The following is a 72,089-nucleotide window of genomic DNA, read 5'->3' as shown; positions in this document are numbered from 1 at the left end:
ATTGTTTCTTCAAGCCCAGAATGAGAGTACTGTATATCTAAACAGCTAAGACATAGTCTTATGTAACATAATATAACTAATAATGGGAATGACATCCCATCACCTTTGCTATATAACATAACCAAATCAAGTGAATGTCATCTCACCTCCTTTTATATATTCTATTTCCCAGACACCAGTCACAGGTCCCACCCACATTCAAAGACTTGATGGTGGCATGAATCTCTGCAATGCCTCCAGGGATGAAGAATTGATATTGATTTACAAACTTTATAGTTAGTTAGAGGCAGTTTTAGTGGCTTCCTCTTGGCTTTTCCTACCACAATAGTCCTCTCTCTGTGTCAGAGAACCAGTGTGGTGATTCAGAAAGTTGCTGAGTACATCTATTCAAATTATACATTCTGAAAAGGGAGATATAACTCCATGATGGGTATGAGTACTCACTGGGACCACTGTGAGACGGACGTAAGCCAAAACTCCATCCATCGATCATCTGATCTTTGACCTCTATAAGTCTCTACTCTATGAAGGCAACAGTAACATTTTTGGTCTCTGGGAATTGGTGTCAGTTTAGCACCAGTGTCCACTAATTCCCCCAAAGTCTGATTATTTCCCTTTCCCAAATGCACAGTCACCCTAATAAATGGTAAATGGCTGCAGGTTCCTTTGGGGAAGGCTAGGAAGAAGGTTAACAATACAGGTATTTTCCAGCATAGCAGGAAATTTTCTCAAGGGGACATAGTCTCCCCTTCATTCAAGGAACTGTAGGTTTGTGAGCTGGCTCAAATTTGGGAATTGATTGAGGGGCTATGGTATTTTGGGGATTCAATTTAGACTTCTGTTCACTAGGTCTAGAACTACTAGGCTCATACAGAGCAATTAAGAATTTAGTAAACTGCCCATCTATTTCTTTTCTAGAGACACCATGATCCACTAGTCAACACTAATGATCTCTTTGAGTCAGACTATTCTGATTACTGCTTTGACACTGCTGTCCATTACAGTAACTACGCCATCTTGTCTTTGGCAATCATATTAGTTTCCTAGGGCTGCAGCAGCAAAGTACCACAAATTGGGTACCTTAAGACGACAGAAACTTATCCTCTCACTGTCTGGAGTCTAAAAGTATAAAATCAAAGTGTTTGTTAGAAAGGATTTCTCACACCGGTCAGAATGGCCATCATCAAAAAATCTACAAACAATAAATGCTGGAGAGGGTGTGGAGAAAAGGGAACCCTCTTGCACTGTTAGTGGGAATGTAAATTCATATAGTCACGATAAAGAACAGTATGGAAGTTCCTTAAAAAACTAAAAATAGAACTACCATACGACCCAGCAATCCCACTACTGGGCATATACCCTGAGAAAACCATAATTCAAAAAGAGTCATGTACCACAATGTTCACTGCAGCTCTATTTACAATCGCCAGGACATGGAAGCAACCTAAGTGTCCATCATCGGATGAATGGATAAAGAAGATGTGGCACATATATACAATGGAATATTACTCAGCCATAAAAAGGAACGAAACTCAGTTATTTGTAGTGAGGTGGATAGACCTAGAGTCTGTCATACAGAGTGAAGTAAGTCAGAAAGAGAAAGACAAATACCGTATGCTAACACATATATATGGAATCTAAGAAAAAAAATGTCATGAAGAACCTAGGGGCAGGACAGGAATAAAGACACAGACCTACTAGACAATGGACTTGAGGACACGGGGATCGGGAAGGGTAAGCTGGGACGAAGTGAGAGAGTGGCATGGACATATATACACTACCAAACGTAAGGTAGATAGCTAGTGGGAAGCAGCCGCATAGCACAGGGAGATCAGCTCGGTGCTTTGTGACCGCCTGGAGGGGTGGGATAGGGAGGGTGGGAGGGAGGGAGACGCAAGAGGGAGGAGATATGGGGACATATGTATATGTGTAACTGATTCACTTTGTTATAAAGCAGAAACTAACACACCATTGTAAAGCAATCATACTCCAATAAAGATGTAAAAAAAATGGTTCTGAAGAACCTAGGGGCAGGACAGGAATAAAGACGCAGCCATAGAGAATGGACTTGAGGACACGGGGAGGGGGAAGGGTAAGCTGGGACGAAGTGAGAGAGTGGCATGGACATATATACACTACCAAACGTAAGGTAGATAGCTAGTGGGAAGCAGCCGCATAGCACAGGGAGATCAGCTCGGTGCTTTGTGACCGCCTGGAGGGGTGGGATAGGGAGGGTGGGAGGGAGGGAGACGCAAGAGGGAGGAGATATGGGGACATATGTATATGTGTAACTGATTCACTTTGTTATAAAGCAGAAACTAACACACCATTGTAAAGCAATCATACTCCAATAAAGATGTTAAAAAAAGTAGATCAATTAAAAAAAAAAGAAAGGATTGTTCCTTCTGGAGGCTCTGAAGGAGAATCTATTCCATATCTCTCCCCTAGCTTCTGATGGTTGCCAGCAATCCTTGGCATTCATTGCCTTGTAGCTGCATCACCCCAATCTCTGCCTTCATCATGACTTCCTATTCTCCCTGTGTCTAAATTTCCCTCTTTTTATAAGGACACCAGTCATGTATTAGGACCCATTCTAATCCAGTATGACCTCATCTTAACTTGATTACATCTGAAAGACCCTATTTCAAATAAAGTCACATTCACAGGTATCAGGGATTAGGACTTTAACATATGTTCCAGGGAACACAATTCAACCTGTAACAGCAGTTAAGTTCTGCCACTTGGCCCTTGTCATCCCAGGATTCCATCATTCTAATTACATTTAGTGATTCCAGTTCTATGGTAGCAGTTCCCACTGTAATTTCTGACCTCTAATGAATACCCAGCATAAAACTCATCTAGGATTCTGGGGCTCTCCTTTCAGATGTATTTCTCACAGCCAGGATATGTTCTCAGAACCGGCTCAGGGTAAGTGAGCAAGTCATATGATAAAGCCATTTTGACATTCCCAAGCTTTTGGATACCTTCTTCTGCAGTGTACCAAGGCAGTCCTGGCATTTCAATTTCATTTACTTTAGGTCACCTTTGGGTTCATGTTTCAGCCAACCAACTAAGCAAACTTTTAGAACCATTATGTCAAGCCCCTCAAGCTAAAACATGAAGACAGAATCTTTGCCTAGTGGGCCCTGTTATGGACTGAATTTTGTCCCTCCCAAATTCATGTTGAAGCTGTATAACCCCCAATGTGAGTATATTTGGAGAGAGGGCCTTAAGGAGATAACTAATGTTACATGAAATCATAAGGATGGAGCCTTAATCTGATAGGACTGGTGTCCTTGTAAGAAGAGGAAGAAACACCAGCGAGACGTCCCTCTCTTTCAGTGAGGTGGCGGCCATCTGCAAATCAGGAAGAGATGTCTCATCAGAAATCAAACCTGATGACGCCTTGATCTTGGACTTCAAGCCTCCAGAACTGTGAGAAAATAAATTTCTGTTGCTTCAGCCACCAGTCTATGGTATTTTGTTATGACAACCCAAACTAATACAGGCCCATATCAATTAAATTCAGCCTGATAGAGTCCTTTCACCTTAATCATATAGCTTTAAGATTGATTCCCGAGGGGGACGAGGGGAAGATGGCGGAAGAGTGGGACAAAGAGATCACCTTCCTCCCCACAGATACACCAGAAATACATCTACACGTTGAGCAACTCCTACAGAACACCTACTGAACGCTGGCAGAAGACCTCAGACCTCCCAAAAGGCAAGAAACTCCCCACGTACCTGGGTAGGACAAAAGAAAAAAAAAGAAAAAACAGACAGAAGGATAGGGACGGGACCTGCACCAGTGGGAGGGAGCTGTGAAGGAGGAAAAGTTTCCACACACTAGGAAGCCCCTTCGCGGGCAGACACTGTGGTGGCGGAGGCGAGGAGCTTCGGAGCCACGGAGGAGAGCACAGCAACAGGGTGCGGAGGGCAAAGCGGGGAGATTCCCACACAGAGGATCGGTGCCGACCGGCACTCACCAGCCCGAGAGGCTTGTCTGCTCACCCACCGGGGCAGGCGGGGCTGGGAGTTGAGGCTCGGGCTTTGGTCGGAGTGCAGGGAGAGGACTGGGGTTGGCGGCGTGAACACAGCCTGAAGGGGTTAGTGCACCACAGCTAGCCGGGAGGGAGTCCGGGAAAACGTCTGGACCTGCCGAAGAGGCAAGAGACTTTTTCTTCCCTCATTGTTTCCTGGTACATGAGGAAGAGGGGATTAAGAGCGCTGCTAAAAGGAGCTACAGAGACGGGCGTGAGACACGGCTAAAAGTGCGGACCCCAGAGACGGGCATGAGATGCTAAGGCTGCTGCTGCCGCCACCAAGTAGCCTGTGTGCAAGCACAGGTCACTATCCACACCTCCCTTCTGGGGAGCCTGTGCAGCCCGCCACTGCCAGGTTCCCGGGATCCAGGGACAACTTCCCCGGGAGTACGCACAGCACGCCTCACGCTGGTGCAACGTCACGCCGGCTCTGCCGCCGCAGGCCCGCCCCGCACGCAGTGCCCCTCCTTCCCGCCCCCCACCCCCGGCCTGAGTGAGCTGGAGCCCTCGAATCAGCGGCTCCTTTAACCCCGTCCTGTCTGAGCAAAAAACAGACGCCCTCCAGCGACCTACACGCAGAGGCGGGGCCAAATCCAAAGCTGAGCTCCTGTGAGCTGTGAGAACAAAGAAGAGAAAGGGAAATCTCTCCCAGCAGCCTCAGAAGCAGCGGATTAGAGCCCCACAATCAACTTGATGTACCTGCATCTGTGGAATACATGAATAGACAACCAATCATCCCAAATTGAGAAGGTGGACTTTGAGAGCAAGATTTATGATTTTTTCCCTTTCCCTCTTTTTGTGAGTGTGTATGTGTATGCTTCTGTGTGAGATTTTGTCTGTACAGCTTTGCTTCCACCATTTGTCCTAAGGTTCTATTTTTTTTCTTAATAATTTAATAACTTCATTATATTTTATTTTATTTTACTTTATCTTCTTTCCTATTTCCTTCCTTCCCTCCTTCCTTTCTTCCTTCCTTTCTTTATTCCTACTTCCACTAATTCTCTCTATTCTTTCTCCCTTCTATTCTGAACTGGGTGGATGAAAGGCTCCTGGTGCTGCAGCCAGGAGTCAGTGCTGCGCCTCTGAGGTGGGAGAGCCAACTTCAGGACACTGGTCAACGAGAGACCTCCCAGCTCCACGTAATATCAAACGGAGAAAATCTCCCAGAGATCTCCATCTCAATGCCAGCACCCAGTTTCACTCAACAGCCAGCAAGCTACAGTGCTGGACACCCTATGCCAAACAACTAGCAAAACAGGAACACAACCCCACCCATTAGCAGAGAGGCTGCCTAAAATCATAATAAGTCCACAGACACCCCAAAACACACGACCAGACGTGCACCAGCCCACCAGAAAGACAAAATCCAGCCTCATCCACCAGAACACAGGCACTAGTCCCCTCCACCAGGAAGCCTACACAACCCACTGAACCAACCTTAGCCACTGGGGAGAGACACCAAAAACAATGGGAACTACGAACCTGCTGCCTGCAAAAAGGAAACCCCAAACACAGTAAGATAAGCAAAATGAGAAGACAGAAAAATACACAGCAGATGAAGGAGCAAGATAAAAACGCACCAGACCTAACAAATGAAGAGGAAATAGGCAGTCTACCTGAAAAAGAATTCAGAATAATGATATTAAAGATGATCCAAAATCTTGGAAATAGAACAGACAAAATGCAAGAAACATTTAACAAGGACCTAGAAGAACTAAAGAGGAAACAAACAACGATGAACAACACAATAAATGAAATGAAAAGTACTCTAGATGGGATCAATAGCAGAATAACTGAGGCAGAAGAACGGATAAGTGACCTGGAAGATAAAATAGTGGAAATAACTACTGCAGAGCACAGTAAAGAAAAAAGAATGAAAAGAACTGAGGACAGTCTCAGAGACCTCTGGGACAACATTAAACGCACCAACATTCGAATTATAGGGGTTCCAGAAGCAGAAGAGAAAAAGAAAGGGACTGAGAAAATATCTGAAGAGATTACAGTTGAAAACTTCCCTAATATGGGAAAGGAAATAGTTAATCAAGTCCAGGAAGCACAGAGAGTCCCATACAGGATAAATCCAAGGAGAAATACGCCAAGACACATATTAATCAAACTGTCAAAAATTAAATACAAAGAAAGCATATTAAAAGCAGCAATGGAAAAACAACAAATAACACACAAGGGAATCCCCATAAGGTTAACAGCTGATCTTTCAGCAGAAACTTTGCAAGCCATAAGGGAGTGGTAGGACATATTTAAAGTGATGAAGGAGAAAAACCTGCAACCAAGATTACTCTACCCAGCAAGGATCTCATTCACATTTGATGGAGAAGCTTTTGCTTTACAGACAAGCAAAAGCTGAGAGAGTCCAGCACCACCAAACCAGCTCTACAGCAAAACCTAAAGGACCTTCTCTAGGCAAGAAACACAAGAGAAGGAAAAGACCTACAATAACGAACCCAAAACAAGTTAGAAAATGGGAATAGGAACATAGATATCGATAATTACCTTAAATGTAAATGGACTAAATGCTCCCACGAAAAGACACAGATTGGCTGAATGGATATAAAAAAAAGACCCATACTGGATCACGTGGAAGAAATGGACAAATTCTTAGAAATGCACAACCTGCCAAGACTGAATCAGGAAGAAATAGAAAATATGAACAATCACAAGCACTGAAATTGAAACTGTGATTAAAATCTTCCAACAAACAAAAGCCCAGGACCAGATGGCTTCACAGGCAAATTCTATCACACATTTAGAGAAGAGCTAACACGTCTCCTTCTCAAACTCTTCCAAAATATGGCAGAGGAAGGAACACTCCCAAATTCATTCTATGAGGCCACCATCACCTTGATACCAAAACCAGACAAGGATGTCACAAAGAAAGAAAACTACAGGCCAGTATCACTGATGAACATAGATGCAGAGTCCTCAACAAAATATTAGCAAACAGAATCCAACAGCACATTAAAAGGATCGTACAACATGATCGCAAGGATTCTTCAATATATGCAAAGCAATCAATGTGATACACCATATTAACAAATTGAAGGAGAAAAACCATATGATCATCTCAATAGATGCCGAGAAAGCTTTTGACAAAATTCAACACCCATTTATGATAAAACCCCTGCAGAAAGGAGGCACAGAGGGAACTTTCCTCAACATAATAAAGGCCATATATGACAAACCCACAGCAAACATCATCCTCAATGGTGAAAAACTGAAAACATTTCCACTAAAATCAGGAACAAGACAAGGTTGTCCACTCTCACCACTCTTATTCAACATAGTTTTGGAAGTTTTAGCCACTGCAATCAGAGAAGAAAAGGAAATAAAAGGAATCCAAATCGGAAAAGAAGTAAAGCTGTCACTGTTTGCAGATGACATGATACTATACATAGAGAATCCTAAAGCTGCTACCAGAAAATTACTAGAGCTAATCAATGAATTTGGTAAAGTTTCAGGATACAAAATTAATGCACAGAAATCTCTGGCATTCCTATACACTAATGATGAAAAATCGGAAAGTGAAATCAAGAAAACACTCCCATTTACCATTGCAACAAAAAGAATAAAATATCTAGGAATAAACCTACCTAAGGAGACAAAAGACCTGTATGCAGAAAATTATAAGGCACTGATGACAGAAATTAAAGATGATACAAATAGATGGAGAGATATACCATGTCCTTCTTGGATTGGAAGAATCAGCATTGTGAAAATGACTCTACTACCCAAAGCAATCTACAGAGTCAATGCAATCCCTATCAAACTACCAGTGGCATTTTTCACAGAACTACAACAAAAAATTTCACAATTTGTATGGAAACACAAAAGACCCCGAATAGCCAAAGCCATCTTGAGAACGAAAAACGGAGCTGGAGGAACCAGGCTCCCTGGCTTCAGACTATACTACAAAGCTACAGTAATCAAGACAGTATGGTACTGGCACAGAAACAGAAATATAGATCAATGGAACAGGATAGAAAGCCCAGAGATAAACCCACGCACATATGGTCACCTTATCTTTGATAAAGGAGGCAGGAATGTACAGTGGAGAAAGGACAGCCTCTTCAGTAAGTGGTGCTGGGAAAACTGGACAGCTACACGTAAAAGTATGAGATTAGATCACTCCCTAACACCATACAGAAAAATAAGCTCAAAATGGATTAAAGACCTAAATGTAAGGCCAGAAACCATCAAACTCTTAGAGGAAAACTTAGGCAGAACACTGTATGACATAAATCACAGCAAGATCCTTTTGAACCCACCTCCTAGAGAAATAGAAATAAATTAAACAAATGCGACCTAATGAAACTTCGAAGCTTTTGCACAGCAAAGAAAACCATAAACAAGATGAAAAGACAACCCTCAGAATGGGAGAAAATATTTGCAAATGAAGCAACTGACAAAAGATTAATTTCCAAAACTTACAAGCAGCTCATGCAGCTCAATAACAAAAAAACAAGCAACCGAATCCAAAAATGGGCAGAAGACCTAAATAGACATTCCTCCGAAGAAGATATACAGATTGCCAACAAACACATGAAAGAATGCTCAACATCATTCATCATTAGAGAAATGCAAATCAAAACTACAATGAGATATCATCTCACACCAGTCAGAATGGCCATCATCAAAAAATCTAGGAACAATAAATGCTGGAGAGGGTGTGTAGAAAAGGGAACACTCTTGCACTGCTGGTGGGAATGTGAATTGGTACAGCCACTATGGAGAACAGTATGGAGGTTCCTTAAAAAACTAAAAATAGAACTACCATATGACCCAGCAATGCCACTACTGGGCATATACACTGAGAAAAACAATTCAAAAAGAGTCATGTACCAAAATGTTCATTGCAGCTGTATTTACAGTAGCCCGGAGATGGAAACAACCCAAGAGCCCATCATCAGATGAATGGATAAAGAAGATGTGGCACATATATACAATGGAATATTACTCAGCCATAAAAAGAAACGAAATTGAGCTATTTGTAATGAGGTGGATAGACCTAGAGTCTGTCATACAGAGTGAAGTAAGTCAGAAAGAGAAAGACAAATACTGTATGCTAACACATATATATGGAATTTAAGAAAAAAAATGTCATGAAGAACCTAGGGGTAAGACAAGAATAAAGACACAGACCTACTAGAGAATGAACTTGAGGATATGGGGAGGGGGAAGGGTGAGCTGTGACAAAGCGAGAGAGAGGCATGGACATACACACTACCAAACGTAAGGTAGATAGCTAGTGGGAAGCAGCCGCATAGCCCAGGGATATCAGCTCGGTTCTTTGTGACCACCTGGAGGGGTTGGATAGTGGGTGTGGGATAGGGAGGGTGGGAGGGAGGGAGATGCATGAGGGAAGAGATATGGGAACATATGTATATGTATAACTGATTCACTTTGTTATAAAGCAGAAACTAACACACCATTGTAAAGCAATTATACCCCAATAAAGATGTAAAAAAAAAAAAAAAAAGATTGATTCCCACATATATTCCCCAGGTTTCTGACCATATAGATTAACATAAATCATGCAGTTCTTTTGGTATGCACAGCAGATCCTCATGGGTTGAACTTTGTACCTCACTCTTTGGGGCCTGCTGGGACTTGAGTCTAGTTACAGGTCTAGAAGCAAAGCAGAGTGGTGGAGGTAGGTTCTGAAGAGGATCAACAGTGCAGAGGAGGCCATTACAGCTTTTCTGCACAAAGAAAGGCTAACTGTTCAGGAAGGGGTGGAAGGGCTGCTTCTATGAGCAAAGAAGGCACAGCAGAACTTCAAGGTTAAATGTCGCCAGCTTTACCAGGATCTTCCCATAGGTCCCCATTCCAAATTTTTTTTAATTAATTTTTTTTATACAGCAGGTTCTTATTAGTTATCTATTTTATACATATTAGTGTATCTATGTCAACCCCAATTTCCCAATTCATCCCACCCCCCACCCCACCATTCCAATTTTTCAGGATCTCATTCTTTCCCAGTCAATGCCCTAACTTTATTAATAGAGGTGCCTCAATGTTGAGAATTTGGTTTGCATAATTCAGCCACTGGAAGGGAGAGACTCTGGGTCTGGTTTTCAGAAATCTTGGCCCTTTGGCTACAGAAGATACTAATTTCTCTCAGTCCACACACAGAAGCTTGCAGGTCCTTTTTGTGGACATTAAGCTGGGAATTGAAATCCCTGAGATCATACTTTCCCTACTTTCTGCAGCACAGTCAGGAGCAACCAGCCAATTCCATTACACTCCTTAGTTTGACTAAGATGTTCTAAGACATCAAATACATGGTCAACTAGAATCTTGCCTTCCATAAGTATTTGATTAGGATTATCCAATGGTGATATTTTATGTATCTCTAGTGCCACATCATGCCACTGACTACTAGTACCCTCCTTCCCACTGAAAATAGACTCACTAGTGACTTTTTCTTTTATTTTTAAAAATAAATTTATTTATTTATTTATTTTTGGCTGCATTGGGTCTTCGTTGTTGTGTGCGGGCTTTTCTCTAATTGTGGCGCATGGACTTAGTTGCTCCACGGCATGTGGGATCTTCCCGGACCAGGGCTCAAACCCATGTCCTCTGCATTGGCAGGTGGATTCTTAACCACTGCACCAGCAGGGAAGTCCCTCACTAGTGACTTTAAACCTAACAAGATTAGAAAACCTTTTCTAGAAAAGAAAACGCATTCTCAAGATTCTATTTCTCTGGAATTACTCTTTGTAGCAAAATCTGTATTGGTTAGAGTTTAATTAGAGAAGCAGAACAACTAGGATCTATATATCTATCATCTACCTATCGATCTATCTGTCTATCTATCACCTATCTCTATTTATCTGAGAGATTTGTTAAATGGAGTTGGCCTTATGTGATTGTGGGAGCTGGTTAAGCAGTCTCTGTAAGGCTGTTTTCTCTACATATGATGCTAGGGCTTCAAATCCATACGGAAGGCAGTTAGGAAGGGAAGATTATAAGCAGACTGGAACCTACACTCTTCAGCTGGAGCCCCATGGGGAAGGGCTAAAACCTGTGTCAATTATTGTGGCCTCTGACCTTGGCAATGAGGGTATCCAGCAGAAGTGGGGCTCTTTGACAAAGAGCTAAATACATACACCTGGCCTGGGAGTTGAAGACGCCAAAGGAGGATCAGAGGAAGGTAGAGCATTTGCAGGCCCAGCTGCTGCTTCACACCAATGAGGTGAGTCAGCAAATTAGCACCAACATGAGTGAACCTAAGTGGCCATTGCTTCCCTTCCAGCCTCCAAATCTCCCACGAATCTCGTTTGCAGCTGACCTTAACTACAAACAAACAAGAGGATGAATTCTGGGAAATGGAGTTCAGTCTAGGCAAGTTGACACATTACAAAGCCATCACAAGATAGTCTGTGCAAAGTAGGATTCAAACTAAACCCACACTCAAATGAAAATATTAACCAAGCTGGGAGAATTTATAGTTACAAAGACTACAAAATAAATTACAGTAAGTCCCCTACATACGATCATTCAAGTTGCAAACTTTCAAAGATGCAAGTGTGCCCAGAGAAAGGACAAAGAGAGACAGGAGGAAGAAGTAACTGAAGAACCGAAGAGATTCACGACGCAGGAAATGGCAAGGGGATTTTCTTTATTTGAGGAGGCACTGTTAGTTTCTGAGGCATAGGACTCGAATGTAGAATGGTACACGAAGGCTGCAGCAGCCATTCAGAATGCAATCCACTGCTACCGTGTCATCTATGACGAGAAAAGAGGCTAGATAGAACTGAATCCAGCAAGGAACCAGAGCCTGTGCCATCAAGGTCAGGCGTGAGTGACATTGCAGCTTGCCCTCCGGCCCCTATTGCTGGCGATCCTTCAGCTCTACCATCTCCCACCTCCTCTCCCTCCTCCAGTCAGTAACTCTTCTTCCCTGTTCACTCCACGCCAGCCCTTGGATGCCAGCTGTTGTGCTGTACTACTGTACTTTTCAAGGTACTGTACTGTGAGATTAAAAAGGTTTTCTTTACTTCTTGTGTTTGTTTGTTTTTATGTATTATCTGTGTGAAAAGTATTATAAATCTATTACAGTACAGTCCTATACAGCCGATTGTGTTAGCTGGGTACCTAGGCTAACTTTCTTGGACTTACAAACAAATTGGACTTAAGGACGCACTCTTGGAACAGAACTTGTTCGTATGTAGGGAACTTACTGTATAACCTTAAATGGGTCAGAACCATATTATCTAGGAAACTTCAGAACTCCACAAATTAGAAGTGTGTTATAGGGCTTCCCCGGTGGCACAGTGGTTGAGAGTCCGCCTGCCGATGCAGGGGACACGGGTTCGTGCCCCGGTCCAAGATCCCACATGCCACGGAGCAGCTGGGCCCATGAGCCCTGGCCACTGAGCCTGCGCGTCCGGAGCCTGTGCTCCGCTACAGGAGAGGCCACAACAGTTAGAGGCCCGCGTACCGCAAAAAAAAAAGTGTGTCATATATGAACACAAATTGTTTTTATTAATGAGGTTGAAAAGGGATTTGTCTGGAACAAATTTATGACCTCGTATAGTCAAAATGATCACAGCCAAAGCAAAATGTTTAACAGAAATATAACTTTTATGTTAATAAGCACATTTGATAATTGTCCCAGGAAAGACTATAGGTAATTGCATGGAAGTATATTTCAAGAAATCTATGATAGTCAGCATTTTAAATGTGCATGGAGACGTTTATCTCAGAGATTCAGCAAAGCAGCATCAACTCGTGTCAGAACAAAAGCATTCAGCTTCTGACTGTAGAAGATGCTGAGCATGTACTCCATTTGTAGTAAGACTATCTCAACTTTTTCTCTAAGATTTCCCAGAACCTTCTGGAGGCCTCATGCAATTTATACAGTCAGCCAACAAAAATTTATTGAGCCACTGTTATGTGCCAGGCACTTTTCTAGGTGCTCTCTGTGTAGCAGAGAATGAATCAGGCGTAGAATCTGCTCTCAGGCAACAAGCTGTCCAGTGAGAAAATGTAGGCAATGAATCAATAAGCAAATATACATGTCTAGTTCTGATAAGTTCTACGAGGAAACATATGGCAGGGTAAAAAGATGGCCTGTTATAATGTGGGGTGCTAGTGCCTTTTTGGATCAGGTGTTCAGGGAAAGTCCAATAAAAAGTTGACCTATAAGCAGAGATATGAATCAAGTGAGGAAGTGAGTGAATGAAGATTTCTGAAGGAGGATCATTCTAGGGAGAGGGAATCATAAATGCAAAGGCCCAGAAAACAGGAGCTGTTGGCATATTAGAGGTCCAGCAAGGAGGCCAGAGTGCCTGGAGTAGAATGACCCAGGGAAAGAGTTGGGAGATGAAGTCAAGAGCAATTCAGGGGCCAGTCTCAGAGACCATGGTTAGGATTTGCTTCTGAAAGACAAACGAAGCCATCAGAAAGTTCTAAGCAGAGTGTGATGATCTGATTTTTTTTTTTTTTTGCCATGCCAGGGCAGTAACAGCACCAAGTCCTAACCACTGAACCACCAGGGAACTCCCTGAATCTTTTAAAAATATTTATTTATTTATCTATTTGGCTGTGCCGGGTCTTAGTTGCAGCATGCGGGATCTTTAGCAGAGGCATGCAGGATCTTTTAGTTGTGGCATGTGGGCTCTTAGTTATGGCATGCAGGATCTAGCTACCTGAACAGGGATTGAACCTGGGCCTCCTGCATTGGGAGAGGGGAGTCTTAACCACTGGGCCACCAGGGAAGTCCCTCTCCCTGGATTTTCTTTTAAAAGAAATGTTCTGTTTGCTTTGTGGGGGACAATGAAGGAAACAGGAGACCGATGAGCAGGCTTTTGCAATAATCCAGGAGAAAAAGGTGGTAATGATGGAAATACAGAGAAATGGTCAGATTTTGAGTCTATTTTAATCAGAGATTATAATGGAGAAAACTCTACATCCTGGTGTTCATAGCAGCACTATTTACAATAGCCAGGACATGGAAGCAACCTAAATGTCCACCAACAGATGAATGGATAAAGATGTGGTACATATATACAATGGAATATTATAAAAAAGAATGAAGTAATGCCATTTGCAACAACATGGATGGACCTAGAGATTATCATACTTAGTGAAGTCAGACAGAGAAATGTAAATATAATATGATGTCACATATGTGGAAGCTAAAAAATAATAGAAATGAATCTATTTACAAAACAGAAACAGACTCACAGACATAGAAAACAAACTTATGGTTACCAAAGGGGAAAGTGTGGGGGGGTGGATAAATTAGAAGTTTGGGATTGGCAGATGCAAGCTACTGCATATTCCTCGGAGACGGGTAGCATGGGGATCAGATAGAACAATGCAGATTCATCCATAATCCCTTTCTGCTGTTCACCATCACCCATGATCCATCTGTGTAATTTTGGAACAGTCAGTGATTCCAGGTTTTAAATAGTTTGTAAATTTTCAGTTTCTACACACTTTATCATCCACTCATGATTTTTTAATTAAAGTGTTTTAATTCCTTTCTCTGTTCAGCTGTTAGTGATGAGATCCATATATAGTTTTTTTTAACATCTTTATTGGAGTATAATTGATTTACAATGGTGTGTTAGTTTCTGCTTTATAACAAATTGAATCAGTTATACATATACATATGTCCCCATATCTCCTCCCTCTGGCGTCTCCCTCCCTCCCACCCTCCCTATCCCACCCCTCTAGGTGGTCACAAAGCACCGAGCTGATCTCCCTGTGCTATGCGGCTGCTTCCCACTAGCTATCTACCTTACATTTGGTAGTGTATATATGTCCATGCCACTCTCTCCCTTTGTTCCAGTTTACCCTTCCCCCTCCCCGTGTCCTCAAGTCCATTCTCTAGTAGGTCTGCATCTTTATTCCCATCTTGCCTCTAGGTTCTTCATGACCATTTTTTTTAAGATACCATATATATGTGTTAGCATATGGTATTTGTTTTTCTGACTTTTCACTCTGTATAACAGTCTCTAGGTCCATCCACCCCACTACAAATAAACCAGTTTTGTTCCTTTTTATGGCTGAGTAATATTCCACTGTATATATGTGCCACATCTTCTTTATCCATTCATCTGTCGATGGACACTTAGGTTGCTTCCATGTCCTGGCTATTGTAAATAGAGCTGCAATGAACATTTTGGTACATGACTCTTTTTGAATTTTGGTTTTCTCAGGGTATATGCCCAGTAGTGGGATTGCTGGGTCATATGGTAGTTCTATTTGTAGTTTTTTAAGGAACCTCCATACTGTTCTCCACAGTGGCTGTATCCATTTACATTCCCACCAGCAGTGCAAGAGTGTTCCCTTTTCTCCACACCCTCTCCAGCATTTATTGTTTGTAGATTTTTTGATGATGGCCATTCTGACCAGTGTGAGATGATATCGCATTGTAGTTTTGATTTGCACTTCTCTAATGATTAATGATGTTGAGCATTCTTTTGTGTGTCTGTTGGCAATCTGTATATCTTCTTTAGAGAAATGTCTATTTAGGTCTTCTGCCCATTTTTGGATTGGGCTGTTTGTTTTTTTGTTATTGAGCTGCATGAGCTGCTTGTAAATTTTGGAGATTAATCCTTTGTCAGTTGCTTCATTTGCAAATATTTTCTCCCATTCTGAGGGTTGTCTTTTCGTCTTGCTTATGGTTTCCTTTGCTGTGCAAAAGCTTTTAAGTTTCATTAGGTCCCATTTCTTTATTTCTGTTTTTATTTCCATTTCTCTAGGAGCTGGGTCAAAAAGGATCTTGCTGTGATTTATGTCATACAGTGTTCTGCCTGTGTTTTCCACTAAGAGTTTTACTGTGTCTGGCCTTACATTTAGGTCTTTAATCCATTTTGAGTTTATTTTTGTGTGTGGTGTTAGGGACTGTTATAATTTCATTCTTTTACATGTAGCTGTCCAGTTTTCCCAGCACCACTTATTGAAGAGGCTGTCCTTTCTCCACTGTACATTCCTGCCTCCTTTATCAAAGATAAGGTGACCATATGTGCGTGGGTTTATCTCTGGGCTTTCTATCCTGTTCCATTGATCTATATTTCTGTTTCTGTGCCAGTACCATACTGTCTTGATTACTGTAGCTTTGTAGTATAGTCTGAAGTCAGGGAGCCTGATTCATCCAGCTTCGTTTTTCTTTCTCAAGATTGCTTTGGCTATTTGGGGTCTTTTGTGTTTCCATACAAATTGTGAAATTTTTTGTTGTAGTTCTGTGAAAAATGCCAGTGGTAGTTTGATAGGGATTGCATTGAATCTGTAGATTGCTTTGGGTAGTACAGCCATTTTCACAATGTTGATTCTTCCAAACAAAGAACGTGGTATATCTCTCCATCTATTTGTATCATCTTTAATTTCTTTCATCAGTGTCTTATAATTTTCTGCATACAGGTCTTTGTCTCCTTAGGTAGGTTTATTCCTAGGTATTTTATTCTTTTTGTTGCCATATATAGTTTTATAAGCTTCTCCCTGTTTGTTTGTTTTTGGCTCATGAAATTTTTTGTTTGTCATGGAATGTAAGAGTGGAATATTAATACATTTCAGTTTCGTTCTGTAATGTAAGGAATTTTTCAAAAATATTAAAAGATGGACTGGAGCTTTTTCTTTGTGAATAGAAAGTTGATGCCACAGTGAAAAACAATTTTTAAAAAAACAATGAATAAATAAATAAAATAGAAATTATGATATTTGCTCATAGAAACTATCTGGGGTGAAAAGGAAAGAAGGGAATCAGGTTAATGCAATTGCTAAGAATTTCATGTTTAACTCTCTCTCTCTCTCACTCTCAGTTTCTTTTTCTTCAATAGAGTCATCTTTCATGTCCCTCCAAGCACTCAGCACCCTAACACTAGTTTTTAGTTGCCTAAAGTACTTACCATGCCCCCTAGTCCTACAAATGCAGCCTCCAATCCGACTCTACCATTTTTACTCTTGACTTTTTCCTATAAAACTCCTCTGCAGCCCCCGCTTCCTGCCTGTTCCCTGTTCAGTGCTCACGCTGCCATCTCATTCAAAACCCCTAAGCCCTGAGACGTTTTCATTTATGTGTTAAGCAGGAAATATCTGATGTAATTAATTTATATTCAGATAGAAATGACTAATAGCCTGAATTAAAATAATTTTCTTCTCAGGTAAGTTATTTTAAAGAGCTTAGAAATCACTCAATGATTCCTTTTTTTTCTGCGGTGAATAGTCTTAAGTGGTGACGGTTCTATGATTACCTTCAAATTACACTTAGTTGATGGATGCCCACCACCTACGCAGGTCTTATGCTGACTTTCTCAGGGCTCAGGCTTTATAAAAAAGGAAGGTACAAAGAACTGAATCATTATCTTTAAAGAGCAACTCCATCACAGCTTGCTTATCATTGTTAATAAATGAAGAAAAGAGGTGAAAATGTGAAAAAGCTCATAAGAAATGCTGAGATTTTGTCCCTGTTTGAAGCTAGCAATTTTGAAGTCCTCTGACAGCAGCCTGTCTTGGTATAGGTGCCCAGGGAAAGGCTCAGCATTTAACCTGCTATATCATCTGAGTTGGGGTGATGTTAGGGTCTCCCTCCATTTTGTCATCTTGAATTATCCATTGACATGGCTGCTGTTTACTTTCTATTATTCTCTTTTTGTAGAGTAAGTGTCTTGATGGGGGTGGAGTGGGGAAGAATCTGGATATCTTCATTTCAAATTTGGCTTAGCCATATATATATATATATATATATATATATATAGAGAGAGAGAGAGAGAGAGAGAGAGAGAGAGAGAGAGAGAGAGGGAGAGAGAGAGAGGGGAGAGAGAGAGAGAGAGAGAGTTACAGTTATTTAAGGCAAAAAAGATCATAATAAAACTAAAAACAATCCTATTACTTGCTGTCTCTTTTCATTAGGGAAAATACGAACAAATAAAATCTTATAGGTTTTGTAACTGGATTCAGGTATCCACTGAGTAACTAGACATAAAAGAGCTAGAGGCAGTTTCATCCACTTCAGTTCTCTCATAGCAATAAAAGCATATGTTCTTAGAACCACACATCATCTCAACTGGAGGGTAGTTACTAGAAGAAAAGTGCTATGTCAGATTGCTGGTCGCCAATTTAATATCCACTCTGACTCTCTCTCTTAGGTACAAATCCCCAAATTTATTTGGGGAAATAATAGAACTAGCCAGAAAATTATATTTCCTTGCCTATTATGCTTCTAGGTTTGGCCAAGTGACTAAAACCTGTGACTAAAACAAGTGACAAAAAAAACAATGGAAAATAGATGGAGTTGTTGGGAGGAAATTTTAGAAAAGCTCCTACAAAGGGAAACAGACAGCTTGTAAATACTCCTTTTGTGTTTTCCACTTTGTGCTTTTCAACCTTGAATTTGATGAAATTACTAGAGCCCTAGCAGCCATCGTTGATCACAAGGCAACCTTGAGGATAGAAACCATTTGCTAAGGATATCATAGCAAAAGAGAGGCGGACACTATATCCCTGATGATTATGGGTCCCTCTATGCCAGTGCTGCTTGACTATTTTTAGACTTCTTTTATGAAGCAGAAAGATAAACTTGTAGATCTTTTAAGTCACTATTATTAAAAGTCACTGTTATGAGCAGCCGCATGTAATTCCTAAATGATACAATGATTTACAGCATACTAACTTGTCTTCGGAAGCCAAGAAGATTTTGGCAAACCGTAATAAACTAACTAAAATGTATATTCTTTCTGCTTCCTTCCTCAGCTACTCCTGCCATTGCCTAATGAACTCATGAACAAAGTGGCCATGGTGGCAGAGATGGAGGTTATGCATGGGCTCAGCAACATGGACTTACACTCACCCAGGCTGACCTCAGCCCCTGCTGAGTGCCCCATCTGTCAGCACCAGAAACTACTGAGTCTCTGATAGGCACCATCCCCAGGGTCATCAGCCAGCTGTCTGGTGTCAGGTTGATTATATTGGACTGCTTTCATCATGGAAGGGGCAGTGTTCTATTCTTAATGGAATAGACACTTACTTTGGGTATGGATTTTTCTTCTCTGCACAAAATGCTTCTAGCAAAACTATCATCCATAGGTTTACAGGATCCCTTATCCACCATCACGGTTTTGTACGCAGCCTTGCTTCTGATCAAGGAACTCACTTCATTGCAAATAAAGTGTGGCAATGGGCCCATGCCTGGAATTCACTGGTCTAACCATGTTCTTCATCATCCTGAAGCAACTGGTTTGCCAGAACGGTGGAATGGCCTTTTGAAGATGCAATTATAGCACCAGCTAAGTGGCAATTCAGCCGGCCTTCCATATCCATTGGTTCAACATTCGTGGATTCAATGAGCTGTGGATAAAAGATATTCCAAAAAAATTCCAAAAAGCAGAACTTGAATTTTCCATGCCAGAAACTATTTATGTAACATTTGGATTGTATTTACAGCTATTTTCATAGTATTTACATTGTAGTAAGTATTATAAATAATTTAGAGATGATTTACAATATACAAGAGGATTTGTGTAGTTACATTCAAAAACTATGCCATTTTACATAAGGAACTTGAGCATCTGTGGATTTTGATATCTGCAGGGGTCATGGAACCAATCCTCTGCAGATACCAAGGAACAAGTGTAACTTGCAGGACTAAGCAAAGCCCTCCAGGAGGCTGTATGTGCTCTAAGTCAGCATTCAATATATCGTGCTGGTTCTCCCTTAGCCAATATTCATAAACCCAGGAATGGAAATGGGAATGGCTCCTCTCACTATTACCTCTGGTGATACACTAGCGAAGTGTTTGCTTTGCATCCCTGTGACTTAAGGCTCTGTTGGTCTAGAGGCCCTAGTTCCAAAGAGAGGAATGCTTTCACCAGGGAACCCAACAACGATTCCTCAGAATTGGAAGTTGAGACTGTTGCCTGGCCACTCTGGGTGCCTCCTGCCACTGAATAAGCAGGCAGGCAACGGGGGTGGTTTACTCTGGCTGGGGTGATTAGTCCTGATCACCAAGGGGAAATTGGGTTGCTACTACCATACAATGTGGGTAAGGAGGAGAGTGTCTGGAATACAGCAGATCCTCTAAAGTACCTCTTGGTGCTCCCACATCCTACGATTAAAGTTAGTGGAAAACTACAACAGCTTAATTCAGACAGGGCTCTAATAGACCAGACCCTTTAGGAATGAAGTTTGGGGTCACTCCACCAGGTAAAGAACCAAAAGAAATGAGGTGCTTGTTGAGGACAAAGGAAATAGTTTTAACTATCCACTATGGCCACATGACCATTGCAGAAATGAGGACTATATGACTTATGAGTATTTCTTCCTTATTTTAATCTTTTTATTTAATAGTTTAATTATATATATAATGTAATAATTTAATACTTTCATTTCTTTTCCTCTGCCACCCCCTTATCATCTAACATAAGACCTGTTAATAACTGTTAACTTTATATCATATTTGAGTTACATGACACAAAACAGGATGTATCAACAGGGGGAAGAATGAAAATCAACCAAAGACACTAAAGAAACTCCGTCCTCTCCTGGGAAAAGGAGTAGCATGTTTTTAGTTTTATGTAGCATAGTCTTTATTTGGCAATTAAGTATGGTTCAAGGAGATGTACTTGAGTTCAAAGTCAACAAGAATGGACTGTGGTAGCTTTGTAGTGTGTCAGTTAGGCTAAGTTCAACTACATTTCCCAGAATCCATTCTCTCGTTTCTGGTCAGGTTGGGCCACAGGTATATTCCACATCAGTTGTATCAACTGTCTACTGTTTAACTCAATCCTTAATGTACCTATGGTTGGCAGAAAAATGGAGACCCAAGGATGTCCATATTCTAATTCTTGGAATCTGTAATATGTTATATTACATAGCAAAGGAGAATTAAGGCTGCAGATAGAATTAAGTTGCTAATCAGGTGACCTGAAAATAGGGAGATTATCCTAGATTATCAGGGTGGGTTTGATGTTATCACAAGGGTTCTTAAAAGTGAAAGTCGGAGGCAGAAGATGAATCACTGTCAGGGTGATTTGATATGAGAAAAACTTGACCAGACATTGCTGGCTTTGAAGGTAGAGGGGACCATGAGTCAAGGAATGTGGGTGACCTCTAGAAACTGGAAAAGGCCAGAATATGGATTATCCTCTAGAGCCTCCAGGAGGGAACTCAGCCCTGCTGACACCCTGATTTTAGCCCAGTGAGACCCATGTTGGATTTCTGAACTGCAGACCCATGAGAAAATAATAGTGCTGTTTCAAGCCACTAAATTGGTGGAACTTTGTTACGGCAGCAATAGGAACCTAATACAGTATACTTTATTTATAGTCCTCCATTCGGTGCCTCACTATTCAGATAAACTAACTGTACCCAAATCCTTGTCTCAGGTCTGCTTTCAGGAAATCTAAACTAAGACACTCCCCCTCCTCAACGAATTCTACTAAAATGACCAAGGATATGTAAAAATAGGATGTAATCTGTATAATGATTGGGAAATAGGATAGATATTATTAGTAACAGGCCAAAAATGCATTGTGCAAATTGGCTCAGATTGAGGGAAGTAATAAATACCACACATTTCAACAAAACTGACTAGCAAGTAAAAGAAGTAAGCAATTACTATTACTATAACTCCACAGAACCAGGAAAATCTCCTCCTCTGAGAAGGAGAGGATATAAAAAAAGGGCTTCCAGGATAAAGTACGTGTGATGAAAGTCAAAGTACACAAGGATTCGTTCGAAAATTCTTCAGAAAGATCAGCGAAATATAGCATTCATTCTCAGCTTTCTCTTGGTGCAAACAAAAGAAAGTAAAAATGCTATTATATGTATTTTTTATGTATTCTTATATGGATGAATCTCTCAGAAGGAGAAGGTTGGGCTCCTACAACCTACCCACAAAAATTAAAACAAAATAATTCAGAGAAGAAACAGTTCCTTTTGTTTTAAGTTGACTTCTTACTAATGGTACTAGTCAGGGTTCTCCAGAGAAACAGAAGCAACAGGATATGTATGTAAGTATATGTGTGTATATATTCATACACACACACACACACACATATAGAGAGAGAGAGAGATTTTATGGAATTGAGTCACATGATTGTGGAGACCTGGTAAGTCCAAAATCTTCTGGGTAGGCCAGCAGGCTGGAGACCCAGGAAAGAGTTGCAGTTTGAGTCCAAAGGCCATCAGCTGGCAGAATTCCCTCTTGCTTAGGGGAAGTCAGTCTTCCGTTCCATTAAGGCTTTAACTGATTGGATAAGGCCCACCCATATTATGGAAGGCAGCCTGCTTTACTCAAAATCCATCAATTTAAATGTTAATCTCATCCCAAAACACCTTTACAGAAACATCCAGAATAATGTTTGACCAAATATCTGGACACCATGGCCCAGCCAAGCTGACACATAAAATTAACCATCACAGCAGTTCCCAAGCTGCTTCCTGCGAAGGAAGTCCTTCCAGGGAAAATGGAGTCTGTCCTGACAAAAGACAACCATGTTCCCAGTGTGAATGAGCTAGACTGTGGAGGAGGCTACTTGAAACCAATCTAAATCCTACAAAGGCTGTTTGACCTAAATCCATCAGGACTCACACATGCAGCCACTGAAAGGTAACTATTTGGGAAATCAATTAACTTTCCTGTCATGAGGCTTTTCTCTCCATAGCTCACTCACCACTCCATGTAGACAATTTAATTCAACCTGTAACAAAATATAGCTACAGCAAATAGAAGTACTTTCATGTTCCCACTTTCTGGGACTAGAAGATTTGGATTCTGACACAGAATCCATCTGAAATCTCAGTACTCAAAGAACTTGCAGTTCCTTGGTAAAGCTCAGGCTATAAAGAAAAACCACTAGACTTTTTTTTTTTTTTTTTGCAGTACGCGGGCCTCTCACTGTTGTGGCCTCTCCTGTTGCGGAGCACAGGCTCCGGACATGCAGGTTCAGCGGCCATGGCTCACGGGCCTAGCCGCTCCACGGCATGTGGGATCTTCCCGGACCGGGGCACGAACCCATGTCCCCTGCATCGGCAGGCGGACTCTCAACCACTGCGCCACCAGGGAAGCCCCCAAACCACTAGACTTTTGAAAAATACTCTGAGCAAAATAAAAGAGCCACTTGGGGATTCAGAATAAATGTATCCATGTGAAACTGTCTTACACCAAGAAAAGTTAAGTTTAAAAAAAAGTTTAATTTGCATCCTCAGTAAGACTTGTTGGAATTCTGTACTCATGGAAAGAACATAATATAACATTAAGAAAGATTGCATTCAGATAAAAACTAGGATTACTACATTTAAACATGTAATAGAGGCAGTAAAGAGAAGATTTAAAATGCAAAAGGAAAAGAATAAATGGTTTTCAGAACAGTTAAGAAAAGGATGAAGAGATGAAGAAATAAAGCGTATGACTAAAATGAATAAAAATATAACGATATGTTTTCTCCTATATTTACCCCCAAAATCGGATGATGCAAATTAAATGCAGTAGAAATTTCAAGCAAATATTCTGTTTGCTGTTCCAGATCCACTCAACCCCTTTTTCCACCCTGTGCTTTTTCCTAGGAGGCTGACCTTTACAGATGGCTTCCAGGGACTTCTCATTGGGTTGTCTAGGAGAGGCACCGGCAGGAGATGGCAATGTGGGAGGAGAGGAAGGCCCAGATATCCATCCCTCCAGCTGGCCATTAGTTAGCAGTGGCCTCTCCTAGAGATACTGACCCAGCTGTGCTCCACAGCTCTTTCTAAGTCCTGGAAACCACTCCTTCCCTCTACCTTTTCAGCCCCAGGGGTGATAATGAATCCCCAGCTGTTTTACTCTAAGTGCTTCACCATCCTTTTGGTTTTCTTTAACCCTTTCTATACCTTTGTAACTCATTAAACTCTGCTCAGTTACCTTATTTGAGAATCCCATCATTTTTACGCTACTGGGATCCTGACTGATATAAGCACTAATTTAAAAGAAAATAATAGCAAGAATAGAGGAAAAACTTGAGGCTTTAGATCAGAGTGGCCCATCTAGTTGGAGAAGATAATGAAAGAGATTCTTGTTCTGAAATGAAAAAAAAATTCCCTAGGATAGAGGAAAGGGCAGAAAATAAGTTGATAAAGTAATTTTAAAAAGTCAGGCTGGTATCAGATCTTTCTTCTGTAATACTAATTTTCAGAAGACACTGAAGCAGCATCAAAAAATTTTTGAGAGCCTACCTAAGCTACAGTTCATGGAACAGAAAGTCATTTACGGACATGCAAGAACTTAGAAAGTGTACCATCCACAGATAGCTCTGAGCAATGTTTTCAGAAAAAAGATAAAGTCCAACAAACCAAAAAGCAAATCACAATATGTAATTCCAATTGAGGGAAATGTGATTTAAAAGCAATTGTAGTTACTACTGAGATCAGTAATATTTATGTTCAGTGTTGAAATAATCGTTAACATGGTTGTGAAATGTAACAAATGTCAACCAATTTTGGAAAGACAAGATATACAATTATAAAATAAATTAACCTAGTTCTACTATCACAGATTATTCCAACAAAAATGGCAAAGGAAGGGATAAACCTAAAATGTACTAGTATTTCTTTATTTTTTGTTTAAATGAAAAATTGAGTCCATTATTTTTTAGTTGTTTCAAAGGAAAAGTATATTTTAACATGTAATTACAAAAAAAGTTAAATACAACTTCTAAATCACTAATGATAAGAACGACCAAGTTATAGTAAAAAATCTGAAAGAACATGCGGTAAAATATTGATAATGCTTACTCCTGAATTGTGAGATCTTGGAGATTTTTATTTTTTGCTCATCTATATTTCTATTTTTCTATAATGCACATACATCTACTAGTGTAGAAACAAACCCTTATACAAATTTCCATATCTTACAAAATGAAATTAAACTCTAATGCTTTTAATTTCTTGAAATTTATCTCCTGTTTTTTTCTCAGAAGTATTTGACATATAGACACTACTATATAAAAAACAGATCACCAACAAGGACCTGTATAGCACAGGGAACTATACTCAACACTTAATATTTTGCAGTAACCTATAAGGGAAGAGAATCTGAAGAATTATATATATATATGTATATACATATGTGTGTGTGTGTGTGTCTGAATCACTGTGTTGTACACCTGAAACTAACATGATATTGTAAGTCAACTATACTTCAAGGAAAAAAATGCAAACAAACAAACAGAAGTATTTCAGGCAGTTAACAAATGGATTTAACATGTAAGACAGATAATGGGTCTGGATCAAATTGGGCAATTTTTTTTTGGACATTCCTGAGAACTTAACAGCAAGAAGGAATCCCAAGCATAAGTAAACATACTAACTAAGTAATAGAATCATTTCAAAATGTATGAAAATGTCCTAGAAATAACTAAAGTCAACAAAATGTTTTTTAATAATCAATAACCCCAAATGCTATTTAACTTCTGAGAGACCTTAGTAGTGTACATCTTTTGAGTTTTCTACTCAACTCTCCCTTTTCTAAGAGATTCTGTCCCCTCATACACATGGTGGCAGTGGGCGTGGCCACATGCCATGTTGTTGCAGGGGTTACCTGAATCTAGCTGGGATTCTAGACATGGGTCTGAGAGATCCAGACCACCCTCTCTAGTGGCCTTACCTATTAAAAACACACTATTGGGACTGTTGGTGGCCATGTTCCTCTTGTGGATTGTGCAGCTGAGGGAGCTGGTTTGCAGAGATAGAAAAGAACGAAGAGAGGCAGAGCAGAGGTGAAGATAACTGATGATACACTAGCTTCTTGCTCCAGTTTTCGCCTGCACTCCAGCCATGTTCTTGTCCTTGGGATCTCAGAGCCACCTCAGTATCCTGAGGTAGTATCCTGCAGTAGTTCAGATCATGAGCTGTGACATTAGATTGCCTGGATTTGAATCTTCGTTACTAGCTATGGGACCATTTGCAAGTTCCACTATCACTTTAAGCCTTGGTTTCTTCATCTCTAAAAGGGAGATATTAGGCCCTATTTTATAGGATCATGGTGTTATATGAATTAATACATTTTAAATGTTTGATATAAAATAAGTGCTGAATATTAACTGTTTATTATATTAAGGGCTATATTAATAAGTTATATTAATAAATTATACAATATTATATAATATTAATTATGATAACTATTAATTAACTATTTATATCCTTATAATAAATTTATTTTTCTGCTTAAATATTTACTATCAAAGGCCCATCCAGATCTGCAATTCCTTTTGGGAAGAATGATTTCAAAACTTTGGGCTGGTGATGGTGGGGAGGTAGAAGAAGAAGAAGCATAGTAAACAGTTAAGAGTATGAGCTTCTTGGTCAGTGAGTACAGTATTTAGGTCCTATTTTTGCCTTTTACTAGTCATGGGACCTTAGGAAAATTACTGAGCATTAAATTCCTTATTTGTAAAATTTGTGTAATACATCTGGCTCATAGAGAAGTTGTAAAAATTTTTCAATGAGACTATATGCCAGGTATCTGGCACATAGGAATACCAAATAAATATTTTATTATTTTAGTTATTATTACTAACTCCACATGCAGGTGACCAGCACATCAAGTGGCTAAGTTAAAATCAGAGAGATAAGGGGTATACAAAGACTCATACTGTCAACTAAAAAATAATGCAGGAGGCTGCAAATAAGAAAACAGTTTATTTGGGGTTTTAAGAATTGCAATTCAGGGCTTCCCTGGTGGCGCAGTGGTTGAGAGTCCACGTACCGATGCAGGGGACACGGGTTTGTGCCCCGGTCCGGGAAGATCCCACATGCTGCGGCGCGGCTGGGCCCGTGAGCCATGGCCGCTGAGCCTGCGCGTCCGGAGCCTGTGCTCCGCAACGGGAAAGGCCACAACAGTGAGAGGCTGGCGTACCGCAAAAAAAAAAAAAAAGAATTGAAATTCACAAGACACAGATTTTGGGTAACCTGGAAAGAGTGTTCCAAGGATGTGTTCTAAATGGCTCCATTTTAGAGAGCTCTCTTAGCCATACCATACCAACTCCATTTTGATTTTCCTTTCATAACACCTTGTCAAGAGATATGTGATTAATCAACATGCACCTTTTCCCTAATTCAGAATGTCCCAGCCACAGTTTGCTCTTCTTACAAATGTATTACTTTAATTTCTTGAGATCTTAGATTGTTACTGGGTATAGTAATAAGATTTCTGCTTCAGTGATATCTTAAATCCAGTAGGGACTACTGAAGTTAATTTTAGCCAATTGACAAGTGTTATGTATTTAAAGTGAGGACCTAAGATCCACAAAGCAAATTAAAAACCTAGAAACCTTACTATCTTCTTGTTTAAAGTCCTTATATTTTATAAGAAAGGAGTTGCGTAAATATTTAAAAATAAACGTTATGAAGCTTTACTTTGTTTTTCTGCTAGCAGACTTTTCCAGGCCCCTACTGAAACTTTACCTTAATAGGTGCCCCAATAAATATTCGCAGAATGAATGAATGAACATATTATTATCAGAGCAAACCAAATCAATAAACATGAGGTCAGTGAAGAAATATCTTCAATCACTGATTCATACCTTGCTTGCATCACAGAATCACTTGGGAAGGCTTTTCAAAACATACATTTCCAGGCTCCACAGACACCTTAGTTGAACCAGTGCTTTTGGGTGGTGCAACCAGGGAACCTGTATTTTCAAAAACCTCTTCAAGTGATTCTAAGAAGCACCTAAGTTTAGGAATGTAAGCAATTCCTTGGCTGAAAGTCCTCAGAAATGAAATTACTCACTTGAGTTTAAGCGTACTCTGGAACCTGCACATTTTGTTCTACCTGATTCTATCTTTGAGGCTATGTGTTCTGACTGGGGCCCTCTTGGAGGAAGGACTCAGAATGGCCCAAAGAAGCACAGAGGTCTATAGGAAGAGCATCTTGTTGAGCACTCATTCAGCATAAAACTGGAAAGCTGGCATTATTACAAGGTTTCATATGGCCCCAATTCTATACCCTTCCCTGTGTTCCCGGCGAATTTAAGGTTCTTTCTTCATCGCTAAAGAATTTGGAGACAAGCAGAGAGTTTAAGAAAGTAAAGTGAGAGTTTATTTATTTAAGTAAGGATACGCTCTCAGAGGGAGAGCGGGCAGACAGGTGAGGGGCTGCTGCCCTGAGTTTTTTTTTGGCAAGCTGGTTATGAGGGGCATACGAATGAAGGGGCAGAATATTCACTGGGGAAGGAGGATTTTGGGGGTCGTATTCCCTGATTTTCAACCCAGCTCCATTTTCCCAAGAGGAGGAGGGATTTTTGTCCTTATTAAGCTTAGATCAGAAGTGTCATGGTGTCGGTGCATGATGGGTACTTCTTATCTGCAAGACTAATTTTATTGTAATGAGAGCGTAATGAGCAACAGGTTACATTGGGACACAGGAGATTCCCGCCTTCCCCCACCTTTCTTTGTCTGCTACCCAGACACTTATCACCTAAAATGTGTGGTTTCCTGTCAGTCTGGAGGTTCCTGCTTTCCTTTGTCTGCCTATGGACCTCCGCTGTTTACAAGGTGTGTGGTTTCCTGCCACCTGGCCCCCGCCTCCATTTCTCTGCTCATACCTAGCTACCTGCCTGCTGTAACAGCTGTATCTATGCTCTTTGTCCTTATCTTTGAAACACCCTCCCACTCTATGTAGGGTGTTTGCCCTACTCCTTGGCTCTGGGATCAGCCACGTGACTTGCTCTGGTCATTTAGATTTTAAAAATATGAAACAGGCCAGGGCATGGAAAAGTGCTCCATGTGTCTGCGAGTTCTCTCACTCTTAGGCCTTTGCCATAAGAACATAGCCTTTGGAGAATGAGATATGCGGATCATATCCTAGGGTTATGTTAGATAAACTGATGATCAGCCAACCTCCAGAGCCTAGCCAGAAGATGAGAGCTACAAGCCAACATACAGTTGACTACAGATGTAAGAGTGAACTCAACTGAGATCAGAAAAACTGTCCCGCCCACTTAAGGTTTCATGAGTTAATAAATCTTTATTGTTTTAAGCCACTGAATTGTGGAATGCTTTGTTACACAGCATTATTATAGCAAAAGATAGTGATACACAAGGAAATCAAGGTATTCATGATCCCCAGAGTCATGATCATAAGAATTATGTAAATTTGAAAATCTCCTCAATGGATGGGTTTTTCTGAATCCATCTTCTCTGTATCTTAGGAGGTATTATCACTAAAATGCCTAAAATTGGTAGGGGCCTGGGAGGGGCAGAGTTAGGGAGAAATTAATATGAGTGATGTTGGGGAGGAACACAATTCTTTTTCCCTCTGTCCATCTTAGGTTCATTGATTGGGGCCAGCAAGTCAAACTGATAAAAGACAGATTAACAAGAGAAAAAGACAGTTTTATTTAATACATATGCAGGACAGGAGTTTCACAGACACACAAAAAATAAGAAGAAGGCAGCAGGATGATAGAGGTTTATATACCTCTTAAGCTAAATAAAGGAAAAGGGCTTTTGAGCTTCTGGGTGGAGTGGTCAAGTTATGAGAAGGTGACCAAGAGAAGTATGGTAAAATAAGGGTTGTTTAGTAAGGTTTGTTAAGCAGATTTAAGTCGTTGCCTTCTTCATTGGTAAGAGTAGTTAAGAATCCTTCTCTTTCTGGTAAGGAGAGGGAGACACCCCTACAAATGGAAATTTTGTTTATAAATGGAAATTTCCTTTTCAAAAGGAAAACTTGTGCCTCCTTTTCCTGGTGTGCTGGTTCTCAATGGTCTCTGGCTCAAAATAATCCATGTGTCAAAGAGACATTGGGGTGGGCATATTCTTCTACCCTTCATTAAAAACTTCTCTAAAGAAAAGAGGAAATTTGTGGTTAGAGAAAGATGTAGAAACTAGGGCAAGAAAGAAAGGAGAATGTAGGCAGCAGAATGAAGCATGAAAAGTGGTTCTGAAAAATAATAGTTAAAGAATCTGTAATGAAACGTGATTTTTCAATTTGCTCTTTAACCATGCACTGATTCCTGCTAGAAGTGATTCACTCAGCTACTGCTACAATTTCACAGATTCTAGTGTGATCTAGATTGAGATCCTCAACTGAGCCTTCAGTCTGAGTTCCCCCAAGTCAGTTAGTTCTTTGAGGAAGACCCTTTAACGTGTTCCCTTGCTATACTCCAGCTGTAAGGAAGACTGTGTACTCCTGTTGGAAACAACAGCTGTGCACATATCTAGATGGTTTCAGCCTGTTTGACCTAAGTCCCAACCCTTGCTTTTAGGGAATAAGACAAAGTTGAAATGAAAAAAATAAAAGGCATTTGTTTTCAAATGCCATCAAAAGTGCTCTGGGCTACAGCCTTTCCAGAAAGCTGGATTCTGATTCCTTACCTCCTTATGATTCCTTATGATTTTAGGAAAAATCACAAAATAATTAGAAGACAGTATAAGTGTGTGTGTAATATTGGTACATTCTTTTTTTTTTTTTTTTTTTTTTTTTTTTGCGGTACATGGGCCTCTCACTGTCGTGGCCTCTCCCGTTGCGGAGCACAGGCTCCAGATGCGCAGGCTCAGCGGCCATGGCTCACGGGCCTAGCCGCTCCGCGGCATGTGGGATCTTCCCGGACCAGGACACAAACCCGTGTCCCCTGCATCAGCAGGCGGACTCTCAACCACTGCACCACCAGGGAAGCCCCTTGGTACATTCTTAATGGCAGAATTGATAAGGAAAAATATCAAGAGAATAAGAGATCTGATTAAGTAAAAACTAAAAGTGGCTGCATTACAGAAAAAAAGAAATAAATCAAAATGAAAAGCAAATAACAAATGGATAAAATATTTATAACATATATGACAAAGGTTTGATATCTTTAATATAGAAGAAACTCTTCTATATTAAAGTAATGAGAAATGACAAATTGCTATAGTAGAAAAATGGGCAAAACATATAAACTGTCAATTTACATAATAAGAAATATTATGGCCAACAGGCATATAAGATATTCAAACTCACTAGTAATAAAGAATGCAAATTAAGACTTTTTGCTTCTGGCCAAGATGCAGTAACAGGGACTGAATTTACCCTTACACCTGAAACAATGAAATAAAAGAGAAATAAATATGCGAAATGACAGTTTTCAAGACACTGGATATCAAGTGATGAAGGACAATGATCCCTATGAGATGGGAAACAAATGAGGTGAATCTTGTGATTACCCAGGTTACTGACTGAAGAGAGTTTACAGGCTGAGACACATGGATGGGCAACCTAGACAGAACACAGCAAATTCCTTGAGTCTAGAAGACAGAACTGAATGTTCAGGGAGACCAGGATGTCTAGAGTTCACAGGGCAGAACACTGGAGAGGAGAGAAGTTCTCAGAGAGAGAACTCTAGAAACCCAGAAATCTGTAGAGGGCCCTCCTTGAGTATTCAGCAGAGTAATCAGACCATGTGTGATAGGAAAATACACAAAGCCAGGGAAAGAACCATTTGGAAGGATTAAGGTACTATACAGTACTCATGCAAGGCTGGGAATAGTCCCCTGAAGCAAGTCATAAGACCCTCATGTGAAAGGTACCTTCCTTTCACCTGGAGGAAAGGAGCATCCTTATCTCCAAAGATGGAGGGACGCCCAGAGGAATTTGAATGAACAGGTCTCACTGTTTCCCCCAGTTTACTACACTCACCTCATACTCTTTTTGTCCTATCACATTTTCCCATAACTTTCCACTCTTCATCAAACCCAGCATTAAAAAATGCTCAGGTTTAACTACTTCTTTAGATCTTCATTTCCTTATGAGAGCTCCCATATCACGTAACATTTATATTAAGTAAATTTGTATGCTTTTCTTTTATTAATCTGTCTTTTGTTACAGGGGCTCCAGAGAAAATTATTTTTTCTTCCTCTATAGCCCTATACCGAGCCCTGCTCCAGACCTAATAAATTATAAAAACAAAGCATGAGGGATCGAGTGTTTCCAAGGAACATAATTACATACCAGTAGAAAAGCTTAAAAATATTTATAAGAATACAAAAATATCCAGGACCCAAGGTAAAATTCACAATGTATGCATCCAATCAAAGATTTCCAAGCATGCAGAGAAGCAGGAGAACCGTATGAGAATTGACCTATATGAGAAAAATCAATCAATGGAAGATAACACAAAATTAACACAGATGCTGACATTAGCAGATAAGAACATTAAAATAGTTATTTTAAGTATATTCTACATGCTCAAAAAGTTAAGTAGAGGGGGGACCTTGAAGATGGCGTAAGAGTAAGACGCGGAGATCACCTTCCTCCCCACGGATACACCAGAAATACATCCACACGTGGAACAACTCCTACAGAACTCCTACTGAAGGCTGGCAGAAGACCTCAGACCTCCCAAAAGGCAAGAAACTCCCCACGTACCTGGGTAGGGCAAAAGAAAAAACAGAGACAAAAGAATAAGGACGGCACCTGCACCAGTGGGAGGGAGCTGTGAAGGAGGAAAAGTTTCCACACACTAGGAAGCCCCTCCACGGGCGGAGACTGCGGGAGACGGAGGGGGGAGATTCGGGACCGCGGAGTAGTGCACAGCGACGGGTGCGGAGGGCAAAGCGGGGAGATTCCTGCACAGACGATCGGTGCCGACCAGCACTCACCAACCCGAGAGGCTTGTCTGCTCACCCGCCAGGGCGGGCGGGGCTGCGAGCTGAGGCTCGGGTTTTGGTTTTGGACGGAGCTCAGGGAGAGGACTGGGGTTGGCGGCTTGAACATAGCCTGAAGGGGTTAGTGCACCACGACTAGCCGGGAGGGAGTTTGGGGAAAAGCCTGCACCTGCCGAAGAGGCAAGAGACTCTTTCTTCCCTCTTTGTTTCCTGGTGCGCGAGGACAGGGGTTTAAGAGCGCTGCTTAAAGGATCTCCAGAGACGGGCGCGAGCTGCGGCTAAAAGCACGAACCCCAGAGACGGGCGCGAGCCGCGGCTGAAAGCACAAACCCCAGAGACGGGCGCGAGCCGCGGCTAAAACCGCGGACCCCAGAGCCGGGCGGGAGACGCTAAGGCTGCTGCTGCCGCCACCAAGGGGCCTGTGTGCGAGCACAGGTCACTCTCCACACCCCTCTTCCGCGGAGCCTGTGCAGCCCGCCACTGCCAGGTTCCCGGGATCCAGGGACAACTTCCCCGGGAGTACGCACGGCGGGCCTCAGGCTGGTGCAACGTCACGCCGGCCTCTGCCGCAATGTCACGCTGCCTCTGCCGCCGCAGGCCCGCCCCGCACGCAGGGCCCCCTCCATCCCCCATCCCCCAACCCCCGGCCTGAGTGAGCCGGAGGCCCCAATCAGCGGCTCCTTTAACCCGGTCCTCTCTGAGCGAAAATACAGACGCCCTCCAGCGACCTACACGCAGAGGCAGGGCCAAATCCAAAGCTGAGCTCCTGTGAGCTGTGAGAACAAAGAAGAGAAAGGGAAATCTCTCCCAGCAGCCACAGAAGCAGCGGATTAAAGCTCCACAATCAACTTGATGTACCCTGCATCTGTGGAATACCTGAAGAGACAAGGAATGATCCCAAATTGAAGAGGTGGAATTTAGAAGCGAGATCTATGATTTTTTTTCCCTTTTCCTCTTTTTGTGAATGTGTACGTGTATGCTTCTGTGTGAGATCTTGTCTGTATACTCTTGCTTCCACCATTTGTCCTAGGGCTCTATCCGTCCATGATTTTTTTTTAAAAATTCTTTTTCTTAATAATTAAGTTTAATTGTAATAACTTTATTATACTTTACCTTCGTTCTTTCTTTCTTTCCTTCCTTCCTTCCCTCCTTTAGACAACGAATCACCCCAAATTGAGGAGGTGTTCTCTGGGAGCAGGATTTATGATTTTTCCCCCTTTACCTCTTTTTGTGAAGGTGTATGCGTATGCTTCTGTGTAAGATTTTCTCTGTATAGCTTTGCTTCCAACATTTGTCCTAAGGTTCTAGCCGTCCCTTTTTTTTTCTAAATATTTTTAATTCAATAACTATATTATACTTTATTTTATTTTTACTGTATCATCTTTCTGTCTTTTTTCCTTCTTTCCCTCATTCCTTCCTTCCTCCCTCCCTCCCTCCTTTCTTTCCTTCTTTGCTTCTTTCTTCCTTCCTTCCTTTCCTCCTTTCCTTCTTTCTTTACTCATACTTCGACTAATTCTCTCTACTTTTTCTCCCTTTTATTCTGAGCCGTGTGGATGAAAGGCTCTTGGTGCTCCAGCCAGGAGTCAGGGCTCTGCCTCTGAGGTAGGAGAGCCAAATTCAGGACATTGGTCAACAAGAGACCTCCCAGCTCCACATAATATTAAACGGTGGAAATCTCCCAGAGACCTCCATCTTAACACCAGCACCCAGCTTCACTCAACGACCAGCAAGCCACAGTGCTGGACAACCTATGCCAAACAACTAGCAAAACAGGAACACAACCCCACCCATTAGCAGAGAGGCTGCCTAAAATCATAATAAGGCCACAGACACCCCAAAACACACCACCAGACGTGAACCTGCCCACTAGAGAGACAAGATCCAGCCTCATCCAACACAACACAGGCACTAGTCCCCTCCACCAGGAAGCCTACACAACCCACTGAAACAACCTTAGCCACTGGAGACAGACATCAAAAACAACGGGAACTACGAAAGTGCAGCCTTCACAAAGGAGACCCCAAACACAGTAAGATAAGCAAAATGAGAAGACAGAAAAACACACAGCAGATGAAGGAGCAAGATAAAAACCCACCAGACCTAACAAATGAAGAGGAAATAGGCAATCTACCTGAAAAAGAATTCAGAATAATGATAGTAAGGATGATCCGAAATCTTGGACGTAGAATGGACAAAATGCAGGAAACAGTTAACAAGGACCTACAAGAACTAAAGATGAAACAAGCAACGATGAACAATGCAATAAATGAAATTAAAACCACTCTAGATAGGATCAATAGCAGAATAACTGAGGCAGAAGAACGGATAAGTGACCTGGAAGATAAAGTAGTGGAAATAACTACTGCAGAGCAGAATAAAGAAAAAAGAATGAAAAGAACTGAGGACAGTCTCAGAGACCTCTGGGACAACATGAAACGCACCAACATTCGAATTATAGGGGTTCCAGAAGAAGAAGAAAGAAAGAAAGGGACTGAGAAAATATTTGAAGAGATTATAGTTGAAAACTTCCCTAATATGGGAAAGGAAATAGTTAATCAAGCCCAGGAAGCACAGAGAGTCCCATACAGGATAAATACAAGGAGAAACACGCCAAGACACATATTAATCAAACTGTCAAAAATTAAATACAAAGAAAGCATATTAAAAGCAGCAAGGGAAAAACAACAAATAACACACAAGGGAATCCCCATAAGGTTAACAGCTGATCTCTCAGCAGAAACCCTACAAGCCAGAAGGGAGTGGCAGGACATACTGAAAGTGATGAAGGAGAAAAGCCTGCAACCAAGACTACTCTACCCAGCAAGGATCTCATTCACATTTGATGGAGAAATTAAAACTTTTACAGACAAGCAAAAGCTGAGAGAGTTCAGCACCACCAAACCAGCTTTACAACAAATGCTAAAGGAACTTCTCTAGACACGAAACACAAGAGAAGGAAACGACCTATAGTAGCGAACCCAAAACAATATAGAAAATGGAAATAGGAACATACATATCGATAATTACCTTAAATGTAAATGGAATAAATGCTCCCACCAAAAGACACAGATTGGCTGAATGGATACAAAAACAAGACCCTTATATATGCTGTCTACAAGAGACCCACTTCAGACCTAGAGACACATACAGACTGAAAGTAAGGGGATGGAAAAAGATATTCCATGCAAATGGAAACCAAAAGAAAGCTGGAGTAGCAATTCTCATATCAGACAAAATAGACTTTAAAATAAGGACTATTAAAAGGGACAAAGAAGGACACTACATAATGATCAAGGGATCGATCCAAGAAGAAGATATAACAATTGTAAATATTTATGCACCCAACATAGGAGCACCTCAATACATAAGGCAAATATTAACAGCCATAAAAGGGGAGATTGACAGTAACACATTCATAGTAGGGGACTTTAACACCCCACTTTCACCCATGGACAGATCATCCAAAATGAAAATAAATAAGGAAACACAAGCTTTAAAGGATACATTAAACAAGATGGACTTAATTGATATTTATAGGACACTCCATCCAAAAACAACAGAATACACATTTTTCTCAAGTGCTCATGGAACATTCTCCAGGATAGATCATATCTTGGGTCACAAATCAAGCCTTGGTAAATTTAAGAAAACTGAAATTGTATCAAGTATCTTTTCCGACCACAACGCCATGAGACTAGATATCAATTACAGGAAAAGATCTGTAAAAAATACAAACACATGGAGGCTAAACAATACACTACTTAATAATGAAGTGATCACTGAAGAAATCAAAGAGGAAATAAAAAAATACCTAGAAACAAATGACAATGGAGACACAACGACCCAAAACCTATGGGATGCAGCAAAAGCAGTTCTAAGGGGGAAGTTTATAGCAATACAAGCCCACCTTAAGAAGCAGGAAACATCTCGAATAAACAACCTAACCTTGCACCTCAAGCAATTAGAGAAAGAAGAACAAAAAAACCCCAAAGCTAGCAGAAGGAAAGAAATCATAAAAATCAGATCAGAAATAAATGAAAAAGAAATGAAGGAGACGATAGCAAAGATCAATAAAACTAAAAGCTGGTTCTTTGAGAAGATAAACAAAATAGATAAACCGCTAGCCAGACTCATCAAGAAAAAAAGGGAGAAGACTCAAATCAATAGAATTAGAAATGAAAAAGGAGAAGTAACAACTGACACTGCAGAAATAAAAAGAATCATGAGAGATTACTACAAGCAACTCTATGCCAATAAAATGGACAATCTGGAAGAAATGGACAAATTCTTAGAAATGCACAACCTGCCAAGACTGAATCAGGAAGAAATAGAAAATATGAACAGACCAATCACAAGCACTGAAATTGAAACTGTGATTAAAAACCTTCCAACAAACAAAAGCCCAGGACCAGATGGCTTCACAGGTGAATTCTATCAAACGTTTAGAGAAGAGCTAACACCTATCCTTCTCGAACTCTTCCAAAATATAGCAGAGGGAGGAACACTCCCAAATTCCTTCTACGAGGCCACCATCACCTTGATACCAAAACCAGACAAGGATGTCACAAAGAAAGAAAACTACAGGCCAATATCACTGATGAACACAGATGCAAAAATCCTCAACAAAATACTAGCAAACAGAATCCAACAGCACATTAAAAGGATCATACACCACGATCAAGTGGGGTTTATTCCAGGAATGCAAGGAATCTTCAATATACGCAAATCTATCAATGTGATAAACCATATTAACAAATTGAAGGAGAAAAACCATATGATCATCTCAACAGATGCAGAGAAAGCTTTCGACAAAATTCAACACCCATTTATGATAAAAACCCTCCAGAAAGTAGGCATAGAGGGAACTTTCCTCAACATAATAAAGGCCATATATGACAAGCCCACAGCAAACATCATCCTCAATGGTGAAAAACTGAAAGCATTTCCACTAAGATCAGGAACAAGACAAGGTTGCCCACTCTCACCACTCTTATTCAACATAGTTTTGGAAGTTTTAGCCACAGCAATCAGAGAAGAAAAGGAAATAAAAGGAATCCAAATCGGAAAAGAAGAAGTAAAGCTGTCACTGTTTGCAGATGACATGATACTATACATAGAGAATCCTAAAGATGCTACCAGAAAACTACTAGAGCTAATCAATGAATTTGGTAAAGTAGCAGGATACAAAATTAATGCACAGAAATCTCTGGCATTCCTATATACTAATGATGAAAAATCTGAAAGTGGAATCAAGAAAACACTCCCATTTACCATTGCAACAAAAAGAATAAAATATCTAGGAATAAACCTACCTAAGGATACGAAAGACCTGTATGCAGAAAATTATAAGACACTGATGAAAGAAATTAAAGATGATACAAATAGATGGAGAGATATACCATGTTCTTGGATGGGAAGAATCAACATTGTGAAAATGACTCTACTACCCAAAGCAATCTACAGATTCAATGCAATCCCTATCAAACTACCACTGGCATTTTTCACAGAACTAGAACAAAAAATTTCGCAATTTGTATGGAAACACAAAAGACCCCGAATAGCCAAAGCAATCTTGAGAACGAAAAAAGGAGCTGGAGGAATCAGGCTCCCTGACTTCAGACTATATTACAAAGCAACAGTAATCAAGACAGTGTGGTACTGGCACAAAAACAGAAAGATAGATCGGTGGAACAGGATAGAAAGCCCAGAGATAAACCCATGCACATATGGTCACCTTATCTTTGATAAAGGAGGCAGGAATGTACAGTGGAGAAAGGACAGCCTCTTCAATAAATGGTGCTGGGAAAACTGGACAGCTACATGGAAAAGTATGAGATTAGATCACTCCCTAACACCATATACAAAAATAAGCTCAAAATGGATTAAAGACCTAAATGTAAGGCCAGAAGCTATCAAACTCTTAGAAGAAAACATAGGAAGAACAATCTATGACATACATCACAGCAAGATCCTTTCTGACCCACCTCCTACAGTAATGGAAATAAAAACAAAAATAAACAAATGGGACCTAATGAAATTTCAAAGCTTTTGCACAGCAAAGGAAACCATAACCAAGACCAAAAGACAACCCTCAGAATGGGAGAAAACATTTGCAAATGAAGCAACTGACAAAGGATTAATCTCCAAAATTTACAAGCAGCTTATGCAGCTCAATAACAAAAAAACAAACAACCCCATCCAAAAATGGGCAGAAGACCTAAACAGACATTTCTCCAAAGAAGATATACAGAATGCCAACAAACACATGAAAGAATGCTCAACATCATTAATCATTAGAGAAATGCAAATCAAAACTACAATGAGATATCATCTCACACCAGTCAGAATGGCCATCATCAAAAAACCCAGAAACAGTAAATGCTGGAGAGGGTGTGGAGAAAAGGGGACACTCTTGCACTGCTGGAGGGAATGTGAAATGGTTCAGCCACTATGGAGAACAGTATGGAGGTTCCTTAAAAAGCTACAAATAGAATTACCATATGACCCAGCAATCCCACTACCGGGCATATACCCTGAGAAAACCAAAATTCAAAAAGAGTCATGTACCAAAATGTTCATTGCAGCTCTATTTACAATAGCCCGGAGATGGAAACAACCTAAGCGCCCATCATCGGATGAATGGATAAAGAAGATGTGGCACATATACACGATGGAATATTACTCAGCCTTAAAAAGAAATGAAATTGAGCTATTTGTAATGAGATGGATAGACCTAGAGTCTGTCATACAGAGTGAAGTAAGTCAGAAAGAAAAAGACAAATACCGTATGCTAACACATATATATGGAATTTAAGGGGAAAAAATGTCATGAAGAACCTAGGGGTAAGACAGGAATAAAGACGCAGACCTACTGGAGAACGGACTTGAGGATATGGGGAGGGGGAAGGGTGAGTTTTGACAGGGCGAGAGAGAGTCACGGACATATACACACTAACAAACATAGTAAGGTAGATAGCTGGGGGGAAGCAGCCGCAAGGCACAGGGATATTAGCTCGGTGCTTTGTGACAGCCTGGAAGGGTGGGATGGGGAGAGTAGGAGGGAGGGAGACGCAAGAGGGAAGACATATGGGAACATATGTATATGTATAGCTGATTCACTTTGTTATAAAGCAGAAGCTAACACTCCATTGTAAAGCAATTATACCCCAATAAAGATGTTTAAAAAAAAAAAAAAAAAGTTAAGTAGAGACATGAATGATATTAAAAAACTCAGAATGAACATATAGAAAGGAAAACTATAATGTGTGACATAAAATATACACTGGATGGGATTAAAAGAGTATTAGTTATTACAGAAGATATTAGGGAACATGAAGACACAGCAATAGAAACAACCGTAAGTGAAACACAGAGAGAAAAGAAAATTTAAAAAGCAAATGGTCTATATGCATGCAAAAAAAGAACACAGACACATACCTCACATCTTACATAAAAATTAACTCAAAATGGATCATAGACCTAAATGTAAAGCATAAACCTCTAAAACTTCTAGAAGCAAATAAGGCAAAGACCTGTGTGACCATGGTTAGTAATGAGTTATTTTTGTTTTTGTTTTTTTGTGTGGTATGCGGGCCTCTGACTGCCGTGGCCTCTCCTGTTGCGGAGCACAGGCTCCGAACGCGCAGGCTCAGCGGCCATGGCTCACGGGCCCAGCCGCTCCGCGGCATGTGGGATCTTCCCGGACCGGGGCACGAACCCGTGTCCCCTGCATCGGCAGGCGGACTCTCAACCACTGCGCCACCAGGGAAGTCCAGTAATGAGCTTTTAGAAATAAGACTAAAAGCATGATCCAGGAAAAAAGTTTAGTAAGTTGGACTTTATCAAAATTAAAAACTTTACTCTGCAAAACTATATGAAAAAAGATAAGCCACAAGCTAGGAGAAAATATTTGCAAATCACTTATCTGATAAAAGATATATATTCAGAATACCTAAAGTACTCAACAATAAGCAAACAACCCAATATACAGACTGCCAACAAACACATAAAAGAATGCTCAACATCATTAATCATTAGAGAAATGCAAATCAAAACTACAATGAGATATCATCTCACACCAGTCAGAATGGCCATCATCAAAAAATCTAGAAACAATAAATGCTGAAGAGGGTGTGGAGAAAAGGGAACACTCTTGCACTACTGGTGGGAATGTGAATTGGTACAGCCACTATGGAGAACAGTATGGAGGTTCCTTAAAAAACTACAAATAGAACTACCATATGACCCAGCAATCCCACTACTGGGCATATACCCTGAGAAAACCATAATTCAAAAAGAGTCATGTACCAAAATGTTCACTGCAGCTCTATTTACAATAGCCCGGAGATGGAAACAACCTAAGTGTCCATCATCGGATGAATGGATAAAGAAGATGTAGCACATATATACAATGGAATATTACTCAGCCACAAAAAGAAATGAAATTGAGTTATTTGTAATGAGGTGGATAGACCTAGAGTCTGTCATACAGAGTGAAGTAAGTCAGAAAGAGAAAGACAAATACCATATGCTAACACATATATATGGAATTTAAGAAAAAAAATGTCATGAAGAACCTAGGGGTAAGGCAGGAATAAAGACAGAGACCTACTAGAGAATGGACTTGAGAATATGGGGAGGGGGAAGGGTAAGCTGTGACAAAGCGAGAGAGAGGCATGGACATATATACACTACCAAATGTAAGGTAGATAGCTAGTGGGAAGCAGCTCCATAGCACAGGGAGATCAGCTCGGTTTTTTGTGACCGCCTGGAGGGGTGGGACAGGGAGGGTGGGAGGGAGGGAGACGCAAGAGGGAAGAGATATGGGAACATATGTATATGTATAACTGATTCACTTTGTTATAAAGCAGAAACTAACACACCATTGTAAAGCAATTATACTCCAGTAAAGATGTAAAAAAAAAAAAAAAAAATCGGCAAAGGATCTGAACAGACACTTCACCAAAAAGGATATACAGATGGCACATAAGCATATAAAGTGATGCTCAACTTCACTTGCTATCAGGGAAATGCAAATTGAAACCACAGTGAGATACCATCACACAACTACTAGAAAGGTTAAATGAAAGTTGTACCTGACAATACCAAGTGATGACAAGTATACAGAACAACTGGAGTTCTCATATATTGCTGATGGGTATGGAAAATGGTATGGCCACTCTGAAAATGGTTTGGTATTTTCTTATAAAGTTAAACATATACTTATCATATGACCCAGCAATTCCACTACCTCAGAGAAATAAAAACTCAGAGTCATGTAAAAACCTATCCATGAAAAAAAAAAAAACCTATTCATGAATGTTCATAACAGTTCTACTAATAATTTTTAAAACCTGAAAATATCCCAAACGTCCATCAGCAGTTTAACAGAGAAACTGGTATATTCATATAATAGAATACTACTCAGCTATAAAAAGGAACAAATTATTGATACATGCCATTACATGGATGGATCTCAAAGGCATTATACTTTGTGGAAAAAAAGCCCATCTCAAAAGAGTATATAGTGTATGATTCCATTTATATGGAATATGGAAAAGGCAAAATTATAGAGATAGAAAACAGATCAATGGATACCAGCAATTGGATTAGGAGTAGAAGGAGGTCGCAACCACTTGAGGGAGTTTTCTGGGTGATGGAACAGTTCTGTGTCCTGATTGTGCTGGTTGTTACACAAATCTGTATATGTGTTAAAACTCACAGAACTGTACACACACACAACACAATAATATACAACTACACATCCATGAAGATGGCTAAAAGGCAAAAGACTGAGAATACCAAGCATTGACAAGAATATGCAGCAATTGGATTTCTCATATACTACCAGTGGGATATACAATTGTGAAGTCACTTTGTAAAACTCTTTAACACCATTTACTAAATTTGAACATATGCATGTCCACTCCTTCATATATATGTAACATAAATGCATACATATATTCATACACATAAAAGTATAACAATATTCATAGCTCAAAAATGGAAACCCCTTAAATACCCATCAACAAAAAGTGGATAATAATCTGTGGTACATTAATATAATGAAATATGATAAAGCAAAGAAAATGAATAAACTACTGATACATCTAACAACATAGATGGATCACAGAGACATAATATTGAGCAAAAAAACAGCCCACATATAAATGCCAACCATATGATTTCATTTTTAGAATATTCAAAAAGACACAAATCCAATGTATTATAGATATATTATATTATATATATAAAATATATTATAAATATATATAGATACAGTGATTATCTTTAGAGAGCATAGCAGATTGTCAGATCTAAAGGTGCTAATGTTTATTTCTCTACGTTTTGGCCATTTGCTTTTATAGTAAAGTGAATAAAGTGCAACTGTTTTGCTTTACTGATACTAATAAAATTAAAGCATAAATACTGCCTATAAATACCAATAATAAATATGGAACATGCAAACTGCCTTCCCCCAAGCAGTGGCACTTCTGGGTTTAGCAAACCTTCACCCCATGCTGGGCTTCAAACATAGTGGGCATGAAGCCCTCATGGAAAGAATTGAGCCAATTGGTATGAATAATTTGAAAACAGAGAATAAAGAACTGGGTTGGAGTTTCTTTCCATTATCAATCCATTTTTGGATCAGTGTCGAGGAAAAAATGTAAGTAGGAGCTAAGGGAGATATTTTCTTAAGCATCCCCCACTTTCTCTTCACCCAAGTGTCCAAAAGCATTTGGTTTAATCACTTCAAGATCTCTATAACTTTGAGACAGTATTTCAAGCCTCTCAGTGTACATATTTGTTTCTTTATTCCCAAGGCCTCTCACTGTGCACAGCATATAGCAAAAATCCAATCAATGCAAACGTATTTCATGGAAGAAGGAAAGTAAGATGGATAGAAGAAAAGGAGGGAGTAGTATGTTTCACAGTAGTTTTGGAAGAATTGATGGAATGGTGGTGACTCAATATTTGAAATGATAATAATAAAGTTTCCAACACTGAAGAAAGACATGGGTCTTCACATAAAAAGGCATTTAAAGTACCAAACAAAATGAATAAAAATAAATTTCCTATAAACATCTTAGTGAAACTAGAGAAAGCAAGGATAAATTTGAAAACCTTAAAAGCTACAAGAGACAAAAAGAGAAAGAGGGAGAAAAAAAGAATGCTTTCTCTGTTAAAAAAAAAAAAGGAATACATTTTGGTCAAGAAGGTATTGTAAGAACAGGCTTTAAGCTTCAAGCCCATTGAAGTGACGGGTAAAATATTAAGAAGAGGAAGTAAAAAGATATAACTGAGTGTATGGATAAGATAAATATCTCAAAAACTAAAAAATTAAATAAGAACCAGAATGGTGAGTAGGGCGGAAGCCACAAGCTAGCTGAATCTTAGGGCTGAAACCAGAGATGACCAGGCACTTAGCAAATAAAAGCAACAAAGAATTAAAATCTTTAAGTAGGCAGCTACAATCAAAGCCCCTCCGTGAAACCATCCCTCCTGAAAGGAGAATGAAAAAATTGCTTCTGCCAGTTTCTAACTAAGGCTTCAGCTCAGGAAACACAGCAGGCCTGGGGCATTGGAAGACAAAGATAGAGCTGCCAGCTATCTCTGTAACTGAATTAGCCCTATACCCAATATCACCACAAGATAATTACTGCCAATTGTCACATTTGACCTAGTTCCAGATGGGGTGACTAGGCAGCTTGAGACTAGGAGGGATAAAGGGAGAGAGACAGCAAGAGAGAAAAAACATGAAAAACCTAAATAGACCTATCGTTGTTTGGGTGGGCTGGGGCCATCGTCCCCATTGCTGTCAATGAGCCAAACTATGTGATCACTTCTAACATGAGTCCTGGCCTGCAGAGAATAGCTACCACAGAACTCCTTAGTAGCACTGGTGCTCTTCCCAGTAGCGCACACCTGATGGCTTAGGTATATCCTATGCCCATCTGAACCTTCCCATGGAATATAAAGCTCTGGTGGATCTTCTGGCTTCACCTAATATACCCATTCCAGCAGATCCACTTCCCTGACTCTTTTCATTCCTTCCTCCACTCTTTGCCATGGCCACTCAGGCATTTCCACTTTGTTTCCCTGTCACTTAGGACTATCACTCGGGCTCCAAAGAGCCATACTAGTAACAACTTTGCCTCATCCCTTGGGGTTCTTGCCCAGGTATTATTTCTTTTGTCCTGAGAGAGTAGCCCCAAATCAGTGAACTGTTTTCTCCTGTATTATATTCTGGTTCACTTGATCAAACACCCTCAAAACCCAATCCCCTGTGTACTCCCCTGGCTCATGCCAGTAAGTGTCAGCCAACCCTTGAAGATCCTTTTGGGTGCAATCTTTTTCCTCCCTTATTGGGCTCAGCATAACCCCAGTTCATATATGTTAGAACTTAACCCTAGTTTTCAGTCTGGCACCCAGAGAGAAGGTGAGGGAAGCTTCTGATGGGAGCACCTTTTGCCCTACAGGGGAGAGGCCTCTTAAATATCTTCCCACACAGTGGAATTGCTACCTTTTTAGCAATGCCCCACATACCACTTGGGATGAGATTTTTTTTTTTTAGCCAAGTAGTAAATTAATAAGTCTCCAAAACCCATCTTAATACATGCTTTCTTGGACCTTTTTAGTAATGCAGACTGGACCACCTCTATATGGCTCCTGAGGGTTCAGGGTAGTTTGCTTAGCCCTAATCCTCAGAAACATCCACCCGGAAGTCTACATCCCATGTGTTAGGGTTCTATGTTTTTCCAACTAGGGTCTTGACCTTAGTGTAACAGACCTACCTTGACTGAGCATGGACTTGTCTTTGAAGCTCCTCAAACTTCACTAACAGATTCGGATATTTTTCCTCAGCTGGTATATCTGTAAGCTAACAAGGAGGACTTCTGGTTCTCATATTTAGTGTTTATCTATTGTTTCAATGCCTTCATTTGCTCATGATCACTCTTTAGGGCTTCAGTGCAACTTAGTGATAATTGTCCAAGCTCATTGCCCTTGTATATATTCACCCCAGACCTTTCCAATGCTTGTAATGTCACAATGGTCATGGTGTTCCCCTTCATCAGGATGCTTTTCCAAGTCATTGCCACTGAAAGTTTTAGCAGTTGTGCCACCATACCCCACATACCAGTTGGGATGGGATTCTTTTTTTAGCCAAGTTATAAATGAATAAATTTCCAAGACCCATCTTAATGCATGCTTTCTTATACCATTTATGATAATGCATTGTATCATTTGAAGTCCTTTGTTTAAGCAGATGCTAAGACAGAATTAGAAGTGCAAAAGATTTATTGTGGCTAATACTTTTGAACAACAAGAAGAGAGGGGATAGGAATAGACAGGGAAAGCCTTACATGCTGCAGTAAATATCTGACCCCTGATGAAGGAGAGGGGCAAGGGATTATGCAGGAAGAGGCTCAGACTAAAGTGCATCTCTGAGGAAATCATGGCAAGTGCAACAAGGTACTCCAGAGCAAAGATTGCTTCTAGAGGAGTTCTACCTTGGGTAGAGTTGCCCAGGATCTGGCACCCCTATTGTGCTCTGTCTGTGGTTGGAGCTGCCTGAAGAAAATATGCCGTTGATTCATATACTGCAGTGGATCTCAAAGGTGCTGCCACTGAAGGCCATCAGCTGACTGTGTACCTCCCAGCTAGTTTTCTCTGAATGGAGATCTGAGGACCTGAGTGACCCACTTTCATGGCTGCCACATGATTTGAAAAAGTAATTTTAAAGTGCTAATGTTAAAAATAAGAAGAAAACCTATAGGGGAAAAATGGTTAACAAAATATGGGTAAGCTATTCATAGAAAAATTATGAAACCTTATAGAATGACATAAAAGAAGTTCTGATAAAATGAAAAGACGGACCATGTTCATGGATAAGACAAATCTATAAAAAAATGTCAGTTCTGCCCGTTCTGATCTTTGAATTAAATGACATTATAATCACAACATTCAATAGAATTTTTCATTGAATTTACCAAGATAATCCTAAAATTCACATGGTTTTCTTTTTTGGGGGGGGTGTTGTTTTTAGGTTCCAAAAATAAAGTCAATAAAAGAAATAAAACAAAGTGTGGATACTCACCCTAGCAGATATTAAGATTTATTATAAAGGTATAGTACTTAGTCACAGTGAGCTCTTGTTGCAGGGACAGACAAATAAACCCAGGGAACAGAACAGAGAACCCACAAACAAATGCATGCTTATATCAAAATCTGATGTATGACAGAACTGTCATTACAAATCAATATTAAGAGGTAGACGAGTCTATAAATTGTGCTGGGACAACTGGATATTTTAGCAATCTAGTGAATAACAGACTTATGGGAAGAGACTCCCCTCCCCCAAACAGGAGTTTGTGCCAATTAATTTAGGCACAGCTACAGAACTTTATGGAAGTGAGATGGTCAAACAGCCAGAGCAGATGCTGCATAAATTGGAATGGCTTTTTCATTTTCCTTTTCCCCTTAAGTCATAAAGTGTGAATACCTGCCAGAGACAATCTTGGAGCAGAAAATGAACTAATTCTGACTCTGCCATTGCTCTGTTATTCTTGAGCTTATATCACTAGTCCAGGGAACTTTCATAAACAACCTGGTGCTTCTGTTTAAGGAATAGTCACACAAAAAATGGGTCTGCTTTTATCGAATTGTATTCAGCAGGAACAAAGTCAATCCTTTATCTAGTGAAAGAAGGGAGAATCATGGCCCATATCAATAACTTTGCCTCCATCTTTCCAGTGTACTGACAGCCTGTTTCTCCACAGACCACCACTTAGCTTTCTTTTAATGTCCTTTTACCTCAGTGGATCTGACACTACATTTTCTCTGTGGGCCATGATCTCAAATTCTTTCCCCACAGGTATCTATATAAAAGTAACAACCAAATATAATAAAAACTTTACAATATTATTTAAAAATAAGTTCCAAATAAAATTAAAACCTAAATGTGAAGAACAAACTACTAGTTTCAAAATGACTAGTAGGAGAATATAAATGTGACTTTAGATTTGAGAAGATTTTAAAAGATAGAAACAAAAAACTTCCTAAGGGAAAACTGATACATTTTGACTAAATATTTAAAAATTTGTATACAATAGACCATTAGAAGAGTGAAAAGGTTAGAGACAAGGTACAGACTGGGAGAAGATTTTGCAACGCATGCAAAGTATTAGCTTCCAGACTATGTAATGATGCCTACAAATCAATAAATAACACAAATACTCAACAGCTATATGGGCATAGAATATGAACAAGCAATCAACAGAAGAGGAAATTCAATGGCCAAAACATTTGTTTAAAAAATCCTCCCACCTTGCTATATCAGGAAAATTAAAATTTAGAAAACAGTGAGACATCGTGTAACAGCTATCTGGTAGGCAAAAACATGATGTCTGCCAATATTATTTCTTGATGAGGATGTGGAGAAACAGTAACTTGAGTACACTGCCAGTGAGTGTTTAAACTGATAACACTACTTTGGGAGATAATTTATCAGTGGTTAGAAAAGTTGAAGATGCAACCCAGTCATTTCATTTCTAATTGTTTTCTAGTAAACACTAGTGTCAGGAAGTAAATATTTTCCTGTTTCTGCACTGTTTGACTTCCTGAGTAAAGAAAATTGACATGCTAGAGAATGTTTCCTTTACCCCAGACCCACTGGCTCCTGACATTCCTAGGGTATTAGACTTGGAGCCATATGCACCCATTCAAAATGTAATGAAACTTATCTCCCTTGGAGCCATGGAGACATTCTGGGCTGAGGATGAAAAGCCCTTGTGAAATCTTCCAGATTCTCTTCCCTACTGACAGTAAGCTTGGAGGGCATGTGTTGATAGGGCAGAACCTCAAGTCAAAGCAGCCCGAATGGCTGAGACTGCAGGGAAAACAGTTGCCTTGGAGAGTCTTCAAACCTACAGTGGACTTTGTGTGCATGAGAAATAAAATTTATGTGACAAACCACTAGGACTTAGAGGTTGTTTATAACAACAGTCTAAGCTTAGCTTAATCCTAATACAATAAAGTTATCCATTTTACTGACTTTTTCAAAGAATAAGCTCTTTGATTTATTTGTTAAATATAGAGGTCTTATTTCCTACATCAACAATTTCTGCTTTTGCTTCATTTCCTTTCTGCTTCCATAAGGCTTAATTTTGTGTTCTTTTTCTAACCTACTGAGTTTAATTTATTTTATTTTTCCTTAGTTATTAATATAAATATTTAGGGTTAAGATTTGTTTCTCTGAGTAATGCTTTAATTTTTATCTCATATATAGCATTTATATAATTGTACTTATTTATTTTTGAAATGATTTTTTCCCCTCATATCAGTTGTTTATGAAAGAAGTTGTATTTTACTTGTATTTTTCTTTCTGTTTTTGTTATTAATTTCAACTTTTGTGTTATTGTGATCAGGGCATATTTTTTGCTTCTATACATGCCAAAGTAAGTCAACCTTATGTATCCTATTGTACAAATCTTTTGAGCCTTATTGTTATTTTCTTCCCTGTTCTAACTTGACATATATGGAAGATTGACCCCAACAGTGATAGATTGTGCATTACTTACAAAGGGACACAAAATAGTTACCAAAAATTACCGTATGTTGGGCCTAAAATAAATATCAAAGGAATGTAATCTTTCAGAGTGTGTGGAAACCAGACATCATTAACAAAAAGATAACCAGAAAATCCCGTTGTGTTGGAAAGTTAGCAACATACAGTTAAATAGACAGTAAGTCAAAGAATCAGTTAAAATAGAACTTAGAGAACATTCCAAACTAAATAATAATTAAAATACAAACTAACTTGTGAAATACACCTAAAGCTATGCATGTAAGGAAATTTATAACCTTAAATGCATATATTCTATTTATTCATGAGGATATGTGAAAAGATTCTCAACCTTATTAGTTATCAAAAAATGCAAATTCAAACCACAATGAGATACCGCTATACACCTACCCAATGGCTAAAATTAAGGAAAATGAAAATGCCAAGTATTGTGAGTCTTTACAGCAACTAGAAGCTTCATATATTGCTGGTACTACTGTAAATTTATCTATACAACCACTATTGAAAACTGGTTTTTTTTACTATTTACCACACATCCCATAATCCAATAATTTTATTCCTAGATATATGCCCAAAGAAATATATATATATGTGCATCAAAAGTCATGTAAGAGAATGCCCATAGCAGCATTATTTCTAATAGCCAAGTCCAGTAAACAGCTCAGATATCCCTCAGTAGGGTGGATAAATGAATTCAGTATATTTTTACAAAGTATAGCAATAAAAATTAATGAACTACTGCTATGTGCAATGATACTGATGAATTGCTCACATAAACAAAATGTCAGGCAAAATATCCAGACACAGGAGGAGCTTCAAGATGGCGGAAGAGTAAGACCTGGAGATCACCTTCCTCTCAACAAATACATCAGAAATACATCTACATGTGGAACGACTCCTACAGAACACCTACTGAACGCTGGCAGAAGACCTCAGACCTCCCAAAAGGCAAGAAACTCCCCACGTACCCGGGTAGGGCAAAAGAAAAAAGAAACAACAGAGACAAAAGAATAGGGACGGGACCTGCACCAGTGGGAGGGAGCTGCGAAGGAGGAAAGGATTCCACACACTAGGAAGCCCCTTCGCGGGCGGTGACTGCGGGAGGCGGAGGGGGGGAGCTTCGGAGCCACGGAGGAGAGCGCAGCAACAGGGCTGCAGAGGGCAAAGCGGGGAGATTCCTGCACAGAGGATCGGTGCCAACCAGCACTCATCAGCCCGAGAGGCTTGTCTGCCCACCAGCCGGGGTGGGCGGGGCTGGGAGCTGAGGCTCGGGCTTCGGTCGGAGCGCAGTGAGAGGGCTGGGATTGGCGGCGTGAACACAGCCTTCCAGGAGTTAGTGCACCACAGCTAGCCGGGAGGGAGTCCGGGAAAAAGTCTGGAGCTGCCGAAGAGGCAACAGACTTTTTCTTGCCTCTTTGTTTCCTGGTGCACAAGGAGAAGGGATTCAGAGCACCGCTTAAACGAGCTCCAGAGACGGGCGCGAGCCACGGCGATCAGCGCGGACCCCAGAGACGGGCATGAGACGCTAAGGCTGCTGCTGCAGCCACCAAGAAGCCTGTGTGCAAGAACAGGTCACTATCCACATCTCCCCTCGCAGAAGCCTGTGCAGCCCACCACTGCCAGGGTCCCGGGATCTAGGGACAACTCCCCCGGGAGAACGCACGGCGCGCCTCACGCTGGTGCAACGTCATGCCGACCTCTGCCGCCGCAGGCTCGCCCCGCACTCCGTGCCCCGCACTCCCCCCGGCCTGAGTGAGCCAGAGCCCCCAATCAGCGGCTCCTTAAACCCCGTCCTGTTTGAGCGAAGAACAGACGCCCTCCGGCGACCTACACTCAGAGGCGGGGCCAAATCCAAAGCTGAACCGCAGGAGCTGTGCAAACAAAGAAGAGAAATGGAAATCTCTCCCAGTAGCCTCAGGAGTAGTGGATTAAATCTCCACAAACAACTTGATGTACCCTGCATCTGTGGAATACCTGAATAGACAACGTATCATCCCAAATTGAGGAGGTGGACTTTGGGAGTAACGATATATATTTTTTTCCCTTTTTCTCTTTTTCTGAGTGCGTATATGTATGCTTCTGTGTGTGACTTTGTACAGCTTTGCTTCTACCATTTGCCCTAGGTTTCTGCCGGTCTGTTTTTTTTTTTTCTTTTAGTATAGTTTTTAGCACTTCTTATCATTGGTGGATTTGTGTTTTGGTTTGGTTGCTCTCTTCTTTCTTTTTTTATTACTTAAAAAACTTTTTTAATAATTAGTTTTTATTTAAATTATTTTACTTTATTTTATCTCCTTCTTTCTTTCTTTTTTTTCTCCCTTTTACTCTGAGCCGTGTGGATGACAGGCTATTGGCGCTCCAGCCAGGTGTCAGGGCTGTGCCTCTCAGGTGGGAGAGCCAAGTTCAGGACACTGGTCTACAAGAAACCTCCCAGCTCCACATAATATCAAACAGAGAAAATCTCCCAGAGATCTCCATCTCAACATCAAGACCCAGCTCCACTCAACGACCAGCAAGCTACAGTGCTGGACACCCTATGCCAAACAACTAGCAAGATAGGAACACAACCCCATCCATTAGCAGACAGGCTGCCTAAAATAATAATGCCACAGACACCCCAAAACACACCACCAGACATGGACCTGCCGACCAGAAAGACAAGATCCAGCCTCATCCACCAGAACACAGGCACTAGTCCCCTCCACCAGGAAGCCTACACAACCCACTGAACCAACCTTAGCCACTGGGGACACACACAAAAAAACAACAGGAGCTACGAACCTGCAGCCTGCGAAAAGGAGACCCCAAACACAGTAAGTTAAGCAAAATGAGAAGACAGAAAAACACACGGGATATGAAGGAGCAAGGCGGAAACCTACCAGACCTAACAAGTGAAGAGGAAATACGCAGTCTACCTGAAAAAGAATTCGGAATAATGATAGTAAAAATGAACCAAAATCTTGATAATAGAATGGAGAAAATACAAGAAACGTTTAACAAGGACCTAGAAGAACTAAACAGCAAACAAAAAGTGATGAACAACACAAAAAATGAAATTAAAAACTCTAGAAAGCATCAATAGCAGAATAACCGAGGCAGAAGAACGGATAAGTGACCTGAAAGATAAAATAGTGGAAATAACTACTGCAGAGCAGAATAAAGAAAAAAGAATGAAAAGAACTGAGGACAGTCTCAGAGACCACTGGGACAACATTAAACACACCAACATTCGAATTACAGGGGTCCCAGAAGAAGAAGAGAAAAAGAGAGGGGCTAAGAAAATATTTGAAGAGATTATAGCTGAAAACTTCCCTAATATGGGAAAGGAAATAGTCAATCAAGTCCAGGAAGCACAGAGAGTCCCATACAGGATAAATCCAAGGAGAAACACACCAAGACACATATTAATCGAGCTATCAAAAATTAAATACAAAGAAAACATATTAAAAGCAGCAAGGGAAAAACAACAATTAACACACAAGGGAATCCCCATAAGGTTAACAGCTGAACTTTCAGCGGAAACTCTGCAAGCCAGAAGGGAGTGGCAGGACATATTTAAAGAGATGAAGGAGAAAAACCTACAACCAAGATTACTCTACCCAGCAAGGATCTCATTCACATTTGATGGAGAAATTAAAACCTTAACAGACAAGCAAAAGCTAAGATAATTCAGCACCACCAAACCAGCTTTACAACAAATGCTAAAGAAACTTCTCTAAGCAGGAAACACAAGAGAAGGAAAACACCTACAATAACAAACCCAAAACGATTAAGAAAATGGTAATAGGAACATACATATTGATAACTACCTTAAACGTAAATGGATTAAATGCTCCAACCAAAAGACATAGACTGGCTGAATGGATACAAAAACAAGACCCATATATATGTTGTCTACAAGAGACCCACTTCAGACCTAGGGACACATACTGACTGAAAGTGAGGGGATGGAAAAAGATATTCCATGCAAATGGAAACCAAAAGAAAGCTGGAGTAGCAATTCTCATATCAGACAAAATAGACTTTAAAACAAAGACTATTACAAGAGACAAAGAAGGACACTACATAATGATCAAGGGATCAATCCAAAAAGAAGATATAAAAATTGTAAATATTTATGCACCCAACACAGGAGCACGTCAAAACATAAGGCAAACACTAACAGCCATAAAAGGGGAAATCGACAGTAACACAATAAGAGTAGGGGACTTTAACACCCCACATTCACCAGTGGACAGATCATCCAAAATGAAAGTAAATAAGGAAACACAAGCTTTAAATGATACATTAAATAAGATGGACTTAGTTGATATTTACAGGACATTCCATCCAAAAACAACAGAATACACATTCTTCTCAAGTGCTCATGGAACATTCTCCAGGAGAGATCATATCTTGGGTCACAAATCAAGCCTTGGCAAATTTAAGAATATTGAAATCGTATCAACTATGTTTTCTGACACAATGCTATGAGACTAGACATCAATTACAAGAAAACATCTGTAAAAAATAGAAACACATGGAGGCTAAACAAAACACTAATAAATAAGAGATCACTGAAGAAATCAAAGAGGAAATCAAAAAATACCTAGAAACAAATGACAATGAAAACACAATGACCCCAAACCTATGTAATGCAGCAAAAGCAGTTCTAAGAGGGAAGTTTATAGCAATACAATCCTACCTCGAGAAAGAAGAAACATCTCAAATGAACAACCTAACCTTACAACTGAAGCAATTATAGAAAGAAGAACAAAAAACATCCAAAGTTATCAGAAGGAAAGAAATCATAAAGATCAGATCAGAAATAAATGAAAAAGAAATGAAGGAAACAATAGCTAAGATCAATAAAACTAAAAGCTGGTTCTTTGAGAAGATAAACAAAATTGATAAACCATTAGACTCATCAAGAAAAAAAAGGGAGAAGACTGAAATCAATAGAATTAGAAATGAAAAGGGAGCAGTCACAAGTGACACTGCAGAAATACAAAGGATCATGAGAGATTACAAGCAATTACGTAACAATAACAGGGACAACCTGGAAGAAATGGACAAATTCTTAGAAAAGCACAACCTTCCGAAACTGAACCAGGAAGGAATAGAAAATATGAACAGACCAATCACAAGCACTGAAATTGCAATTGTGATTAAAAATCTTCCAAAAAACAAAATCCCAGGACCAGATGGCTTCAAAGGCGAATTCTGTCAAACATTTAGAGAAGAGCTAACACCTATCCTTCTCAAACTCTTCCAAAATACAGCAGAGGGAGGAACACTCCCAAACTCATTCTACGAGGCCACCATCACCCTGATACCAAAACCAGACAAGGATGTCACAAAGAAAGAAAATTACAGACCAATATCACTGATGAACATAGATGCAAAAATCCTCAACAAAATACTAGCAAACAATCCAACAGCACATTAAAAGGATCATACACCATGATCAAGTGGGGTTTATTCCAGGAATGCAAGGATTCTTCAAGTACACAAATCAATCAATGAGATAAGCCATATTGACAAATGTAAGGATAAGAACCATATGATCATCTCAATAGATGCAGAGGAAGTTTTTGACAAAATTCAACACCCATTTATGATAAAAACCCTGCAGAAAGTAGGCACAGAGGGAACTTTCCTCAACATAATAAAGGCCATATATAACAAACCCACAGCCAACATCGTCCTCAATGGTGAAAAACTGAAAGCATTTCCACTAAGATCAGGAATAAGACAAGGTTGCCCACTCTCACCACTATTATTCGACATAGTTTTGGAAGTTTTAGCCACAGCAATCAGAGAGGAAAAGGAAATAAAAGGAATCCAAATTGGAAAAGAAGAAGTAAAGCTGTCACTGTTTGCAGATGACATGATGCTATACATAGAGAATCCTAAAGCTGCTACCAGAAAATTACTAGAGCTAATCAATGATTTTGGTAAAGTACCAGGATACAAAATTAATGCACAGAAATCTCTTGCATTCCTATACACTAATTATGAAAAATCTGAAAGTGTAATTAAGAAAACACTCCCTTTTACCACAGCAACAAAAAGAATAAAATATCTAGGAATAAACCTACCTAAGGAGACAAAAGACCTGTATGCAGAAAATTATAAGGCACTGATGACAGAAATTAAAGATGATACAAATAGATGGAGAGATATACCATGTCCTTCTTGGATTGGAAGAATCAGCATTGTGAAAATGACTCTACTACCCAAAGCAATCTACAGAGTCAATGCAATCCCTATCAAACTACCACTGGCATTTTTCACAGAACTAGAACAAAAAATTTCACAATTTGTATGGAAACACAAAAGACCCCGAATAGCCAAAGCAATCTTGAGAAAGAAAAAGGGAGCTGGAGGAATCAGGCTCCCTGACTTCAGACTATACTACAAAGCTACAGTAATCAAGACAGTATGGTAGTGGCACAAAAACAGAAATACAGCTCAATGGAACAGGATAGAAAGCCCAGAGATAAACCCACGCACACATGGTCACTTTATCTTTGATAAAGGAGGCAAGAATATACAATAGAGACAAGACAGCCTCTTCAATAAGTGGTGCTGGGAAAACTGGACAGCTACATATATAAGTATGAAATTAGAACACTTCCTAACGCCATACACAAAAATAAACTCAAAATGGATTAAAAGCCTAAATGTAAGGCCAGACACAGTAAAATGCTTAGAGGAAAACATAGGCAGAACACTCTGTGACATAAATCACAGCAAGATCTTTTTTGATCCAGTTCCTAGAGTAATGCAAATAAAAACAAAAATAAACAAACGGGACCTAATGAGACTTCAAAGCTTTTGCACAGCAAAGGAAACCATAAGACGAAAAGACAACCCTCAGATTGGGAGGAAATACTTGCAAATGAAGCAGCTGACAAAGGATTAATCTCCAAATATACAAGCAGCTCATGAAGCTCAATATCAAAAAACAAACAACCCAATCCAAAAATCGGTAGAAGACTTAAATAGACATTTCTCCAAAGAATATATACAGATTGCCAACAGACACATGAAAGGATGCTCAACATCACTAACCATTAGAGAATGCAAATCAAAACTACAATGATGTATCACCTCACACCGGTCAGAATGGCCATCATCAAAAAATCTACAAACAATAAATGCTGGAGAGGGTGTGGAGAAAAGGGAACACTCTTGCACTGTTGGTGAGAATGTAAATTGATACAGCCACTATGGAGAACAGTATGTCGGTTCCTTAAAAACTAAAAATACAGCTACCATACGAAACAGCAATCCCACTACTGGGCATATACCCTGAGAAAACAGTAATTCAAAAAGAGTCATGTACCACAATGTTCATAGCAGCTCTGTTTACAATAGTCAGGATATGGAAGCAACCTAAGTGTCCATCAACAGATGAATGGATAAAGAAGATGTGGCACGTGTATACAATGGAATATGACTCAGCCATAAAAAGAAACGAAATTGATTTATTTGTGGTGAGGTGGATGGACCTAGAGTCTGTCATACACAGTGAAGTAAGTCAGAAAGCAAAAAACAAATACCGTATGCTAACACATATATGGAGTCTAAAAGAAAAAACAGGTCATGAAGAACCTAGCGGCAAAATGGAATGAAGACACGGACCTACTAGAGAATGGACTTGAGGGAAGGGGGAAGGGTAAGCTGGGAATGAAGTGAGAGTGGCATGGACATATATACACTACCAAACGTAAAATAGATAGCTAGTGGGAAGCAGCTGCATAGCACAGGGAGATCAGCTCGGTGCTTTGTGACCACCTAGAGCGGTGGGATAGGGAGGGTGGGACGGAGGGAGATGCAAGAGGGAAGAGATATGGGAACATATGTATATGTATAACTGAATCACTTTGCTATAAAGCAGAAACTAACACATCATTGTAAAGCAATTATACTGCAATAAAGATGTTAAAAAAATTGTGACTTGCCATTCTCTGTGGGGTTTTGATATGAGTCTGCAAGCAATTGATTTATTATGGTCTCCGTGCAGTCAAACCTCTCTGCTAATGATAATCTCTATTTGCTGCCGTTCCCCAGCGCTAGCATCACTGCCTCAGCTCCACCTCAGATCGTCAGGCATCAGATTCTCATAGGGAGCCCGCAACCTAGATACGTCGCATGCGCAGTTCACACTAGGGTTTGGGCTCCTATGAGAATCGAATGCCGCCGCTGATCTGACGGGAGGCAGAGCTCAGGTGGTACTGTGAGCGATAGGGAGAAGCTGTAAATACAGATGAAGCTTTGCTCACCCACCTACCGCTCACCTCGTGCTGTGCAGCCCGGTTCCTAACACGCCATGGACCGGTCTGTGGCCTGGGGGTTGGGGACCGCTGTTCTTTAGGACAGCTGGCCTAGAATCCCGGTTAGAGGAGGTCATTGAGAGAATGTGACCACTGGTTGACACGGGAGTTGGACTTGGGCAATAGAAGGCTCCTAACCTCTTCCCCTATCCTTGGAATGTACATAACGCCCACTGTTCCCACACTATGAGCTCTTTAAAGGACACAGCCTTGAGAGTAAGGTGTTAAGACTATCTGAACAGTAAACATGAATGAACCCCACTAAAGCCCCTACATCAACTTTTAAGATTCTGGTGGGCAAGCGTGGAGGTCTGTTTTGTGGCCGCCCAATGCAAGCCTCACAGGTAAGTTCCCTTGCTTATTAAAACTGCCACCTACCAATCAGGAGTGGTCTGCCTCTTTCTTTGGTCTCTCCTTGCCCTCTGTTTATGGGGGCCAGTGTGTGAACCAACAATGCTCAAAGCTAATGTCATTAAAATGAGGGTGGGAAGAAGCATAACAGTTTAATGCAACGCATGAATTGCGATTGGACCCTGGTTTGAAAAAAAATCACCATAGAAGACATTCTTGGGACAGTGAGAACAATCTTAACATGGACTTGATATCAGATCATATTACAGAATTATTGTTATTATCTGTGGGAAACTGTTTATCAGAACTAGTAATCAAAACTTCAAAATTTTAAATTTAGACACAATTTGTTCCCTATTTGGTTGGCACTGATTTTTTAAAATTCTAAGAATTTTAATTCTAAATGATTAAAAAGAATTTTGGTAGTGTGGCAAAATGGATTCTGCAGTGCAATGTCCCATAGTGCATGTGCATAATATCTGTCCTCTTAAGCCATTTCCAGAAATTGATTTTTGGAAATTAGCCATGGGTATACATATGGAAATAATGTTATCATAACCATTCTGCATTTACAGAATCAAACAATGTTCAACAATAAGGTATTGGTTAAATAAGAGACTAGTGCGTAGTCATTAAAAATGATAATACAGTAAAGACATATTTATTGACAAGGATGGAATTTCATGTTACACTATATCAATGAAGAAAATGAATTACAAAATAGCACATAGACTTTGAGTCTACTTTATCACATATTTATTGATAAGAATATGCTCAAGAATGGAATGATATAAAATGCAGACTGTATGTATCTTTCAGTAGCAGAATTGCATTTGGCTTATTTGTGCTTATCTGTATTTTTGAAATTTTCAAAGTAGCATATATTTCCGTATAATGAAGTTACCTAAGGTAATCTCTTTTTGAAAGCCTTTCTTTAGGTTTTGAGGCACATTCAAACATTAATTAAACGTTAGAAGGGAAAGCCCTTAAAATGACCTAAATGTGTGTCTAGCAGTGAACAAGAAGTCATGTTTGGAGTTCTACTGGATTATTAATTACAGCATATAAATATTATTTCTTGGAAAGACAATGTAACACTCTAGGCCTTTTTCCAGGATATGCAGCAACAGCCCTTGAATCGCAGATAACCCAGAATAATTTGATATTTGAAATCCCAGTTGCATGTGATGTTGACTAGTTTGACCTGCTTCCAAACTCGCAGCCTCAGAGCAAGAGATGTGGGCAAGACTCTCAGAGACGAGCTTGGTCATAGGGATGGTGATTAGAGTTAAAAATTAGATTAGAACCAGATCCTGGGCTAACAAATACTTAAACTGATGTCCTTTAAGTATTTAACGTTTGTTTATTGGAAATGAGACAGAAGCTGCTTTTCAATCAGTCAAAATTGTATCCTTTTTTTTAATGAAAATAAGGGATTTATTAAAGTTTACCTTATCTTTAATTTTGTCATTCCATACTGTTCTTACCATAAATGGATGTCATAAACCAATCATGCTAAGCATATGACAAGTACATTCACGCTCTGGGGCCTTTGCACTGGCTAACCCCTCCATCTGGTAGGCTCTTCCCCCAGATAACTGCATCTAAACTTTTTACTGCCTTCAAGTCTACATCAAATGTCACCTTATCATGGTTTAATTTCAAATGTCTTGTTCAATACTTGTGTTCTATTTTTCTTGCTTTCATACTGAGAAAAATTACTCCTTTTTTTTTTTTTTTTTTTTTAGGGCTTGCTCTCTGTTAGATTTTCTTTTGTGATGTTTTTTCTCCCTTAACCAGATATCTTCTTGGGAGGCATATTATAAGTTTTAAAATTTAGATAATGAAGTAGATAATTTGCCCCCAGTGAACAAAAACTGTATCACTGTTATTATGTTTGCAGAATTTCAGCTAATTCCGCTTATCAACACCATGTGACTCAGCTGACCAGGTACAACTTATAACTGTTTATCTCAAAAATACTGAAGAAGAAAAAGATACCCTGGCTCTGACTCTGGTAACTAGTATTTCTACTTATATCACTTGTCTATTGCTGTGTTATGTACGGGTAAATAAACTTTTTCTCTACCTCTCAGGTTCAGTACCTGGGACCTGTGAATTAAACTAACAAAAGATAGATTAGCAAGAGAAAAAAAGTTTATTTACATATGCAATATTGCATACACACAGGAGTATTCAGTGATGAGTAAGTCAAAGAGTAGTTAGAATTGGGGTTTATATACCATCTTAATAGGTGAAAGAGAGGGGAAGGAAAGGGACTCAGGGGAAAACAAATGAATTTTTCGAAAGATAAATGGGCCCTTAGGAGAACAGATGGGCAATATGATAGTCTTGTGATAAGGTTTGTTTGGGTGTGGTGCTGACTTCTTGTCTCCTGCTTCTGGGGAGGGAATTATAACAATTGAGTTCTTTTGGGAGGCTCTGCTTTTAGATAAATAAGGGAAGCTCTGAGAAAGCTTTTCTGCATCTGCTGAGTCTCAGTTACCTTCAGGTCAAAATAATCTTTATGTCAAAGTAGCATATTTTGAGGTGGCATATCCTCATCCCCTTCAGTAACAAACCACCCCCAAATTTAGTGATTTTAAATTACAATAAATAAGTCACCATTCTGTGGATTTGCAGGGCAATCCTTCTGTTGGTTTCACATAAGCTCGCTCATGCAACTGCTGTCAGCTGGACCACTGGCTGGGGTGCAAGCAACTTCACTTACATGTCCAGCAGCTGGTTCTGGTTATCAACTGGGGCATCTTGATTCTCATCCTCAAATGGAATAGATCAGTTTCCTTATGTAATAGTCTCATTGTAGCATTCTGAGAGAGTAATACTGGAAGTTGCAAGATCTCTTAAGGCCTAAACCTACAGCTGGCACAGTGTCACCTCCATTGCATCTTAGTCAAAGCAAGTTACAAGGTAGGTCCAGACTCAGGGGGTGGGGAGAAGACTCCATCTCTTGATAGGAGGAGTGGAAAATTTACATTGCAAAAGAGCATAAGAGGACGTGTTGCGACCATCTTTGACAATCTACCACACCACTCCAAGACACTGTCCATTTTGGAGGAAACTGGACCATTTTCATTTATAGTTTAATGAATTAAATAGAGGTTTTGAGGAAACATGAGTTAAATGACATTTTCTTTCTGATTTATTTCAGATGTATATTTGTACCCCCTCATAAGTCGTATAAGCTATACCAACAAAGTCTGGTTAAATTAAGGAATTTATGAAAAAGAATATAGTATAGCTTGCAAACTCCAGATGGAGCTTGGAAGCCCCATAGTCAAGGATGATGTCCCAAATCAGGCTCTATGTGGCACAGCACTGGCCATGCTGATGGAAGCTGACACTAGGAGAGAGGAAATAGGGGCCACTGCTACTGCCAGCCCTCACTGGGAAAGAGTCACAGGATTCATCATTCAGCAAATGATGACAAAGAGCTTATCTGGGCTAGACGCAGAGCGATCTAGGCCCCAGGTTATAGCTGGGTCAAAACCCTCTAGCATCCAGGGAGCTCACATTCTAGTGGTAGGAAACAGAAAATAAACTATACACATAATACATAAGTAAATTATATATTATGTTAGGAAATGATTAATAGTATGGAGACATAGAAAAAAATGTAGGTCAGGCCAAGGGAGATCAGAAAGGGTGGGGATGGACAGTGCTCTGAAAGAATGACTTTTGAGCAAACACTTGAAAGGGATAAAGAGGTTCTCTATGCAGATACATACAGGAAGAGCATTCCAGGACTAGAGAACAGCCTAAGTTGTGTATGCACCTGACACCTCTGTGGATCATAGAGGGGGCCAGTGTGGCTGGAGCAGAATGAGTGCAGGAGAGAAGCAGGAGACACGCTCAGGTTGGTAAGAGGGGAGCAACAGTCACAGAGAGCCTTTTAAATCATTGACTGGGCTTTGGCTCTTACTCTAAAGTGGGGAGCCATTGCCAGGATTTTTGTTGTTGTCTTGGTTTTTTCTTGGGTTTTTGTTTGTTTGTTTGTTTCTGGCCAGAAACAAACAGCTTGTGGGATCTGAGTTTGCTGACCAGGGATCAAACCCAGGCCCTCAGCAGTGAAAGTGTGGAGTCCTAACCACTGGACCGCCAGGGAATTCCCCATCGCCAGGTTTTAAAGAAAGAAATGACATGATCTGACTTACTTTTTGACAGAATATGCTTTCTTCAGAGTATTAGGTTATGATCAGTATGTGAAACAGTAATAGGGTAAGAGTGAAAGTAAAACTATTAATTAAATACAAGAGAATATCTTTGCCACCTGTGGGTGGCTAGATAGAATAAACAAAACGTCAAAGACACATACCATGAAGCAAAAAACCTGATGAATGTGAGTACCTCAAAAATAAGTACTTCTGTTCAGTGAGGCACATCACAGCTGGCATTACCAGATAGGTACATATAGGAGGAGACAGTGGTAATGCCCAAAAGTGAGGAGTGCTTCCCATTATACAAGGAGCTCCTGTAAAACAACCAGAATAACATAAATCTCAATTTTTAAAATGGGCGAACAACGTGAGCAGACAAGATACAGAATAGGAAATCTTAAAGTCTTATAAGTAAATGAAGAGAAGTACGAAATCATAGGTAATTAGAGAAATGAAAATTGAAACCACGGTGAGATGTTGCCTGTTGACTGGCATCATTTAGAAAGTTGGATGATATCAAATATTGGCAGGGAGCTGGGAGTATAGCAACCCTCACGCATTGCTGATGGGAGTGTGTACTGTGGCACCATTCTGGAGAGAGATCTGGCAATACTTAGTCAAATGATATGTATACTCCACCCTATACTCCAGCAATTCTGCTCCAAGGTATATATTACAAAAAAAAAAATTCTCTCTTGGTAGACAAGTGGGCATAGAGGAGGATGGAACTGATTCTTTAAGTGAAGGTTAGCCTGAAATCCAAGATGTACAAATAAACCCATAAAACTCTGGCTGAAGAGAAGAGGAGAGTGCTGGAGGCCAAGCTCTCCCTGAGTGTCCTCTTGCCCCCCATCCAGCCCGTGATGGAGAATCATGAATGGGCTCCTTAGAAGCACACCCAGAAAACTATTACCCAACACTAGCACATGGGTTTTGAGGCACCAAAACATGAATAAGTAGACGTAAGGAATTACACGTAGTAAGACTGTCACACGTACAAAGGAGGAGGTAAGTGAATGGTAAGGTAGCCAGTGAGTGCTGGTAGTTGCACATTCAGGTAGCTGGGAGACCTTATGCAACCCACCCAACCTCTTGCTGAGAGGGAAATGCTCAGGGTTTGTCCTGCTTCAGTGACTTGCTCAGCCCTATTCACACCTCTTCCACATCATAGCCTAGCCTGTGCCTGTAAAACAGCGCAATTTTCTCTTCCATGGTAAAATATGGGGGCACATAATTTAATTGTCTTCCTACTTCAAACACTGTAATTCTACCATTGCAGACAGGAAGAAGGAGACAGGGAAGGGAGATACTATCAAGTCCAGCAACTCTTTCAAATTCGCAGGGATTTGCTTTAGGCAACACTGCCTGGCCAAGACCAGAACAGCTCATTTTTGCAGACAGCTTGTTTATTCCTGTGAGAAGCTTTCATAAGGAAAGTGGACCTTGCTAGACTATGTGAAAAGCCAGTTAGCTGAGCCAACAGTGGATTCCTTCGCTGGAGTGAAGTGACTTGACATTATTGCTTATCACTGGCCCGTATCCTGGTCAGATCTTTCTGCCCCTGAGAGCCAGACAGCTAGCTCACTGCTAGCTCTCTTTCACCCTTTCTCCTTCTCTTGCCCTCCCTCCTTCCTTCCCTTTTCCCTTGGTCTCACAATGACTGTCAAAATGGGCTTCTCTCAGCACTTTAACAAGCAATGACATTGAGTCACTCAGTTATTAGTATCCACTGCAGAGCCTGTGGACTTTGTCCCCAACTGCTGTTTACCTGGGCCCCAAGCAGGAGAGGCATCGGTGAGAGAACTTTTACTCCAGTTTGCAATGTTGAATTACAAAAATGGTCAAGAGACAGTGGGAATCTGTCCATCTCTCAGGACTTCTACTTTTCATTTGTTTGTTTGCCTTGCTTTAATACGAGCGGAAATGCCTCTCCTGTTTTCCCATTTTGAAACCATAAGATAATGGTTTCAAAACTAACATATATACACCTTAGTTATGAGAGTAACCTTCAATTCTTATTTTATTGAGAGATCTTTTTTAACATGAATGGTTGTTTAAAGTTTATCATCAATGGCTTTTTCAGCATCTATGGAGATAATTATATGTGTTTTTGGTCAATATATTAATCCAGTGTATAATACTAATGGATTTCTTAATATTGACCCATTTTCCTGGAATAAATCCCACTCGATCATGGTGTGTTATTTTTCTCACTGTAATGTTGGGGTTTGTTTGCTAGTATTTTATCTGGATTTTTTTTTTGTATTTGCATTCTTGAGTGATATTGGCCCGTACTTTTCATTCTTGTACTCTTTACTGGGTTTTGCATTATGAATGGAATTAGGAAGTTTTCCTTTATTCTCAGTGATCTGGAATAATATACAGAGCATTGGAATTATCTTATCTTTAAGGATTTGATAGAAAATCTCTAGGAAAACATCTTGGCTTTGCTCTTTTTTGTGGGGTATTTCCTTAATTATTTTCCCTATTTCTTTTATGGAAATTGATCTAAGTCTAATGGAGTAAATTTCGGTAATGTGTATTTCCCTAGGAAATTATCCATTTGATCAAGATTTTCAAATTCATTTCTATAGGGGTCTCCAAAGTAGTCTCTTATGATTTTTTAAAAATAGTTTCTTCTGTTACAGTGGTTATTTGCTTCTTGTCATTTTTTATTTTATATATTTGTGCCGTATCTCTTTGATTTTGAACAAGTTAGCTAGTAATGTGTCTCTTGTGCTATTTTTCTTTAAAAAAATGTGCATTTGCTTTATTAGTGAGGTATATTGCTTTCTATACTCAGTCTCTGCTTTTAGATTTATTGTTTCGTGTTCTCAACCTCTGCTTTTATCTTTATAGTTCCTTTCCTTGTGCTTTCTTTTGGTTTAGTTTATTCTTTTCCTAGTACGTTTTTTTAAACCTATGAATTTTCCTGTGATCACTGCTTAAAATGTATCCCATAGATTCTGATATGCACTGTTTTCATTATATAGTTTTTATATTATCTTTTGAAGTACAGTTGATTTACAATGTTATATTAGTTTCAGGTTATGGCACAGTGATTTGATATTTTTATAGATTATACTCCATTTAAAGTTATTTTAAAATAATGACCATACTTCCCTGTGCGCTACAATAGATCCTTGTTACTTATTTATTTTATACATAGTAGTTTGTGTTTCTTAATCCCCTATCCCTATTTCACCTCTCTCTCCCTCCCTCTCCCCACTGGTAATCACTACTTTGTTCTCTATATTCGTGAGTCTGTTTCTGTTTTATTATATACATTCCTTCGTTTTGTATTTTATTAAAATATTTATTTAGTTTTGTCTGCGTTGGGTCTTCGCTGCTGTGCACAGGCTTTCTCTAGTTTCAGAGAGCGGGGGCTACTCTTCGTTGTGGTGCGCGGGCTTCTCATTGCGGTGGCTTCTCTTGTTGCGGAGCACGGGCTCTAGGCGCGCGGGCTTCAGTAGTTGTGGTTCACAGGCTCAGTAGTTGTGGCACACAGGCTTGGTTGCTCCATGGCATGTGTGGCGCAGGGCTTGAAGCTGTGTCCCCTGCATTGGCAGGCAGATTTGTAACCCCTGCACCACCAGGGAAGCCCCTGTTTTGTATTTTAGATTCTATATTTTTGTTATATTTTTTCCTAAAGATTCTGTAATTTCAGTCTGTGTTTCCCTGTCGCCCAGGAGTTGTTTAATAGAAAGATTTTTCTTTTCCAGGTGGAAGAACTAATTTGTCTTATTTGTTTGTTTTTGTCAGTAATTTCCAGTTTTATTCTATTGTGATTAGATATGTTATTTGTAATATTTCTACATAATGGAAATTACTGATATTTTCCTTGTGACTGAATATATGATCAAATTTTGTCAATGTGTCATGAATGCTTGAGCAGAAGGTATATCAGGATGTGTAGTTCTTTATATTCATGACATCGACCTTATTGATTATTTTGTTCAAGTATTCTATCTCCTTACGTATTATTGGTCCACTTGATCTCTCTTGTACTGAGAGTGTTATAGCTACATCTTTTATTGTTAGTGTGTGTCTACATGTTTCCTTGCATATCCTGTAATTTTTGTTTCCTAAATGTGGTTGCTGTGTAATTTAGTGCATAAATGTTCATATTCATTGTGTTTTCATGTTGTGTGATGGCTTTTAGTACCAAAAATGTTCTTTGTCACATTTAATGCTTTGGGGCTTGAATTAAACTTTGCCTGATATCAGCACCTCTATGCCTGCTCTCCTTTTGTTTCCATCTGCTTAGTATACCTTTCTTATTCCTTCATCTTTGGCTTTCTGAATCACTTTAGTTGTAGGCGTGCCTCATGTCCAAGGCATATAGTTAGGTTGTGTTTTGTGAGAAAATTAAAAATATTTTTCTTTTAATTAATGAGTGTATTTCTTATCTATTGCTAAACAGACAAATAACTCCACAACTTAGCACTTAAAACAACAAACACATATTATGGTACAATTTCTGTGGGTCAGGAATCAGGGAGTCACTTAGCTGGGATCCTCTGTCTCACGGTCTCTCACAGGACTACAATCAAGTTGCTGGCCTGGGGCTACAGTCATCTCAGGGTTCAACTGGGGGAGGATTCACTTCCATGTTCTTCTAGTTGTTGCCAGGCCTCAGGTCCTTGCTAGCTGTTGGCCAGACATTTCAGTTCCTTGCCATGCAAGACTCTCTATAGGGCAGCTCACGACATGGCAGCTGTCTTCTTTCAAAAACAATGATAAAGGGTGAGTGAGACAGAGGCCACAATCTTTTTGTCACCCAATCTTGGAAGTGACATCTCTTTGCTTTTGCAATTCATTACAGTTCAGTAGAAGCTAGTCATAAGTTTAGCCTACACTCAAGGGGAGAGAATTACACAGGGGCTTGAGTATCAGGAGGAAGCAGGGCTCTTTGGGAACATCTTAGAGGCTGCCTACCACAATCTGCCCTCTGGCCCTTAATGATCCACTTCCCTTCCATGTGCAAAATACACTCACCCCCCTCTCAAGGTCCTCAAAATTCATAAACTATTACAGTACCAGCTCAAAGTTCAGAATCTCCTAATGTAAATCAGGTCCAGGTGCAACTTGGGTGTAGTTTCTTTTGTTCTCTTTTGTTCTAAAACTAAAGGGACAAGTTATCTTCTCCCCAACACACCCAACATATAATTGTGGGACACGCGTAGGATAAATGCTGTACAGATTTCTACTTAAAATGGGAAGAGGGGAATGGGAAGCACAAAGGAGTCACTGGGCCAACAGAAATTTTGAAATGCAGCCAGGCAAATGTTGGATGTTCCTTGATCAGGCTTGTATGCTTGGCTTCATTTGTCTGGTTTTTGGGTTCATCCTCTGAGTCTGTATTTGTGACTTAGTGGTTTTCTCAGCCTGCTACCTACCAAGAGAATTTGGGGAATCTAAAGGCCTCTTTACATTTTGTTTTCTCACTGTGCCTTATGGTTCAAACTGGCAGTGTTTGTGCTGATGTAGTTTTCTCATTAACGCTCTGGGTCTTCTGTAAATTTCATTGGGATTCACTCCATTAAAGAAAAGCCACACCTGCAAATCTCTTTGAGATAAATCTTTCTCTACCTTGTGCTGAGTGGCTATGGGACAACACCCTTAAGGTTGTGTTTTAATGATCTGTGAGGTACACTTTTAATCTCTTGAAACTGGCCTCTGTGACTGAATACAACTCTAAGGATCTAAATAGTACCTTTGATATTTCTTAAGTCTTAACAAGGGATTTTACAGTCACACCCTTAACTCCATTTTTTGATAATGCTTTCCTGGAAGTTTCTTGGATTTGATTTTGGCTCAGAAGCCATTTCTTCATTTAAGCATTGTTTGCCACTTGGAGAAGCTGAGGATTTTCAAAACCATGAGTCTTGGCTCCTTTTCTTAAATAGTCTTTCCCTCAATTTATCTCTCTCCTCTCACATTTTATTATAAACAACATGAAGCAAATAGGTGGCACCTTCGACATTTTGCTCAGAAACAGCCTTAGGTAGATCGCCCAGTTCATTAGTCCACACAACTGCAGACAACAGCTAAATTCTGCCACTATATCATAAGAATCGCCTTTCTTTAAGTTTCCAATAACATTTTTCTCACTTCCTCTAAAACCCTCACTAGCATCTTCTTCAAAGTCCAAAATTTTACAGCATGTTCAAGGCATTTTAAATACTACTAACACGCTCTTCAAAGTTCACTGCCCAGTTTCAATGCCATGCCTATATTTTAGTTATTTGTCATGGCAGTACTAGACTTCTAAGTACAAGCAGCTGCATAGCACAGGGAGATCAGCTCGGTGCTTTGTGACCACCTGGAGGGGTGGGATAGGGAGGGTGGGAGGGAGGGAGACGCAAGAGGGAAGAGATATGGGGACATATGTACATGTATAACTGATTCACTTTGTTATAAAGCAGAAACTAACATACCATTGTAAAGCAATTACACACCAATAAAGATGTAAAAAAACAATCTATATAACACTGTCTGTTGCTATAGAGCAAATTACCCCAAAAGTTAGCAGCTGAAAACCACAAACATGGACGAGGGGAAGATGGCGGAAGAGTAAGACGCGGAGATCACCTTCCTCCCCACAGATACACCAGAACTACATCTACAGGTGGAACAACTCCTACAGAACACCCACTGAACGCTGGCAGAAGACCTCAGACCTCCCAAAATGCAAGAAACCCCCCACGTACCTGCGTAGGGCAAAAAAAAAAAAGAAACAACAGAGACAAAAGAATATGGACGGGACCTGCACCAGTAGGAGGGAGCTGTGAAGGAGGAAGGGTTTCCACACACTAGGAAGCCCCTTCGCGGGCAGACTGCGGGTGGCGGAGGGGGAAAGCTTCGGAGCCGCGAAGGAGAGGACAGCAACAAGGGTGCGGAGGGCAAAGCGGAGAGATTCCCGCACAGAGGATCAGGGCCGACCGGCACTCACCAGTCCGAAAGGCTTGTCTGCTCACACGCCGGGGCGGGCGGGGCCTGGAGTTGAGGCTCGGGCTTCGGTCGGAGCGCCGGGAGAGGACTGGGGTTGGCTGCGTGAACACAGCCTGAAGGGGTTAGTGCACCACGGCTAGCCGGGAGGGAGTCCGGGGAAAAGTCTGGACCTGCGAAAGAGGCCAGAGGCTTTTTCTTCCCTCTTTGTTTCCTGGTGCGCGAGGGGAGGGGATTAAGAGCGCTGCTTAAAGGAGCTCCAGAGACGGGCGCGAGCTGCGGCTAAAAGCGCGGACCCCAGAGATGGGCATGAGGCGCTAAGGCTGCTGCTGCCACCACCAAGAAGCCTGTGTGCGAGCACAGATAACTATCCACAACCCCCTTCCGGGGAGCCTGTGCAGCCCGCCACTGCCAGGGTCCCGGGATTCAGAGACAACTTCCCGGGAGAGCGCACGGCGCGCCTCACGCTGGTGCGACGTCACGACGGCCTCTGCCGCCGCAGGCCCGCCCCGCACGCCGGGCCCCTCCCTCCACCCCGGCCTGAGTGAGCCAGAGCCCCTGAATCAGCAGCTCCTTTAACCGCGTCCTGTCTGAGGGAAGAACAGATGCCCGCCGGCTACCTACACGCAGAGGCGGGGCTGAATCCAAAGCTGAGCCCCTGGGAGCTGTGAGAACAAAGAAGAGAAAGGGAAATCTCTCCCAGCAGCCTCAGAAGCAGCAGATTAGAGCTCCACAATCAACTTGATGTACCCTGCATCTGTGGAATACATGAGTAGACAAGGAATCATCCCAAATTGAGGAGGTGGACTATGAGAGCAAGATTTGTGATGTTTTCCCCTTTTCCTCTTTTTGTGAGTGTGTATGTGTATGCTTCTGTGTGAGATTTTGTCTGTATAGCTTTGCTTCCACCATTGGTCCTAGGGTTCTATCCGTCTGTTTTGTTTTTTTCTTAATAATTATTTTTTATTTTAATAATTTTATTTTATTTTACTTTATCTTCTTTCTTTCTTTTTTCCTTCCTTCCCTCCTTCCTTCCTTCCTTCCTCCCTCCCACCCTCCCTCCCTCCCTCTCTCCTTTCTTTCTTTCTTTCTTTCTACTTCTACTAATTCTTTCTTTCTACTTTTTCTCCCTTTTATTCTGAGCCATGTGGATGAAAGGCTCTTGGTGCTGCAGCCAGGAGTCAGTGCTGCGCCTCTGAGGTGGGAGAGCCAACTTCAGGACACTGGTCCACAAGAGACCTCCCAGCTCCACGTAATATCAAACGGTGAAAATCTCCCAGAGATCTCCATCTCAACGCCAGCACCCAGCTTCACTCAACGACCAGCAAGCTACAGTGCTGGACACCCTATGCCAAACAACTAGCAAGACAGGAACACAACTCCATCCATTAGCAGAGAGGCTGCCTAAAATCATAACAAGTCCACAGACACCCCAAAACACACCAACACACATGGACCTGCCCACCACGAAAGACAAGATCCAGCCTCATCCACCAGAACACAGGCACTAGTCCCCTCCACCAGGAAGCCTACACAACCCACTGAACCAACCTTAGCCACTGGGGACAGACACCAAAAACAACGGGAACTACGAACGTGCAGCCTGCACAAAGGAGACCCCAAACACAGTAAGATAAGCAAAATGAGGAGACAAAAAAACACACAGCAGATGAAGGGGCACGATAAAAACCCACCAGACCTAACAAATAAAGAGGAAATAGGCAGTCTACCTGAAAAAGAATTCAGAATAATGATAGTAAAGATGATCCAAAGCCTTGGAAATAGAATAGACAAAATGCAAGAAGCATTTAACAAGGACCTAGAAGAACTAAAGAGGAAACAAACAACGATGAACAACACAATATATGAAATTAAAAATACTCTAGATGGGATCAATAGCAGAATAACTGAGGCAGAAGAACGGATAAGTGACCTGGAAGATAAAATAGTGGAAATAACTACTGCAGAGCAGAATAAAGAAAAAAGAATGAAAAGAACTGAGGACAGTCTCAGAGACGTCTGGGACAACATTAAACGCACCAACATTCGAATTATAGGGGTTCCAGAAGCAGAAGAGAAAAAGAAAGGGACTGAGAAAATATTTGAAGAGATTACAGTTGAAAACTTCCCTAATATGGGAAAGGAAATAGTTAATCAAGTCCAGGAAGCACAGAGAGTCCCATACAGGATAAATCCAAGGAGAAATATGCCAAGACACATGTTAATCAAACTGTCAAAAATTAAATACAAAGAAAACATATTAAAAGCAGCAAGGGAAAAACAACAACTAACACACAAGGGAATCCCCATAAGGTTAACAGCTGATCTTTCAGCAGAAACTCTGCAAGCCAGAAGGGACTGGCTGGACATATTTAAAGTGATGAAGGAGAAAAACCTGCAACCAAGATTACTCTACCCAGCAAGGATCTCATTCAGATTTGATGGAGAAATTAAAACCTTTACAGACAAGCAAAAGCTGAGAGAGTTCAGCACCACCAAACCAGCTTTACAACAACTGCTAAAGGAACTTCTCTAGGCAAGAAACACAAGAGAAGGAAAAGACCTACAATAATGAACCCAAAACAATTAAGAAAATGGGAATAGGAACATACATATTGATAATTACCTTAAATATAAATGGACTAAATGCTTCAAAGCTTTTGCACAGAAACGGAAACCATAAACAAGACCAAAAGACAACCCTCAGAATGGGAGAAAATATTTGCAAATGAAGCAACTGACAAAGGATTAATCTCCAAAATTTATAAGCAGCTCATGCAGCTCAATAACAGAAAAACAAACAACCCAATCCAATTATGGGCAGAAGACCTAAACAGACATTTTTCCAAAGAACATATACAGATTGCCAACAAACACATGAAAGAATGCTCAACATCATTAATTATTAGAGAAATGCAAATCAAAGCTACAATGAGGCATCATCTCACACCAGTCAGAATGGTCATCATCAAAAAATCTAGAAACAATAAATGCTGGAGAGGGTGTGGAGAAAAGGGCCCACTCTTGCACTGCTGGTAGGAATGTGAATTGGTACAGCCACTATGGAGAACAGTATGGAGGT

Source organism: Phocoena sinus, chromosome X (genome assembly GCF_008692025.1).
Source record: "Phocoena sinus isolate mPhoSin1 chromosome X, mPhoSin1.pri, whole genome shotgun sequence".
Classification (NCBI taxonomy): Eukaryota; Metazoa; Chordata; class Mammalia; order Artiodactyla; family Phocoenidae; genus Phocoena; species Phocoena sinus.
The sequence above is the reverse complement of the archived record's forward strand: the minus strand, read 5'-3'. Positions refer to the sequence as shown.